Source organism: Manihot esculenta, chromosome 7 (genome assembly GCF_001659605.2).
Source record: "Manihot esculenta cultivar AM560-2 chromosome 7, M.esculenta_v8, whole genome shotgun sequence".
In the NCBI taxonomy this organism is placed as follows: domain Eukaryota; kingdom Viridiplantae; phylum Streptophyta; class Magnoliopsida; order Malpighiales; family Euphorbiaceae; genus Manihot; species Manihot esculenta.
In genome coordinates this window covers 14503619-14575707 of record NC_035167.2, presented here as the reverse complement: position 1 = coordinate 14575707, position 72089 = coordinate 14503619, and the positions used below count along the sequence as shown (strand labels likewise).

The 72089-nt window shown below is 38.0% G+C and overlaps 2 protein-coding genes and 1 long non-coding RNA gene across 3 annotated transcripts; 2 read left to right on the top strand and 1 right to left on the bottom strand.

Moving 5' to 3' along the window:
* The first annotated feature begins 34748 nt into the window (after window positions 1-34748).
* LOC110619847 (cyclase-like protein 2) lies at window positions 34749-38879 on the top strand. The gene is made up of 6 exons (XM_021763416.2): window positions 34749-35241; window positions 36135-36179; window positions 36299-36371; window positions 36529-36626; window positions 38456-38526; window positions 38645-38879. The coding sequence occupies exons 1-6, from the start codon at window positions 34824-34826 to the stop codon at window positions 38819-38821; spliced, it is 882 nt and encodes a 293-aa protein (XP_021619108.1). The 5' UTR covers window positions 34749-34823; the 3' UTR covers window positions 38822-38879.
* A 7186-nt stretch (window positions 38880-46065) lies between these two features.
* Window positions 46066-47910, top strand: LOC110618721 (cyclase-like protein 2). Its single transcript, XM_021761943.2, has 6 exons — window positions 46066-46524; window positions 46707-46751; window positions 46845-46917; window positions 47077-47174; window positions 47511-47581; window positions 47670-47910. Exons 1-6 carry the CDS (start codon window positions 46104-46106, stop codon window positions 47796-47798), a joined length of 837 nt encoding a protein of 278 aa, XP_021617635.1. The 5' UTR covers window positions 46066-46103; the 3' UTR covers window positions 47799-47910.
* A 21144-nt stretch (window positions 47911-69054) lies between these two features.
* On the bottom strand, window positions 69055-70907 carry LOC110618984. The gene is made up of 3 exons (XR_006351373.1): window positions 70058-70907; window positions 69656-69755; window positions 69055-69457 (listed from the first exon to the last, which is right to left on the bottom strand). It is a non-coding gene; the product is annotated as an uncharacterized LOC110618984 (long non-coding RNA).
* Between the last annotated feature and the right edge of the window lie 1182 nt (window positions 70908-72089).

Below are 72089 nucleotides of genomic sequence, written 5' to 3'. Positions count from 1 at the left end.
TCGCCTTGGTCCATCCACATCAACAGTAAATAATGCAATGCGTCATACTCGTGTAACTAGTGCAATCAACCTATTACATATAAACATGATGCATGAACATGCTTTAGGCATTTGATTTCATAAAATAAAAGATTAAGTTTAGTTCTACTCACCTCTGGCAGACGCTGAACTGACTCTGCAACTGCTAACACTGATGGCCTCCTCGGTCCCTCGGGTCCGATCCTACACAGGTGGACTCGAATGAGGTGTCAACACACTCTAAACAACTCATAAACAACTCCCCAAAAACCCCCTAAAACATCACTTAAACATGCATAGAAAATAACCTTGAAAAGGCTGGACAGGGCACTTTCGGCGGCACCTTCGGCGGCCGAACCCTCTCTTCAGAGACGAAACTCGGGCACTTTCGGCAACACCTTCGGCGGCCGAAAGTCCCACTCCAGAGACGAAAGTCAGGCACTTTCTGCAGCCGAACTTTCCTTCGACGGCCGAAAGTCTGCTTTCAAGCCAAAACTCAACTTTCGGGGGCAAGGTTAGGCGGCCAAACCATGCATCCACAGATAGGTTCGGCGGCCGAAACTACCTTCGGCGGCCGAACCTGAGTTCTTCCCAGAAGGGCAGAACTCAGCCTTCACATGCACAACAGCCCCCAAACCTTCCAAAATACCCCAAATAAGCATCCAACCTTACCAAAACATGCATTAACTATTCTACAACATGCAACCAAGCACATAGGGGTCTCAAACTATCCTAAACCCCAACAACATTACATTCATCATACATAAACACACATTTACATAAAAGGGTAACTTAACCCTCAACAACCAAAATCCTCACATACTCTCTCCCCATCATGCATACTCACTCCCACATGCATAAACTAGCTTAAGCTTCCAACATAACATCACATAAACATACATAAACAGGCATAAGCATACATTGGGCATAAAACCCACATAAACCTAAACATGCATATCTACCCATTAAAACTCCAATAAACTTACTTAAAACTTCATTAAAACACAAGGGAAGCAAAGATCTACACTTACCTCTTGAAGCTCGAGGGTTGGTGTGATCCCTAACTTGGAGATGGGAGGAAACTACTCCTTGGGTCTCCAAGCTCCCAAAACTTAGATCTAAGCTTGAAAACTCTTCAAAACAACCATGAAACTCATAAAGACATGAAGGAGATGAAGAAAAACATGAAAATGACCAAAGGAAGGCAAAAACTCACCTGAGCTCAAGAAAGGGGGAGAAAACTCGCCCATTTCCGATCTGAGGGCTCTTTATAGGTGGCCTGGTCGAAGACCTTCGGCAGCCTAACGTGCCCCCTAAACTCATGCATGTTCGGAGGCCGAACTTGAGGTTCGACGGCCGAACCTGGTTTCTGCCCTCAAGACTTTCGGAAGCCTAAAGCACTCCCGAAACAGCCCTATGTTCGGCGGTCGAACCTGGCAAATGCCTCCTTGGCCTATTCTTTTCAAAACTCAATTTCTTTTCTATTTAAAACCATAAAATCAGTAAAACATTTTTGAAAACACATTTTACCCCTCTAGAAGACTCTGACATCTTCAAAATTTCCAGATTCCAACGGAGATTCCACCGGAAGGTAGGGATTCCGATGCCGGAATCTAGCCGGGTATTACATTCTTCCCCCCTTTAAGAACATTCGCCCCCGAATGTTCCACAAACAAACAGGCATAGCATAAAACATATCATCAGCATACATAAACAAGCGAGCAAAACCTAAAACCTCTCTCCAAAAAGAGACACACGGGTACTGCTGGAGTAAGAACTCCCGGGTTTTCCAGGCACACCTTTTACCGAAAGAAACACCTTAGCAATACCCAACCTTCTCCTGAAACTCAACACGCTTCCAAAGCGCTACTCTGATCCTTACTCTTCTCTTCTCTTCTTATCTTTACTAATTGGCTTCTTCTCACTGCTAACCCGAAACTAACTCTAACTCTCACAGGTAGTACCCTGATTTCAGATCTATCTTGGAAAACAAACAGCTCCTACTAGCTGTTCCAATAGATCATCCATTCTGCATGGGAATACCTACCCTTGGTAGTGACCTTGGCCAACTGCTTACAGTCGTTACAAAGTCTCAAGGATCCATCCTTCATTTCCCACCACCACACGGGATCAATCCAAGGTGAGCTACTAGGTCGGATACAACCCTTGTCTACCAAGTCTCGCCTCTACTCTGACTACTACCTCTCTCTACGCAGGCGCCATCCTGTAGGGAAGGAAAGAAATGGTTCTGGATCCAGACACCACTCCTACTCCAAACTCTAACTCCCTGACAGGTGGTAAACCTGACAACTCGCCTGGGAAGACAACTAAGAACTCTCTCTAACAACTAACACTGAGGCTGGTTCCCTAACCTGACTGCTAAACTCTCAAACAAGAGCTAGAACCCTCTGACAACCCCTCCTACTCACCCTACGAACCTGACAGGCTGACATCAAACCTCTAGGCATCCCTACTGTGTTCCCTCAGAAGACTACCTCTGACCCATCCTGTCCTCTGAACTTGACTACCTTGTCTCTACAGACCAAGATAGCACCACGAGCAGAAAAACCCAATCCAACCCTAAACTGACGTCCAGACAGTCAAGTCTAGGACCTCAAAGTCAGGTGGAAGGCATCTACCCTCAATTATCACAGAACTGAACCGGCAGACTGACTCCGCCACAGATGGATCACACTCGGTTCCACTGACCAAAGAGAACACTCTAGCCCAGAAGCTATTAACTCAACCTCTCGACGGCTCCTAGAGCAACTAAAGAAAGAGAAACACCAGGGTTCACAAAAACATACGCATCAGAACATTCAAAAGTGAGCGTACCTGGCACCACCATGTTCGATGTGTCTGCCTCCTGCTGAGCTTGGGTGAAGATCCGAGCTGGAGCTGACGGACCTTCTCCACGGGAACCTTCAGAAGAAAAGGCTGACCCTCTTCCTCTGCCTCGACCACTAACCTGAGCCACGGCTGGAGCTGCTGGCTGAGCCGCTCTACCTGAAGCTGCTGGCTGGGACGGTGCCAACCAGGGTGCAATGGGACACTCACGTACCATGTGCCCTTCCTGACCGCATCTAAAACATAGATTAGTCCCAATCAGACAGACTCCCTTGTGCGGCCTTCCGCACCTCATGCATCTTGAACTGCCTGAGCCAGCACTCGAACCACCACCTAATCCCAAACTAGCCTTCAAATTCTTCCAGAACTTCTTCTTCTTCCCCCTCAGGGTTCTGCCCCACTTCTTGCTTTTCGTGGAGGCTGTACTCAGAATGGAGGGATCTATCCCTCCAGAACATGAAATTCTGGAATCCTGAGTCCGAGCATCCTCCTGAGAATCTCCCATACCTTCTTCTGACACTCTGATTCCCAAACTGACATCTCTTCTCTGAACACCCAACTCTACTTCCCTCATACTAGCTGACATCCTTCTTGGAGCCATTCCTTCTCTGCTTACATCAAAAGACCTTCCAGGGTCCCTTGATGTTCCCCATCTGCTGACTCCCCACGACTGCGCTCTTGGCAGAGCAGGGGGAAAGGTGTCCATACCTTCCCTCTCAGATGGAACTCCAGTCGATTCCACAGATCGACGAGCACCTCGCATTCTGGCTCCTCTGAAGAACAACACACAAGCATACAATCAATCATTAGCATCATACGGTTCAAGTGGAAACACATGAACCTGCACATACATAGCATTCATAGCATAACATACTTAACATTAATGCACATGCATAAAATCATGGCATTCCACATCATCATCATACAAGACAGGACTCTACATCCTATCCTAGTGGACATGATCCTTCCTATTGTGCTTGCCCTTCTATAACCTCTAAACCAACCTCTTTCCGATGTGGGATATCTCTAATCCTTGAGCATCTTTGCTCAACACACCGTACTCTTGAGGCCCAAAGCTCTGATACCACTCTGTAACGACCCGGAACCGATACCTCTCTGTAACGCCCCGAACCCGCTACCGGCGCTAGGATCCAGATCGGCTTAAGCCGCCGGGACCCGTAGCAAGCCAAACATACCTCCTATCACCTGGTCAAATCCCATACATGATCAAAACTTAAGCATAAAAACTGAAACATATGATGTACATACCGAGCTTGACCTGTATGCGACATAACTGGAAACATAAAGAACCCCCCTACTAGAGCCCTCATCAAAACTCTAGCTGGGTCAACGGGATTACATCCAAAGAACTAGAACCTAACCTGTGCATGCATCAAACCATAAACATAAGACCTCTACTAGGGTCCTCATCAAACTCTAAAGTGGTAATCAATACATGCCACCAGTTTGGTTCGAACTCAACTCAACACTAAACATAACATACATCATGTATTAAACAGGGACTAACCAAGTCTTAAGGCCAAGCACAGTACTAATACATAAACCAATCTCTACTTTACTTACATTACATTACATTATCTTACAATCCATTATATCAATTTATAATACATGTCCACACTAAAAGTACTAATCTATTACTAAAGCAAAGCCTTAACTCTTGAGACTTCCCGATCGACCTCATACCTGCAACACTGGGGTTAAGGGAGAGGGGTGAGCTAAAAAGCCCAGTGAGTAGAAACAAGAAAAACAGTTCATTAATTACATGCTTTCATGAAATGCGCCACAACACAAACAATTCACATAACGGATTGGACATGACCACCAAAACTCCCTCTGACTGTAACATATCATGGTGCCCGGCCCTTCGGGCTCCTCAGGACTTCATTACGCCCGGCCCTCAAGGGGCTCCTCAGGACTTCATTAACATAACATAGCTAGGGCTATTGGGGTCGCCTTGGTCCATCCACATCAACAGTAAATAATGCAATGCGTCATACTCGTGTAACTAGTGCAATCAACCTATTACATATAAACATGATGCATGAACATGCTTTAGGCATTTGATTTCATAAAATAAAAGATTAAGTTTAGTTCTACTCACCTCTGGCAGACGCTGGACTGACTCTGCAACTGCTAACACTGATGGCCTCCTCGGTCCCTCGGGTCCGATCCTACACAGGTGGACTCGAATGAGGTGCCAACACACTCTAAACAACTCATAAACAACTCCCCAAAAACCCCCTAAAACATCACTTAAACATGCATAGAAAATAACCTTGAAAAGGCTGGACAAGGCACTTTCGGCGGCACCTTCGGCGGCCGAACCCTCTCTCCAGAGACGAAACTCGGGCACTTTCGGCAGCACCTTCGGCGGCCGAAAGTCCCACTCCAGAGACGAAAGTCAGGCACTTTCGGCGGCCGAACTTTCCTTCGGCGGCCGAAAGTCTGCTTTCAAGCCAAAACTCAACTTTCGGGGGCAAGGTTAGGCGGCCAAACCATGCATCCACAGATAGGTTCGGCGGCCGAAACTACCTTCGGCGGCCGAACTTGAGTTCTTCCCAGAAGGGCAGAACTCAGCCTTCACATGCACAACAGCCCCCAAACCTTCCAAAATACCCCAAATAAGCATCCAACCTTACCAAAACGTGGATTAACTATTCTACAACATGCAACCAAGCACATAGGGGTCTCAAACTATCCTAAACCCCAACAACATTACATTCATCATACATAAACACACATTTACATAAAAGGGTAACTTAACCTTCAACAACCAAAATCCTCACATACTCTCTCCCCATCATGCATACTCACTCCCACATGCATAAACTAGCTTAAACTTCCAACATAACATCACATAAACATACATAAACAGGCATAAGCATACATTGGGCATAAAACCCACATAAACCTAAACATGCATATCTACCCATTAAAACTCCAATAAACTTACTTAAAACTTCATTAAAACACAAGGGAAGCAAAGATCTACACTTACCTCTTGAAGCTCGAGGGTTGGTGTGATCCCTAACTTGGAGATGGGAGAAAACTACTCCTTGGGTCTCCAAGCTCCCAAAACTTAGATCTAAGCTTGAAAACTCTTCAAAACAACCATGAAACTCATAAAGACATGAAGGAGATGAAGAAAAACATGAAAATGACCAAAGGAAGGCAAAAACTCACCTGAGCTCGAGAAAGGGGGAGAAAACTCGCCCATTTCCGATCTGAGGGCTCTTTATAGGTGGCCTGGTCGAAGACCTTCGGCAGCCTAACGTGCCCCCTAAACTCATGCATGTTCGGCGGCCGAACTTGAGGTTCGGTGGCCGAACCTGGTTTCTGCCCTCAAGACTTTCGGAAGCCAAAAGCACTCCCGAAACAGCCCTATGTTCGGCGGCCGAACTTGAGATTCGGCGGCCGAACCTGGCAAATGCCTCCTTGGCCTATTCTTTTCAAAACTCAATTTCTTTTCTATTTAAGACCATAAAATCAGTAAAACATTTTTGAAAACACATTTTACCCCTCTAGAAGACTCTGACATCTTCAAAATTTCCAGATTCCAACGGAGATTCCACCGGAAGGTAGGGATTCCGATGCCGGAATCTAGCCGGGTATTACAAAAATTACCAACTGGTCATAATAAAAGATACATACTAAACTAAACTAGCAAGCTCATCATCTGTATCATCATCACTGTCTGTATGATGATCACCAATGACAGGGGCATCATCATGCCACTACTGTGGAGACGGAGCTGAAGGTGCCCTAGGAGCAGATGTCTGAGTGTATGTCCCAATACCTTGTTGTGCCATCATCCTATGCATAAACGCCTGCAACTCGTCCAACACTGTGATAATTCGACCATTCTTTGTCTCTAGCCGATCAATTTTATTATGCATCTTGTTCATTGCTTCAATTGTAGGAGGATCCACTAGGGGTGTAGACGTGTATGAAGCGGAATAATGAGATGGCTCATGAAAATATGTTGAAGCCTGGGACCCTAATCCATAAACTCGACTCTTTTTCTACCCGCCAATCGCTTCGTAGTAAAGTTGGGCCTCATTTATGAATGTCGGCTCATTGTTTCCCTCCTGTTGCTATGTTACTGCCTCCTTCAGTTGTATGTATTTATCCTGCATTATAAATTTCAAATAACGTATTAGTAAAACGATTTAAGTACATCAAAATTGTTTATAACTACATTTATTATCAACTTACATAAATAGCTTTTGACCTAGCATCAACAAACTCCTCCGTCCCCTTTCTCTTATGTGTGGCCTCGAAAAGCTCATGAGGATGTGGTTCTTTGCCTAGTCTTTCTCTCTGTTACCAATTATAAGAAGGATAGCAATTAGCATCAAAAAAAAATATTTATAAGAAAATAAAGAGTAAAGGGATTACTAATACCATCCTCTGCTGGTGGGTATACTGTGAAACTGATCCACATGCGTGCCTGGAAATGCTAGATCCTGACCTTCCAGCCTCACTGCGCCTATTGGCAGAAAACTTGTCACACTTCTCTTTATATTCAGAAGTGTTCCAAGTTTCCTGCCACTTCCTCAAAATAGAATCTGGTGTAGCCAGATTCTTCGTCTTCCCTTTCCTGATTTTCCACATTAAGCCCCTGTATCTCTCAGCTGCCTTTTTCTACCATGCAATTCTGACCAAGCTGTCAATTGCTTGGTCCCATATGAAGTATTTCTGCAAAAAGATTAAAGTATATGAGTAGTTAGTAATTACACATTTCATATTATAGGTCAAAATGCTTAAAGAATTATGCTTCACCTTGAATTCCTGCCAATAAAACTCCTTAGTGTCATTTGGCACTGTCTTCCAACAGTGCCCTTCCGCGACCAATCTTTCTTTTATTATCAGAGTAATCCTGCGACTGCACATCTTCGATGGATGTAAACTACATGAACAACGTTGAGTTAGTATAGGATAACATTGAAATTAATCGTAATTAAGAAATAATTAACTATTACTTATTATTAATGAGTGAAATGGTCTATCGGAATGACTGTGTGCCACCTACAGTAGTGGTCAAACCAGCAGATGCTGGAGCAGATGATGGAGTAGATGCTGATGCAGATCCTGTCCCTCTAGCTGATGTAGTAGCAGAAAGGGATGCAGTTGAGTTGAATGTGAATGTGATACCACAGGTCGTGGAGCTGGAGTGGGACGGTGAGGAGTTAGAGTGTGACGGTGAGGAGGTGGAAGGGGACGGGGAGGCAATGCATCGGTATATGGTGGAACTGGTGGACATGATCAATCCCTATGACATGGCTGTACACCGGATGCAAGTGGTACCCATATCTGAAACTCCGTATCCCCAAGTCCCATCGATGCCTGTGGTAACTGCGGCTCATGCTCTTGTTCGTCATCTGCAATCGCCTCCTCTTGACTTGTACTAGCAGGAAGTCGAATCAGTCCTCTGGGCTTCTTAACCCTTCCATGTCCCCTCATCTGTGAACAAAAAAAAATAGTCAATGCAAAAAATAATATAAAGTTCATAAATATTAAATTAAAAATGTACAAACGTAGTAAGTTACTCACTGAGAAATAATGAAAATATACAACTCCAAACTGATTTAGAATATAAATTAATTTAGTCTGATTCATACTAATCGAACTCAATTATCACCATCTACATCTGCATCATAATCAGGGTCACTAAGAAACTCATCTTCATCTATCGAAACGTCATCATAACTCTCAGTCATTCCTCCACTAGGATCATTCAGGCAGTGTTGTTGAGTAACATCATCTAGATTTACTTCAGCGTAATCATTCTCATCTTCTTGAAAAGGTTCATATGTCTTTGAAGACGTTTCAGATACTTCAACAACGGGTCTACCTTTAACTTTCATCACAGCCCACCAATCATTTTTGTCACGACGCTTGCTCGGGTGTGAAGCATAAACGACCTGTGTTGCTTGAGAGACTAATGCAAATGGCTCATACTTAGTGTATCTTCGCTTATTGTTAATATTGACTATTCTATGCTGCCTATGCACCTTGGTGCCCGTATTTAGTGTTGGATCAAACCAGTCACATTTGAAAAGTACAGTCTGCTTAATTGGTAACCCTGGATACTCCAACCGCAACACCTCAACCAATTATCCATAGTAGTCATTGTCTTCAAAACTGTAATTACTCCCTTTTATACATACACAAAAATTCATTGAGTTAGTACTTGAATTTCCATTGATTGTGTTGAATTTACATCCATTAACACAATACCCATCAAAAGTGGTGACACTTCTGAGTGGTCCATTTGATAGATCTTATATAAGCTGATTTTCTACATTGTTCTGCAATTCATGGGCATACTTGTAAAACCATTGGCCAAACTCTCCCTCCAGTTTTTCATCAACAGCTGCATCTGTGATATTTGGTTATGCCGACTTTACTCGCTCTACATGAATGCTATACATACAAATTAACAAGTAATGTTTAATAATAATGTACAATGTAAGAGGCATTATACTATTAATATAACTAACAATACTTACTCAATATATGTTTTCACCTCTGGAAAATTTAAGAGAATATATGTTTGAGCAGCTTGGATTTCATCTTCAGTCATATATCTCGATTTTCCCTTTTCGATAGTTCTACCTGTGCATTTAAATATGCTTAATTTATCCGGTACATCATCATCGGAGACAAATTCGTGCAAGTTGCGTGGAACCTTTCGATGTCTGGTCATTACATGTGCTTCAAAATAATGAGCACAAAATGCACCTGCTTCTTCTACCAAGTAAGCATTGCATATTGAACCTTCGACCCTTTCTTTATTTTTGACATTGTTCTTTAACTTTCTCAGGTATCTAGTATGTGGAAACAGAAATTAGAAATGTATACTAAGTAAATCATCATGCTAAGTAGTATACGTAAAGAATTAGTAAGTGTACCTCTCAAATGGGTACATCCACCAATATTGTACTGGTCCTGCAATTAATGCCTCATATGCAAGGTGTACTGGTAAAATGTTCCATTGAATCAAACAGACTTGGAGGAAATACTCGTTCAAGCTTACAAAGGATCACTGAAATTTGTTCATTTAACCGTTGCATGTCCCAATTAGTAAGTGTAGTTGAAGTAAGTTCTCTAAAGAAATTGCTAAGCTCTGTTATTGGTTGCCAAACATTATTCGATAACAATTCTCTGAGAGCTATAGGAAGAATTCGTTGCATGAAAACATGACAGTCGTGGCTTTTCATACCAAAAAGTTTAAGCTTCCAACTATCAACACATCTCCCTAGATTGAAAATATATCTATCAAGGAATTTTAGTATTTTAAGCCAATCACACAATATCATCTTTGATTGCTTGTCCAAAAAATAACTTGCTTTTGGATATTTTCCGCTAATTGGATCTTTCTTCAATTCTGGTCTCCTGCATATTTCATTTAAATCTTCTTATGATTTTATATTGTCTTTCGTCTTCCCCTCCACATTCATCACTGTATTAAAAATATTTTCAAATACATTCTTTTCAATGTGCATTACATCAAGATTGTGGCGAATCATGTTTGATGACCAATATGACAAATCCCATAATATGCTCCGCTTACGCCAACTAGTTGTCTTTGAAAGCCGACCATTTATTTCATGACTATTATCTGCATCAATTCAATTTGCTCAATTTCTTTTAGCAAGTATTCCCCAGTTCTAATTGGCAGCGATGACTTGGAGACAGTTCGATTTTTAATAAAAGATATCTTGTTTCGACGGAAAGGATGGTCGTCAGGCAAAAACTTCCGATGACTGTCAAACCATGTTTGTTTACCCCCCCCTTTTTAATGTAAATGCATATGTATTTTCCATACAGTAGGGACATGCAGTGCGTCCTGCTGTGCTCCACCCCGAGAGTATTGAATAAGCAGAGAAGTCACTAATAGTCCAAATTAAAGCAGCATGCATACTAAAATTGTTCTGCTGGAAAGCATCGTAAGTATTCACACCAATTACCCAAAGTTCTTTCAATTCTTTCACTAATGGTTGCATATAGACATCAAGCTTCTCTTTTGGATTCTTGGGACCAGGTATGATAATTGTCAGGAACATGTACTCATCTTTGATACACATACCTGGTGGTAAATTATATGGAGTTAATATTACTGGCCATGAAGAATATTGTTGCCCAGATTGACCGAATGGTTGAAATCCATCAGTGCAAAGGCCGATTCTGACATTTCGGGCCTCCATTGCAAAGGTTGGATGAGTTTGGTTGAAATGCTTCCAAGCAGAAGCATCTAAACAATGACGCATCATCCCATCCTCATTTGCATGGTCATTGTGCCAAGTCAAATACTTAGCTGTAACACACGATGCATAAAGTCTTTGCAAACGTGGTGTAATGGGGAAGTAATACATCTTTTTGTATGGTATTAGAGTCTTTCCTTTCCCCACGGTGTGCTTGAGGCATTTGAACCTTTCATGGTCACAAAATTTGCATCTGGTAAGTTCTGTATCATTTTTCCAATAAATCATACAACCATTAACACAAAAGTGTATCTTTTGTACAGGAAGCCCCAATCCTTGCACTAGTCTCTTTGTTGAGTTAAAGTTGTCCGTCATGACATTGTCACTCGGTAACATCTCCTTCATAAATTCACAAATCTGATCAAAACACCGTTCTGAGAAATGATGTTCTGCCTTCAGATTTAGTAAACGTGAAACAGCCGATAACTGAGAGTGAGTTTCACATCCAGGCCATAATTCTTACTTAGATACATTTAACATATCATACAGTTTCTGTGCAGCGGAGTTTGGCATCTCATATGTATCATTATTTATTACATGACAGCTTGTTGCATCCATGACCATGTCCTCCAATCGATTGAAATTTTGGTGATTAACACTATTAGAACCATAAGACATGTCTAATAGTGCATCACCAGATTCGTCATGCACTTCAGTTTTACCGTGCAAATACCAAACAAGGTAATTTTATCCAAAACCATGCTTCATTAAATAATATTTAATTGTATTTTCATCTTGAAAGCTAAGGTTCTGACACTTAAATCAATTGCAAGAACAGCAAATCTGATTGCCATTTAAATAATCTGGGCAGTTCTTAGCCTTCTCTATAAATTCATTGATCCCCCCTAAATATCTGGGATTAAGTAAACCATCTCTGAGACGGGCATACATCCAACTTCTTTCAGCAGTCATATTAATTACAATAACGATGCTGATATGAAAACATAAAACTTATAAACCCTATCTTCGAACGGAGCCTGAAAAGCAACAATTAAATTATGCATTATATCTAAAATATGCAGTAATTATATCAATTTTCCTTAAGAGGATAATTGATGCAAAAAATGGAATAATAATACAAAAATATGAATTACATGATAATTAATTACTAATATCTCCATAATCACGCGTTTAATTAATTATTAGGTCCACCAATTTATTAGGTGCGCCAAATTATTTTTGAGAAGTGCACCAGCAGGTGCAGAGGATAATGCACCTGCTGGTGTACTTACCAAGTGCACCAGCAGGTGCAAAGGATAATTTCACAAAAATATAAAACATGAATCAGGTAAAACTTTTCACAAAAATCAAACGGGTGCAGAGGATAATTTCACAAATTTCACAAAAATCAAAAATTTCAAAAATATAAAATATTTCACAAAAATTTCACAAGACTGGAGTACATGATTAAGGCAGAACACGAATCAGGTAAAACATGAATAAAAAATCAAGCGGAACAAGAAAATAGGATACCTGTGGACACTATCCGTCGAGAATGGCAAGACTGGAGAGAGAGAAGGGCTCACTCATGGACCGTGATGCCGAGAAAGGGCGCACCGTCGACGGTGGATGGCAGCGGACGATGGATGGCGGCAACGGTGAAAGACCCAGAGGTTGGACGCAAATTCAGAGAGATTTTAATTTTCCAAGCACACGATTTAGGGATTTTATTTAGGATATTGTGCATTTGGATTTATAAATCATCCGTTAGTGAAAAAAACATTAGAGTAAAAAATAATAAAATCACTTACTGTTTTCTAACAAAAAAAATGTCCATTAATATTTCACTAACGGACTTATGACGGATGTTTACGAGCGTATTCTTCACTAATGGAAATACTAACGGTTATGTACTTCCATTAGTGGACAATACGTTTTCAATGTTCCGTTAGAGATAACCGTTAGTATCACTAACGGACTTCAATCCGTTAGTGAAGTCCGTTAGCGATACATTGAATTCTTCTAGTGAACAAGAGAGTACTAATTCCAATAAGAAGTTAAGGGTCATATGCAATGGAATATTTTAATAAGCTGGACCCCACATTTTCTCTAAGTTTGTAGTTTTAAACACAATTCAATGACTGCAAGCAGAACAAAATGGGATTCCCATGGGACTTCACCTGTTTCCTAATGAAATCATTCACATTCCTAATGAAATCATTCACATTGTGTTTGTATATGCAGCAGCAAGGTGCACATGCTGTGCAGCAGTGCACTTGCTGCAAGTGCAGCAGCAAGCATTTGTTGTGCAGCAGTGCACTTGCTGCAAGTGCAGTAGCAAGGTGCACATGCTGCCCTGCAAGTGCAGCAGCAAGCATCTGCTGTGCAGCAATGCTGTGCAGTGCAGCACTGCACTTGCTGCAAGTGCAACAGCAAGGTGCACATGCTGCCCAACAACTGCAGTTTGCTTGTGTTGCACTTGCTGCCCAGCAATGCACTTGCAGCCAATGCACTATGCACAACAGCACTTGCTGCAAGTGCACTATGAGCTACTGTTGTGCACGACAACACTTGACCGATTGACTGTAATTAAAATTAAAATCATAATCAAAATTACCTCAATTTACTTTAATTCCTCCTCCCATTTCTCTGAATTTAATTTATATATTTTTACTATATATATCTTGTGTAGGAAAATGAATGTCAATCGACAGTGGATGTTCCATCATCCCAATCACCAGAATGGAAGAAGGAAATTGAAGCAAAATTTGAATAGAAGTATAATAGTTTGCAAAAACTTGTAGAAGACCAAAATCAGATAATAGCTCAAATGCGTGATGAACTACAGGCAGTGAAGATGGGACAGCAGTCTTTCCCATTGATGCCATCATCATTTGATATTCATTTAGCTCATAGATCCCTTGGTGATTCACATATGGATTAGCATGATGCCTTTTCTCACTGACTTAAATAATATATTTTATGATATGAATTTGACACTATTTGGATCCATTATGTATTTTGAGATATTTTAAGTTTCTTAGTATTGAACTATAGTAATGTTTTGGACTTTTAGATTGCAGAATTATGAAATGAAGTTGATGTATATATATTGTCTTTGATGTTTTATGTTTTGGAATGTATTTGTACATATTGATATTATAACAGGTTTATGAATTTATTTGAAAAACGATATGAATCAAATTTAAATGCATTTATTAGTGACTAATCAGCCACAACAGCAAATTAAATAACAAATACTTTTTTGATTTTACTATTAATTTGCGACGAAATAGCGACTAAATGCTCTTCCCTGAAGTGACCAAACATCGACGAAATAACGATCAAAACAACGACTATTTCACGATCAAAATTTAACGACCAATTTACTACCACACAACGACTACTATTTATAATACTTAATTTGCCATGACACCAAATTAGCGACCAAAACATAATCGTTGATTCGTCGCTATTTTAGCAATTAATTTTCAAATTGTCGCTAAAACTTAGTGACTGGTTTAGCGACTGGCCGACCATTTCATTTTTGTTGCTAAATAGTCGCTATTACATAATAGCGACCAAATTCTTCCTTTTAACGATCAAAATTTCAGTCGCTAAATCACTGTCTTTTTGTAGTGATTAAAATATAATTTATCCATAATTTTAAAATAATTTTTAAAGTTTTTTAATTAAAAATTAAAGTTTTAAATAATTTAATAAAAAAATAATTAAAATTTTAATTTATATTTTTCGTTATAATATACTTATAAATATAAAAAATATACAATTAATTTAGTAAAAATTACAACGAAAGATGTTTATACGGCTACAATTTAATGTTGAAAATGTTTATATTTATAAATTTTATGTTCAAGATTTTTCTCAATAAAAAAGTTACGTTTAAAAGTTATATTAGAACTGTCTTTTAAAATTTAATATTGATCAAAATAGGATTTTTAAAATGTATTAATAATTTAAGATTTGTGTTAAATTCTATTAAAAATAAAAGTCCTAATTTATATACTATTTGACTTATAATAATTTTAGTTATGTCCATTATAATAATATAATTATATTTTTTTATTTTAAATTATGAAGATAAAATTTAAAAATAAGAATAGCGGTTTTTTTATTAATTTCATAGGTAATTTACATTGAATTATTTGATAACCTTAGATAACTAAAGTATTATTGGTATATTTAATACAAAGAAAAATAATAAATATAATATAAAAAATCCAATATTCATCGATGGATAAATCTAGTTGTCGTCATCATTATTATTGTTGTTGTCCAATATTTACCGACTAATAAATTACTAGCGCTACCACATCATCATCATCATCATTCAATATCAATTTTTGTCTATCATCATCGTCATCATTGTCTGAAAACACATATAATATTAAATTATTTTTTATATTTTTTAATTAAATTTTAACATAAGAAATCTTGATAGGTGGTTATGAGTAAATAAATGGTGTGAGGCAGATGGTTAAGATTTGTAATATTAGGTGACTGTCAGTTGTTGAAACCGGTCAAAAATAACCTTTCTAGTTATCAACAATTTTACAACTGTAGATAGTGGTGAAAGGATCAAATCCACATGGAATTGAAAATTTACCTATCTTCCTTATCAAGACCAAGAAAATAAACTGAAAGCGAATAAACTGAAAGCGAAATAAACTGACAATAAAAGTAAAAGGGGGAGTTTTGAGATTGATTCAGTTAATCTAAGGATGAAAGCAATAAAATAAAGCGAATAATTAAAAGTAAAGTAAATCAAATATGAAAAAGGTCTAGTTGAAGAATTGGATCCATTTCAGTTGTTGGGATTGATCATTGATACTTAGGTTCCTTTGTTTGGTTTAATAAATTAGTTATGGAGATGGAAGACGCTTCTCACCACCATGTCTCTCCTTAAGCATAAATTAATTAGGAAACGTCCTCTAACCAATCACTAATCAACAAGTTTCCAAGGAACGTACTTGGGCCTTAAGCATCAAAACAATTGTCAATTGCATTAAGAAATAGAAAGATCTAATTCTAGCTGCCCAAACGCATGGAGATATCGCTAGATCATGCAATTTCCTTAGTTTTTACATCAAGTGTTCTTGTGTTTGTACAATCCAAGCAATTACGGACTTAAAACTATTCAAACTAACAATATATCACATTGTAATCAAGAATCAACTGGCCACATTGATCAAAATAATAAAGCAATAATGGAATCAAGCATGAAATTGCATAAATATTGAATAAACAAAAGTTAAACAATGTATGTTCAGATCTCCCAATCCATAAAACAACCAAAGTATCATCTAATCTTCAACTAGAAATAAAGGTTTCAGCCACTCATGACTGAAACAAAACAAAAAATAAAGAAGAAAGGTAGAAGGAGAGAAGAGCTGAAGCATGGAGAAGATGTGCGCCGGCCGAATGTGAAGAGAAGGAGAGGAAGAGAGCAGGATGTGCAACAGCCTGAAGAGATGTATTTATAGAGTTTAGGTGCTGCCCTAGGTCTTCCTTGCTGCCCATGCCGCCCTTTTGCACATTGATGAGGTGGAGCCTCTCTTTGAATTTTGAATTTTGAATGTGTAAGACTTAAGGTGGCATGTGTGTTTTCTTTGGCTTCATTACCAAGCTGAATTTGAATTTCAAATTTGAATGTGTATCTTCATAAGATTTGGCTTCCTCAATAAGGAAAAGAATTCTTGAAGATTTGAATTTCAAATTGCTCTGCTGACTGCATTTTTCTTATTTGCCACTTTCCTTATTTAACACTTTCCTTATTTGGCACTTTCCTTAATAAGCTGAATCTTGAATTTTGAATGCTCTTGTAGATTTGAAATTTGAATTTCAAATTACTTTCCTTGTTTATTTCCTCTTCAGTTGCAACTTGGCATGCTTGCTCTCCTTTGTTCTATTTTAGGCAGTTTTAAGTGCATTTTCTCCAAATTACCTCTTTACAATATTTTATGTAGAATAAGATCAAAATCACAAAATTAGATAGAAAAAGTGTAAATTAACATCAATAACATCATGATAAAATGGTCTAAATTTGGACTGATCATTAGGGTACAAGTTTATGTGAAAACAAGTTTTGTAATTGTTATATTGTGGTTTGTGTAGAACTAAATGCATAAATTTATATATGAATACTTAATTTAATGTTTGTTAAACTCATACTCACGTGCTCACCATAGTTTTACCCATATTATTACCTTAGCACAACCTTGAAATACCGAAAGGGTTTGAAAATAGTTTAGATGTTTGAGTTGCAATAGCTAAATTAATTGTACTGACCATCTCTTAATTTCTTATCGCGTTATAACATTGTCATTTCTAAATTTTAATTTGTACTATAAAGCATTGAAACTTTAATTTCTATAATTAAACTTTATCTCACTTTCAATAGCCTAATTGATTTATAAATGATGATTTTGAAATTTGAAGGTGATAAAGATTATGACCTTGGCAGGGATATTAAGATTCTTGAGAAGTAAAATAAATGATAGCTCTAGAAAATAAAGAAGACGATTTTTTTTTGCGGATGGTAGGAGTGTATATATATATGCAGTCAAATACGATACATTTATCATATTTTTTTTTTTATAGAAAGATAGTATTTTTGATAGATTTTTTCAATCGGTTCATTAATGGCAGGCAGTTGGCTCATTAATATTCAGTCGGTTTAGACCATGTCATCCTTGATACATACGTTATCTCATAGCACGTGCATTTAAAATCTAGTACAAACCTTGATACATATGTTATCTCATAGCACGTACATTTAAAATCTGGTACAAACGTGGAAGGTCGGATTTACCTCAGATGTGAGTCCAGTCCTGAAACTCGAGGTGTTGGTATCAGGTCTAAGACCTTAGTAGGCTTGCACCTTACGAGGCTGTACACCTTGTAAGCTCAGTCTATATTAGTAAGTTATTTAACTCGTGATTAACAGTACTGACTTATGTATCCGGAGATATTCACATTTTATATGTTATGAATAGAATTTGGAGTAAAATATTACTTTTTTATGTGACTCCTTCGAAAATTCAATATATTATTGTATATTATTTTCTCTTTTTTGGATGGGTTTGATGTCTGGAGATGCATAACTCTTTTTTCATAGAGGAAGAGAATATTGGAGAAAGAAAGTGATGCCTTTAAAGAGAAGGAAAAGAAAAGAAAACATTGTATAAGAATGGCAATATGACATAAAAATAAATAGCTAAACATTATTTGAAGAGTTTTAGAGAGGATCTAGATTAAAGTTTAAATGGTTTAACCAAAAATAATAATATGAGCAGTATTAGAAGAGAAGGTAGCTTCTTATTGTAATTTTTTTTAAAAAAAAAAGGTAAATTAAATTGTGCTGTTGATAAGGCTTTCTGTTAACATGGTTGTTTGCACAACTTTAATATGAATTCCATTGCAAAACTGAGCGGAGAGAATTATTAGGTTTCACATTCATAAATTACAGAAAAATAAAATTATATATAATGGTTAATATGAAATTCATAAATTGATGATCTGAGATCCAATAGAATAGGGTTTTACAAGGGTTTTGTATTACTGAATAAGGCCTAAGCTTTCTGAGGAGGGGACTCCTCTTTTATACATTATCTTGCTTGCTGGTGACGTGTAAAGGTCTCTCCAGGATTGGGCCACGCGTCTCTGCCATGCGGATTCGGAGGTACTAGGGTATCAGCCGCCTGCTCCATGCATAACGGCCTCTGATTCTCCTCGTGCGTACGTTCGAGCGGATCTGCCAAGCTGTCTAGTGAATATTATTCTGGATCCTGGACTGGGCTGAGAGTTGGGCCGGATGCTAAGCCTGAGCGGAGAGGGCCTGCTTCGTGCGGGCCGGGCCGGCTTGAGTGAGGAAGATGGGTCGAGCCCGGCTTTGAAGGTTGGATGAGCCAGGCTTGTTATATATATCAGGTGTGTGTGGGCCTCTACGTCATGGGCCTTGGGCTGTGGTCAAGCCCCTGGTCCGGGGTGAAGGAATTCAGCAGTCATCAATTGCCCCTTCACCTTCTCGGCAGTTATTGCTCCAACTGCCGAGGGGGTGAATACCAAGAACTATTATGATCGCGTCTGTTCGGGTTCAGGTGCCTTAATAACATCCTTTCATCTTTCAGTCGTTGCGCAGTTTCTGAATTCTATCTGTTCTTTCCCCTTTCTGTCTTTTCTCTATTCTCCTTGTTCTCTGCCGCCTTTACTTTCTTGTCATCATTATCTGGACATCTCCTTTCTTTCCTTTTCCGTGAATATCTTTTAAGAATCTGATATCGCTGGCTTAGAGTCTAGTGTAGTTCTGCCCCGTACTAAGTCCACAGGCTCCGAGTATATATCAGCGCCAGCTTTTCTTCATTCTTGAGCCTTCTGTTGAAATGAGAAATTCTTGTTTTATCTGTGGCAGGTCTATTCGACACCTTCTTCGAACAGATTGCCTTGTGCCCCAGAGGTTTGCTTTGATTTTGCTCTTATCATCCTAAGGGAGAGTTGTTTCTTACTTGTCTCTTTTTTGAAATTTTTTTGCAGTTCCTGAAATAAAAATGGGTCAGTATAAAATTCTTGCAAATTTGATGTTACCTCTAAGGCGTCTGGATGGTGCATCGGAGATCCTTCTGGTATGGCAGCCGAAGGATGGGACCATTCGGGAAGCTGCTGAAACTGCTTTACCCAGGTCGTCTGGCCGGCCTCCTCCTCTGCTTGTTGTCCGGGCTCCAGAGAAGTTCTGGGCTGTTGAGGGGTTCGCTCTAACTTCGCCCTTTTCCGCAGAGAAAAAGGGGATTTCCTCGATGCCCCTGTTGTCCTCTTTTGAGATAAATGGGAGCGGCGCCGGCGCTCAGCTCGTTGTTCCTTTTGGTGTGAAGTACCAGTATTACGTGAGGCTGGGATCTGCTGCATTCAGTCAGGTCTCCAGCGATTTTTTCGAATGTGTACTTCACGATCTCTTCGGGGCCATAGCCTCGAAGACTTATGTTTTTCAAACGTGGTGCACGGTCGGCATACCATATCTGAGCTTGTTCGTATGTACCGTGCATCACATTTGGGTAACCGGATGTTCGCCCAGGGGAACAGTGAGAAATGCTTATGGGAATCAACTTGTTCAGTTCCCCTGTGATAGCGAGACAGATCTTGGCCTTTTCTGAGAAACTCTCATTCCGAGCTATGAGAAGTCCTCCGAGCTGAAGACTAGAATAATAGGATAGGTGATAGTCACAGATGAGGAAGTATCTAGATATGTAAATTCTTTAAGGATAGTCTTTCATCCCGTAGTGTAGGCCTTTGTAACGTGCTGTAATGTGCTTTTCTTTTAATGAAGTTCTTGTTTTGTTCTCATGCTTAAGCTGTTCTCTTTTTATCATGTGTGAAATACTTCAGATTGCTCACCTTATAATTTTAACCAACTGAGCTCTGTCCTGCTTTTTCCCGAGCTAATCTAACCTATCTGCGAGCTCTGATGGGTTGAACTCCGGATCCACTTAGTCAACTGGGCTTTCAAGTTTTTGAACGGGACCGTCTGACCGACCTGTGAGGTCGGTCTTTATTTCGATGAATTGAGCTTTGAGACTCCTTCATCCGTCCGGGCTCTCAGGTTATGTTGTCCGAGCGGAATTGACCGACCTGAGAGTGCTGTCCTTGCTTAGTGAAATGAGCTCGGAGTTTCCTTTAGCTGGCCGAGCTCTCAAGTCGTGCTGTCCGGGCTGGACTAATCCGACCTCTGAGTTCGGCTTCTGATGAGTTGAACTCTAAGCTCTCAGCTTTGTATGACTCCGAGGTGCTTTTGGCGCTCCGTTCCGATCTCCCACCCTTTGTTTAATAGCGGTAAATCAAATCTTGTAATTTTTTAAGTGATGCACAAATCTGACCTTTATCATGCTCCCATTTGCTTGTACTTTTGAGTCTTTTCATAACTTGCCCCTCTGTGTCCTCGGCATTTACCATAGGGATGGTGAAGTAGTAGGCTAAGTTGCTCTGACTGATGGGTTGGGCCTGTATTATGTGGGTGGCAAATGGGCTCTTAAATGATGGACTGTCATCATATACTTGGCCTTTGATAAATGTAAAGAAGCCCAGCGATCATCCTTTTGCCCCTTTACCGTCTCGCCGGTTGTTACCTAACCGTCAAGAGGGTAAACTTCGAGAACAATTAATGATCGCACTGCTCCAAGACAAAACTGTTCAGTATCGACGCTTTGCCTCATAATAGCCTTTCTTTCTTTCTTTTCGAATTCCTTCTGTCCTTTGAAGAACTAGCGCTTGGTTGCTCTCTGTCTCCCTGCAATTCCTTTTACGTTTCTTCTTTCATCCCATCGTGTTCTCAGGTACGCTTCCTTGTTCTTCTATGGCAAGTTTAAAGCTTCCTGATGTTTTTGACCTTGAGTCGCATATTACCCCTTCCAACATAACTAATCACATTTCCCGGAGGCTTTTAGACACTCCGTTGTATCTTATCCGAGCACCTCTTCCAAATGAGAGGATAGTTCTTCCTTACCCTCGCCCTCCTGGTTTAGTAGATCCCCAAGAGGTTCGTAGTATAGTGTTTTTCCTGAAGCAGAGAGAATTTGGTCTACCGCTTCCTTTTACTCCTTTCTTTGTTGAGGTTTTTGAATACTTTGGGGTAACTCCTCGAATGTTGTCTCCAAATTCCATTTTATTCATGTCCTGTTTCGAGTCTATCTGTCTGGGTTGGGGTTTTGCTCCTACGGCCTGTCTGTTTGTCACCTTTTTCCGCCTGGTCAGGGCGAAGCAAAATTTCTATTACTTGTCCCCCCGTAATGGGCTGTCTATTCTGACGGGCTACAAGGATTCTATAAAGGGATGGGTAGAGAATTTCCTTGTGGCGGAGTTGAAATTAGGGTCCTGCCGATCGTGGGATGTGGATCTGAGGTGGGGGGAGATCTTTCCGGGCTGCAACGATCTGCCTGAATTGAGTCTTATTGAGCAGGTCGGGTTGCTTCGACTGACTTCCGTTGAGAGGAAGTATGATGTCGAGAAGTGTATGTCTGCGTCAAACCTTAGGGATATCCAGGACACGGGTATAGTGCTTTGTTCGGTTATTCTATTTTTATTTTTTTTTTCTTTGCCCATGATATCAGGAAGTATGCTGACTCTTTATAACTTCTTGTTTCTCGCAGCTTCCGAGGTTAGAATGGATAGCATCAAATTCCCTAAGAATTTTGAACTGTCTCGAGAGAACATGCATGCGATTTTTGACGCCTTTGGGGATGGGCGCTCTGTAACTGAGGTTGCTGCAGAGCTGGCTCAAGCCGCTTCTTCCAAGAAGATCAGCCGATCTCTTGTCAAAGCCTCTGCTCGGGCTTTCAAGCCGAGCTCTCGCAGCATTAAATCAGCTCGGACATCTGGCCAAGGTGGGTCGAGCTCAACTTCAGAGGTCGTGAGGGAAACTTCCCTAGCTGTTACTGAACAAGGGGGGCAGGGTGCCGTCCATTCTGCTGAGGAAGTGTTAGGGGGGAAACTGAAGTCCCCTGTTGACGAGAAGGAGGCCTCTAGGATAGGGATGGAGGTCATCCTCCTAGAGGATCAAAGCCCAGAGGTTTCTGGTGAAGGTGCCCCTGCCCCTGCGAGGACTGAGCCTGAGGGATCTGAAGGTGTCCCCTCAAGGACTGGGTGCAAGCGCCCGACCTCGTCTGAAACGCCTGTCCCATCTCCTGCTCGGAAAAAATCCCGGACTGCTGTGGGTCCTTCCCCACCTCTTCCTCCCATTGGGAAAGGGAAGGGCGTTTCTGCTGTTCCTTCGTCGTCCCCTACTGACAATATTCTGGACTTGTCAAGCATTTCCTCGGAGTCTCCGGCCTCCGCTGTTGCCACACTTCTCCGGGAACGGATGTTCGGCGGGATAACAGAGGCTTCGGATCCTCGTCTGCTGGCCCTGACTGGTCAGTTGGCCAGTTCTACCAAGGAACAGGTGTCCTTCCAATCTCGCTCTCGTGAGGAGCTCGGAACCACAATTGGAGAAATGCTGCTGATGGTAAGTTATGTTTTTACCTGTCTTTTGAGTTTGCTTTGTGCCTTTTCTTGACAATTGTTCTGCCGTCCTAGGTGTTAGGCCTGGTTATGGAGGTGGATGCCCGTGATCGCTCTCTCCGGGAGTCCGTGGACCGCCGGATCGAGGAAGCGCGTCGTGATGAGAACCTGACTGCCACCAGCGACGCGAGGGGCCACCTGGCAGCCGCCCGGGAGCAGATCCAAACGCTCCGAGTGGAGTTGCATTCGGCCTAGGAGGCTTCTAAAAGAGCTGAGGACAAAGCAATGGAGGCGGCAGAGCATAGCAAAGCCCTGGAGTCAGAGCTATCTCGTACACGCCGAGTTCTTCAGGAGTCTGATGAGAGGGCAGCTGAAGTGGAGACTCGTTGTGTAGAGGTTGTAAAACAGCTGTCCTCTATGACGACGGCCCTTCAGGAGAGGGATGAGGCTGTTGGCCAAAAAACCGAGATCCAGCGCCAACATGAGGCCTTAAAGGCTGATTATAAGGGGCTTCAAGCTCACCTGAGTGAGGTGAAGGCTCAGAAGGAAAGTGCCCTAGCCCGGGTGGAGGTCCTTGAGCAGGAGTTGGGCACAAGTTCTGAACGTATCAAAGATCTGTCTTCAACGGCTGAAGAGTTCAACCTTCGCCAACAACAGCTGAAAAATGAAGTCAGGGTTTTGGAACGTAAATGTTTAGCCCTGCTTGAGGTGGTAAAGTATGCCGAAGGGAAGGTTCAGCTGAAGCGTGAACAGTATATAACGGAGTATCAGGAGTCTGATGAGCTGAAGGTGAAAATTGATCAGGCCTGTGAAGCTCATCTTCAGGACTACAAAGACTCTTCTGAGTTTAAGGAATTTGTGGCTGAGGCTTGTGAAGAACACCTTAATGAGTATAAAGCTTCTGGTGAGATGAAAAAGGCTATCCTTGATAAGGCCTACCGCATGTATGTAACTGGCTACAATCGCGGTTTAAGAGAAGCTAGACAGGCTCCTGATGTTCCTTTGGTCGAGCTTCGGAGGCGCGAAGTGGACTCAGATGAATCTGAGGTAGGGTCGGAGGAAGATGAGCTTGATTCTGAGAAAGACGGCCTCCACCCTAGGTCAGAAGTGGCCCCTATCATTAATGTTGAGAGCTCTGGCCCCAGGGACACCGAGCTTCCTTCAGGGATGGCTGTAAATAGAGATAATGTGGGCGAGGGTGTACTTACTGATGTAAGTCCTTTAAGGACTATTTATCCTCCTTCCTTGCCGGAGAAATAAATTGTAATAGTCAGTAGTGCAATGTTAGTTTCTTTCATTTTATCTCTACTTTTTGTATTTGTGATGTAAACTATATAATTTTAGGAGCTCTGAATGTGCGAGCTCAGCTCTTAGCTGATGATTGTGGGAGATCAAGACTCATACCACTTTAATGACAATTATCATGTCAGATTTTGGCTTTTAGTTCTGCTTTCTGCGCTGTGACTTTGTATATTTAGATAAACTGATTTAGGCTTTGATGATAGCCTTTTTTATCCTTCTAAGGGTATTTTATGCGTCCTGCTATGGAGGGAGCTCGGCCGTTCTGTTTTGGCCTTCGTATCTAGATCCTTTAAGGATATAAGTCTACCCGAGTTTGAGAGCTCGGTCTTGGGCCTTTGCGAATCATCAGTCCGAGCTGGGAGCTCGACTTTGAGTGTCGTAAAAATATAAGTCTGGTCGAGCTGGGAGCTCGGTCCTCCTTTTTTTTTTTTTTTTTTTTTCCGAGGTCGGAATTGGATATTTAGGCTCGGGGCCTCGCCGGTTTTTTGTTTCCAGGAGATCTTACGGGATCCTGTTTTGTCTTTGAATTTCCGGGACGACCTCGGGGCCTCGCCGGTTTTTTATTTCCAGGAGATCTTACGGGATCCTGTCTTTTCTTTGAATTTCCGGGACGACCTCGGGGCCTCGCCGGTTTTTTGTTTCCAGGAGATCTTACGGGATCCTGTTTTTTCTTTGAATTTCCGGGACGACCTCGGGGCCTCGCCGGTTTTTTGTTTCCAGGAGATCTTACGGGATCCTGTTTTTTCTTTGAATTTCCGGGACGACCTCGGGGCCTCACCGGTTGTTTCTTTGAATTTCCGGGACGACCTCGGGGCCTCGCCGGTTTTTTGTTTCCAGGAGATCTTACGGGATCCTGTTTTGTCTTTGAGTTTCCGGGACGACCTCGGGGCCTCGCCGGTTGTTTCTTTGAATTTTCGGGACGACCTCGGGGCCTCGCCGGTTGTTTCTTTGAATTTCCGGGACGACCTCGGGGCCTCGCCGGTTTTTTGTTTCCAGGAGATCTTACGGGATCCTGTTTTTTCTTTGAATTTCCGGGACGACCTCGGGGCCTCGCCGGTTGTTTCTTTGAATTTTCGGGACGACCTCGGGGCCTCGCCGGTTGTTTCTTTGAATTTCCGGGACGACCTCGGGGCCTCGCCGGTTTTTTGTTTCCAGGAGATCTTACGGGATCCTGTGTTTTCTTTGAATTTCCGGGACGACCTCGGGGCCTCGCCGGTTTTTTCTTTCCAGGAGATCTTACGGGATCCTGTTTTGTCTTTATCATGAAAAATGTGTTTTCACAAAGATAATTTCATTGTATAAACAATTTCCATTTATTCATATTTGTCAAAATACGATGCTTTTTCTTTACAAATATTTCAAGGGAAATACCTTTTTAAGTGCTGGATGTTCCAAGCATGGGGCTCGGGGTTTCTTTGCATATCTTCAATTCGGTATACCCCGGGCTTAACCACTTTCGTCACTTTGAATGGACCTTCCCAAGTCGGTGCTAGTTTGCCTGCAGCTGCTCTTTTTCCAGTGGCTTCCAGGTTTCTTAAAGTCAGATCTCCCACCTTCAAGCTTCTTTCTCTGACCTTTTGATTGTAATATCTTGCTGCTCGTTGTTGGTAAGCGGCAGTTCGGACTTGGGCGTCTTCCCTAACTTCTTCAAGAGCATCTAGGTTGCTCCTTAATTTGTCCCCATTAGCGTTCTCACTAACGAATTGAATTCGATGAGTGGGGATCTGCAATTCAACTGGGACTACAGCCTCTGTGCCATAAGCAAGTGCAAACGGGGTTTCTTGAGTGGGCGCTCTGGGAGTGGTCCGGAGTGCCCATAGAGTGCTATTGAGCTCTTCTGCCCAATTCTCCTTTGCGCCATCCAGCCGTTTCTTTAATCCTTGAAGGATAGCTCTATTAGTGACTTCCGTTTGGCCATTAGTCTGAGGATGAGCCACAGAGGAGAACTTATGCCATATGCCCATGTTCGTTGTGAAGGCTCTGAAAGTGCTGCAGTCAAATTGTCTGCCATTATCTGAGATAAGTACTCTTGGTATGCCAAATCTGCAGATGATATGCCCCCATACGAAATCTATCATTTTGCGAGCTGTGATTGTGGCTATTGCTTCTGCCTCTGGCCATTTCGAAAAATATTCCACAGCCACCACTACGAATTTCCTTTGTCCCGTAGTCTTGGGGAAAGGTCCCAGGATGTCAATTCCCCATTGTGAGAAGGGCCATGGACTGGAGATGCTTGCTTGAGGAGTGGCAGGAGTCCTGATGGCATTAGCAAATCTCTGACATACGTCACACCTTCGGACAAATTCTTCTGCTTCTTTTTTAACGGTGGGCCAGTAGTATCCTTGCCTGAATATTTTGTTAGCTAGTGTCCCTGCTCCCTCGTGAGCCCCACATAGGCCTCTATGTATTTCCTCCATTACCTTTGCAGCTTCTTTCGGACTCACACACCGGAGCCATGGGCTGGATTTCCCTTTTCTATATAAAGTTCCCCTTATTACCTGGTAATTGGCAGCTCGAGCTGCTATCTTTTTGGCTTCGACTTTATCTTCGGGGAGTTCGCCCTTTTCCAAGTATCTCAAGTATGGAGTCATCCAAGTTGGGCTCTGCTCCACCTGTAGTACTGTGTTTATCTTCTTGAAAGCAGGTATGCTGACATGCTGTATGTAGACTTCATCAGGGAGCTGCTCTAACTCTTCTTTGGTCAGCCAACTAAGCAGGTCTGCCTCCTCATTTTCATTTCGAGGTATCCGCTGGAATCTCGTCAATATTCCTCTGCTCGTGAGGTCGGCTTCCACAGCTTTTACTTTATCAAGATAACTCTGCATGATGGGATCTCTGGCCTGATATATTCCCGTCACCTGGTTGATCACCAGCTGAGAGTCACTATTTATTTCGAGGTCGGTTACCCCTATTTCCAGAGCTACCAACATTCCGTTCACCAAGGCTTCATATTCGGCCACATTATTAGAAGCTTTGAATTCTAGCCTTAAGGCATAACATACTTTGAAGCCTTCCGGCCCCTTAAGTATTATCCCTGCGCCACTGCCCTTAGAGCCTGATGCTCCGTCTACATATAGCTTCCAACTGTACTCTTGGGAAAATCCTCCCTCTCCTTCTTTGCTTGGTATCTCCGAGGATGATCCTTCCTTTTCCTTGTTGAATGAGCATTCTGCTATGAAGTCAGCCAGCGCTTGAGATTTTATAGCTGTCCGAGGTCGGTACTCCAGACAGTAAGGGCTGATTTCCACGGACCATGCTAACATCCGTCCGGAAGTTTTCGGCCTTCGTAGGATCTTTTTTAACGGTTGATCTGTCATCACAACTCCTTGATGGCCTTCCAGATAAACTTTGAATTTCCGGACTGCTAACAACAAGGCATACGCCAGTTTTTCAATGTTCGAGTATCTAACCTCAGTATCTCTGAGTACCTTGCTGACGTACAAAACAGGTTTCTGTTCCCCGTCTTCCACTCTTACTAGTACTGCGCTAACTGCTTGCTCTGAGGCTGCCAAGTATATCAAGAGTTCTTCCCCTTTTGCGGGGCTGCTGAGCACGTGAGGCGAGCTGAGGTATTCCTTAAGCTCTGTGAAGGCTTTTTGGCAGTCTTCTGTCCATTCAAAATTCGGGACCTTCCTCAATTTTTTGAAGAATGGCAAACACTTTTCTGCCGATCTTGACATAAATCGATGAAGCGCCACTACTCTCCCGGTCAATCTCTGAACGTCCCTTACACAGGTCGGCTCTGGCATATTCAATATGGCTTCCACTTTCTCCGGATTGGGTTCAATGCCTTTTCCGCTCACCATGTACCCCAAGAATTTTCCTCCCCTGATGAAGAAAGCGCACTTTGCTGGATTCAGCTTCATCCTGTATTGATCTAACACCCCAAATATCTCCCTTAAATCCGTTATATGTTGTTGAAAGGTTGAACTTTTAACCACCATGTCATCCACATATACTTCGACATTCCTGCCGATCTGGTTTTTAAAGATTTTATTCATTAATCGTTGGTAGGTTGCCCCGGCGTTTCTTAATCCGAAAGGCATAGCTCTGTAGCAGTAAGTCCCGTCTTCAGTTATAAATGAGGTCTTCTCCTCATCCGTTTTTTCCATTGGGATTTGGTGGTAACCAGACATAGCATCCAAAGAAGACATATAATCAAAACCAGCCGTTGAGTCGACCATCTTATTAATATCGGGAAGGGGGTAACAATCTTTAGGGCAGGCCTTATTCAGGTCGGTAAAATCTATACACATCCTGTATTTGCCATTGGCTTTTTTGACTAACACAGGATTTGCCAGCCACTGTGGGTACATAACCTCCCTAATAAAGCCTGCCTCTTCTAGCTTCTGCACCTCTTCCTGGGTTGCCCGCTGCTTCTCTCTTCCCACTACTCTCTTCTTTTGCTTTACTGGTCTGGCGTCGGGGAGGACATTCAATTGGTGTGTCATTACTTTGGGGTCAATTCCCGGCATGTCTGAGGGCTTCCATGCGAAGGTCGGTGAGTGACTTCGGATCAGGGCCATGGCTTTACCTTTTTGTTCTTTGGTGAGGCCGGCATTGAGACTAAAGACCTTACTCATTTCTTCTTCTGATAGGGAGAAAGTCTCCAGCTCTCCAACGGGCTCTGTCCGGGCTTCCTTTGTCTCATCCCTAACTTCCAAAACTTCCGAATCAAGCGCTTCTCGGGCTGAGTTTGGTTCCGTCACTGTGGCCAAGTATACTGCCCTTGCCTCCTCCTGGCTTCCCCGGACCATTCCCACTCCTCCTCCCGTTGGGAACTTGAGCGCCAGATACCTGATGCTAGTGACAGCCTCGAAACTGAACAACGCCGGCCTCCCCAAAATCGCATTGTAGCTCAGTGGGAGTTTGACCACTAAGAAAACCTCATAATGAGTGCGAGTTTTGGGTGCTTCTCCCAAGGTGAGGGCCAGCTTCACCTTCTCTTCTACAAGTACCGGTGCTCCTCCGATCCCTTTGATAGGTGACTGGTCCCGAACCAGCTGTTCCTCTGGGATTCCCATCTGCTGGAAAACCCGATATGGCAATAAGTTAACCTTACTTCCATCATCCACCAGAACCTTCTTCACCCGAAAATTATGAATGACTGCTTCAATGACAAGCGCATCATCATGGGGCATCTGAACGCCCTGTGCATCCTCCGAAGAGAAAACGATGGTCATGGGAGAGTGTTCAACGATCTGCATGACCTCGCCATTGCTGGTCTCCCCTTCCCGGTTTCTCTTCTTTCCTCGACGGTTCATCCGTCCTCCAGTTCCTCCAACGATCATGTTAATAGTCCCACTGGACCCATCGTTCACTGGCCCCGTTCCAGTTCTCCTGGGCATCTGGGCTACCGGACCGGGTTGAGGCCTCTGCCCCTCCGGTTTCTTCACAAAATTTTTGAGATGCCCCCTTTTTATCAATCTTTCAATCTCTGCAATTAACTGAAAACAGTTATTTGTGTCGTGGCCATGCGTTCGGTGATACTGACAATACTTATCAGGATTTCTCTGATCTGCTTCCGATTTCAAAGGTTGAGGCCACTGGAGAAACTCTTTATTTTGGACGGCCATGAGCACCTCGGCTCTAGACGCATTTAATGGAGTCGGTTTCTCCGGAACCCAAGGAGGGAGCGTTCTTGGTTCGAGAATCCGAGGAGGAGGAGGCCTGTGATCCCTTCTTTCCCAGGCCTGCTTGTACGGTTCAGGCCGCTTTCCATGCTTCTTCTCGTGCTTCTCCGACCTCCCTTCCTCCGGGGCTTTTTCTTTTCCTTCCGCCCTTTTGGCAAATCTACTCGTTACTAAGGCGTCATCCTGCCTTATATACTTTTCCGCCCTCTTCATCAACTCGGCTAGTGAGGTCGGAGGTTTCCTGCTTAGTGAACCGAAGAACTCGGCAGAGGTTGTTCCCTTCTGCATGGCCTCTACCGCCCTTCCTTCGTCAAGCTCGGGGATCTGCAGGGCCTCCGTATTGAAACGGGCGACGTACTCTCTGAGGGATTCACCGGCTTTTTGTCTCACTGTTTCCAGATAACTTGTCTTCCTATCTGCAGGCACCCCAGCTACGAACCGGCTAATGAAGCGAGTGGCCAGATCTCCGAAACTTTGAATGCTTTCGGCCTCTAGGCTGTTGAACCATGCCCTCGCTGGTCCCGAGAGCGTTGTTGGGAACACCTTGCACATCAGAGCATCTGACAGGGTTTGTAGCTCCATGAAGGTCTTATAGTTCATGACGTGCTCTCTCGGGTTACCAGCGCCATTATAGGCCGCCATTGGTGGCATCATAAACTTTTTGGGAACGGTCTCCTGCTGCATTAACTTTGAGAAGGGAGAAGAAGTAGGCAAGGAGGTTTGACTTTGATCTTTCTTACCTAGCTCGGCTAGGAGCTGCTCCTTCAACCTTTTCAGCTTTTGGTTCATTTTCTCGTCTTCCGGGCTGGATCTTTTGCCCAAACTACATTCTTCCTCCTCTGTTTCAGTTCCCGTTTCCCTGGTTGTTTCGGCAGAATAGTCATTCACCTCTTCGTTTTCTATCCACTCTCTTGCCCTTCTCCCATGGATTCGGGCCTCCGGTTCTTCCTCTTCCCTGTCATTGTGGTTGTTAGTTTGGAGGCGGGCAGAGGTAGGTTGGGGTTCATCGGTTCTGGGTTCCTCCACTACTGGGAGTGCGTTTACTGGGGTGCTAAGTCCCCTTTGTTGCATTATCTGCCCCAACCAGTGGGCAGTGGTTTGTAGCTGGAGAGCCATGGTTTGAATGTCTTGGTTAGACAGGGTCATGGTGGGAATATTCCCTGCCAGGCTTGGCGAGGGATTCAGAGAGATAGGTGTTTGGTTATTCAACGTTGTAGGGCTAGAAAAGGAGAACTGCTGCCCATCTTGGGCAGAGCTCAAGTCATTTGGAATATTAAGGTTACTGTCTTGGTGGTTTGCCATCGTGGATCTCAGTGGGTTTTGAAAGTGAAAACTCCGGTGATGAAAAGATCTCCTTCGTTTCCCACAGACGGCGCCAATTGATGATCTGAGATCCAATAGAATAGGGTTTTACAAGGGTTTTGTATTACTGAATAAGGCCTAAGCTTTCTGAGGAGGGGACTCCTCTTTTATACATTATCTTGCTTGCTGGTGACGTGTAAAGGTCTCTCTAGGATTGGGCCACGCGTCTCTGCCATGCGGATTCGGAGGTACTAGGGTATCAGCCGCCTGCTCCATGCATAACGGCCTCTGATTCTCCTCGTGCGTACGTTCGAGCGGATCTGCCAAGCTGTCTAGTGAATATTATTCTGGATCCTGGACTGGGCTGAGAGTTGGGCCGGATGCTAAGCCTGAGCGGAGAGGGCCTGCTTCGTGCGGGCCGGGCCGGCTTGAGTGAGGAAGATGGGTCGAGCCCGGCTTTGAAGGTTGGATGAGCCAGGCTTGTTATATATATCAGGTGTGTGTGGGCCTCTACGTCATGGGCCTTGGGCTGTGGTCAAGCCCCTGGTCCGGGGTGAAGGAATTCAGCAGTCATCATAAATAATTTGAATTAATTATTTTAAATGAAATAAAAAAATTTTAAAAATTATTTAGATAAGTTTAAATAGAATTATAAATTTAATTTATTGTTTATATATATATATATATATATATATATATATATATATATATATATACTTTTTATTATTTTTATATTTAATATTATATATCTGTTGTAATAAATTAAATTATTTATATAATTTAAAATGGATCCCTCATAACTGTGAAATAGTTGTTAATGATATTATAAAATAATTATATGTTTTAATTAGTTATTAAAAAATTTTAATTATATAATTTAATTAATTAGTAGTGTATTCTATCTAAATAGATTATATATATATTTATTATTTTAGCCATAAATATATTAATTACTTTATAATTTTTAATTATATGAATGAACACATATTTATAATATAATATAGCTTTTATATGTTAATTACACATATATTTTCTAATCAAAATTATATAACTAATATCCATATAATAATTTTACTGAAAATTGTATATAATATATGCTAATATTATTATTATTGTTTGAATGTTAGAGATATTTTCATTATTTTCTTATGTTAGTTAATTACTATTTTAAAATAAACATAAGAATATTATAGTTTTATGTACAATAATAAAAATTTAAATTAAATTAGAAAAAATAAAATAAGAATTGGAATTATACCTAATTTTTAATTTTGTATTATATGAGAATAATAAAATAATCTATATGATTCTATTATATAAGACACTTTTTTGAATTAAAATTGAATATAATTATAATAAAATTTTTAATTTTAAATAATTATATTAACTTTAAATATTTAAATTAAATAGTAAAATGTTATGGATTTTTTTTACTAATTGACTAAATTTTTTTTAATGCGAATAATTTTAGACTAAATAATAATAAAAATATAAAAAATTTATTATTTAATCTTTATATTATAATAAAACTCATTAGTTAATTTTTTATTATTTTTTAATAATATATTAAAATGTATTTAATATCTTAAAAATCTACTAAATATTCTCATAATTTTAATCATTAAGTATTTAATTATTTAGTTTCTGTATTTTAAAAAAAATTATTAATTATTGATTTTTATAAAAAATTTACTAATTAATTTATTTATATTAAAAATATTTTAAATTTTTTGAAATGTTTAATAATTAAAATTAGTTGATAATTAATTAGTAGTCATTTTAATATATTAAAGTTGTTTTATTATGTTTTCAAAATTTAAAAATTAATAAGTGATTTTTTCATAATATATAAATTAAATAGTAATTTTTTTAAAAATTTTCTTTTACTATTTTGCAAAGGTCTATCAGTTTAAAAAAATCTAAATTTTATGAGTTTTTATATTTGTAGGTTAAAATTTTAATTTAGATTAAAAATTTTAACTTTTAAATTTATTGTAATTATAATAATTTTTAAAATTAATTTTAACTATATTTAAATTAACTCATATAACACACCATATATCATTATTTTTATCATATAAATAACTTGATTAAGACTTTAAATTTTTAGTTACCTAAAATTTTTATTTAAATATAAAAAAATTAAATATTTTAATTATATAATTTAAAATTTTCATATAATTAAGAATTTAAAATATTAATTAAAATTTAATTTCAATTAATCGTGATAAAAATAATTACGTATATTAGTTAATTTAAATCTGATTAAAATTAATTTAAAAAAATATTATCATTGTAATAAATTTAAAAATTAAAAAATTTTTTATTTAAAATTAAATATTTAGAGATTCTTTTTAAGTCAATAAAGCTTTTGAAAACTATTATTTTATGTATTTCGAAACTTATTAATATATGATGACCTAGTTAAAATAAATGTGAATATTATAATTTTAATATTTCAGTAAATGCATACACCTAGCTGAACAAGATCCATATATATAGGTCCAAAGGATTCTTTAGCAATCCAATAAAACTTTACTGCATTATCAATGGATTTTAGACTTCGATTGACGATATTAACCGATTTTCAATGAAATTTTAAATTTTAAGTGAAAAAAACAGTTGTGATATGTGGCTTAAATTGAATCATCTTAAATATATTTATTATATCTCTCATTAATGAGGAGGGATATTACACGAATAAAATATTTTTATAAAAAAAAAAAAAATCAATAACATAAGATCAGTGGGTTGAAAATTATTGGAAACGTGGCTTAATTTTTTAAGAAATATAGTATTTATTAGGAGGGATGGAGTTTATGAGCTCCCAAGGCAAGTTTCATAAAGCAATACTATATTAATGCTAATCCATTGCTTTGCTAATTTATATGACTTTATTGACTTGTAAACTGGAAAAGTTAATAAGGATAAAAGGGTCAATGCATATTGTATTAATTAGGTTTAATTAAAACTTTTTTTACTAATATACCCCTATTAAGATGGCTCAATTTGAGCCACGGGTCGTTAATATTAGTTTTCCAGAAAATATTTTTATTTAAAAAATATTTTTTAATGAAATAATTTATTTTATATTATTTAATTTTATTTTAAATAAATAAAATTTATTAATAAATTTATATATAAAATGCTTATTGAAAATTTTAATATTTAGAAAATTGACTTTTTACTTTTAAAAGAGAAAGTTATAAAATAATTTATTTTTTTATTAAAAAATATTATCTCTTAATTAAATTATATCAAAAAATTAAAAAATATTTTTTTTTTTAAAATAAGCTGGTACTAAATTTGTTAACAAATTTTAAAATTTAATGATAATTACTAATAGATTTAAAACCCACTAATAAATTAAACTTTTTCTCTTTCTCATGACGAATCTTTCCTCTGCATTATATTTAGTGCTGCATGGTTGCAGCCAAGGCATATAAAAGCATTTGCTTGATACTAAAGCAAGCCAACAATCCTTCCTATGGCCGGAAACAAGATGGATCTCCTCCAACTCATGCTCCTATTGCAACTATGGATTGGGGTTCTCACCCTGACAGAGGCAGTGCGTTCTCTGGATGAAGGGGTGCTAACTCTGACAGCTCCGGTGAGCTCAGGCAACGATTCCGACCCGCCGGTGAGAGGAGATATTTATTCTAATGGTAAAATCTATGACATCACCCACTTGATCAATCCCAAAATGCCGAAATGGGGGAGTCCTGATGGGATGGGACAAGTGGTAACCATTATTGATGATATGCAAGAGGGTGCAGAAGCTTATACTTCAGAGATGGATCTTCCTTCTCACACTGGAACACATGTTAATGCTCCATCTCATTTTTTTGAAGACTACTTTGAACAAGGCTTTGACACTAGCACTCTTAGTTTGAAGACTCTTAATGGTAATTTCTTGTATCTTTTTCTATGTTAATATACTGCTTATTGTAAACAAAACTTTTGAATAGTATTCACGAGTATTGAATCCAGCAGCGATTTAACATTTTTCTCTTTTAAATGAGACTAGAGCGTCGTAAACATAATAAATACTTAGAAATATTTTATCTTTTAATAGACTCACCTAGTACGAAAGGCAATGCTTGCCATTATATAGTATGTTAATTAGCTATTTTTACAGTCAAACACCTTATTGGTTAGCTGATTTTGATTTAGAAAATTTTTTGCTATGATCAGGTATACAAACACCCAAGTAATGAGAAACTCTCAGTTTTTATGTATAGAAGCTAATATAATTTTAAGTAAAACGTAAATCTTTAATTTGATATATATATATATATATTCAAATGTAAGTAAATATTACTATTTTAGTTTATTAATATTAAAGTCTACGTTAAAATGAGATTTTAAAATATGAATGACGATATTATTATAATTGTTCATCATAGTCTGCATATTCAATATAATCAAATATTTCATATTCAATTGTTGTATATAAAATTGCATAATAAATTTTCGTTCTTTAAAATTTTGAATTTTATGAATTTAAACATTGTTATGTTTTTAACTTTTCTGTAAATCTTAATTCATAAGGAAGCAGAATTCTCATCTCGCCAAGTTTTAATAAAAGAAATTACAATATTATTTAATGTTTCAACAAAAATTATCAATGATCATAATAATATCTTAAGAATAGAAGTTTGCATATAGGTGAGAGCCAATACCATGGTTGGCTTCAGCACTCTCTTTGATTAATTGAATATCCGTTGACTTTATATTGAATATTGCATTATCATTACATTCTCTGAATCAAAATGATAATTGATTTTTGGTGTAATAGGTCCAGCGCTGGTCGTTGATGTTCCTAGGAACACTAACATAACTGGTACGTTTTATTTTGTTTTCCTTTCTGCAATTTTTTTTTTAAAAAAATATTTTCAAACAAAGCTTAGTTCCTACATTATTATATTAGTTATGATAAATATGTTACACTTATTATTACAGCTGAAGTAATGAGGAATTTGCAAATTCCTCAAGGAATTCATCGCCTTCTTTTCAGAACTTTAAACACTGATAGGTAAATTCTCAAATCTTTAGCCCATTTTAGCTTTTTGGAATCTCCAATGTTTTTTTAATTATTATTGTTATGTTACACATTTTTATTAATTTTTATATGTCCACACCTGATTTAATATATTTTTTCAATTATTATTATTATTATTATTATTTTTCAGGAAGCTTATGTACCAATCTAAGTTTCATTCAGACTATGTTGGAATCACGGGGAATGGAGCAAATTGGATTGTTGATAACACAAACATCAAACTTGTCGGTAAGACTAAATTATATTGTTTTCTATTTATTAGCGTTTATGCCTTTTATTTTACCACTCTTAGATTTTGCAAAGAAAAAAAAAATCACTTTTCACTCTTCAATTTAATGAAATTTTCTGTAAGTTATAAATATTTGCATGTGGTTGGACTAGACTGGTGTAATCGAAATGAATCGAATTTAAAAAATTTAATTTTGATTAATAAAAAAATTTTAAAATTCGAGTTTAAATTATATTTTGAATTCGAACTCAATTCAAAAAAATAAAATATTATATTTCAATTCGATTCGTAATAAATTTATTTATTATTTAAATAAATTGAAGGAAATTTTTATCATTTAAAGCTCTAATATTTATTTATTTATTTATAATTTTAAATATTATTTTTTATTAAATATTATCTTTAATTAATTGTATAAAGTGCATTTAATATAATATTAAATTTAATAATTATTTGTTTAAATATTTATATTTATGCAAAATTAAATGAAGCATATATAATAAATATATAAATCTACATATGAATGGTTTATTTACGTAATGAAAAATAAGTTTTTATTTAAATTATAAAATTATGTAATTTTATTGTCAATATTAATAGATATTTTCATACTAAATTTATTAATATATTATCATTGAATAATAAAATATTATTATTTAATTATTCATATATTATTTTTTAGTTTTAATTCAAATATATAAATTATATTATATAAAAAAAATACTATATATATATAATATAAATATAAAATATTATATAAAATAAATATATTAAGGTAAGTATAATCAATTTTGATTATACAATTATATAGATAGTATTATATTGATTTATATTTAAATTATATAAAAATTTTAATTTATAAAATTAAGTGGATAATATTAAATATGAAAATAATGATAAAAGTATATATATAAGTAAATGAAAATAATAATAATAATAATAGCCGAAACTTAATCTATCTAAAGAGATATATAATAAAAAAATAAATATATAAACTAATAGTATAGTGACGCAATAAATAAATATGACATATAAACTAACAATATGTATAATTATATAATTTAATATTATTTAATCTGTTCGCTCTTTAAAAATTAAGGCAAATAGATAAATAATATAAATAAGTATGTATTTATGAAATCACTTAATTTTTTTTAAAAAATTATTTAATATTTATTAATATTACTATTATTTTATATTCAATATATTTTTATTTGATATATTAAATTTTTTCATAGATATAGTGATAACATTAATTTATTTTTATTATAAATTTAAAACAATGGTGATAAATCGTTCCGTTAAATGTTATTAACTGCAGCTGCTTTAACTTTTGAGTATAAGAAAATGGTTTATTTACGTTTTTTTATAATAAATAAAAATTACAGTTAAAATTATAATTTTATTTTTTTAAAGTTAAAATTATAATTTTATTAAATGTAATGATAAATTTTAAATTAAAATATATTTTTATATATAATAAAAAAATAAAATTTTTTTAACAATTTGAATTTACTTTCAAATTATTAGTTTAATAATATTAAAAAAACTCTTGAATGCATCTGAGTGTATAAATTAATTTGCATACTCAATAAATTAAAAATTAAAATATTGTATATATAATTCCTATCATGTTTTGAATAGTATTTTTTAAAAAAAATAATGCATTAACTTTAAATTGAATGGATATACTATACATATTGAGTGCATGTAAAATTTTTTTATAATATTAGAATAATAATTTTATAATTTTTATTAAAATACTGTTTGCCCAATCTTTAAAATGTAATAATGTATATGTTGATGAATTTTCTGGTACAAAATGCAGGCATTGATTACTTGTCCATTGCTACCTATACTGATGCTGTTCCAACACATCACGCATTATTGAGAAGCAGGGTAAGAAATTTAAATCATGAAGGTTGTTTTTTTTTTTTTTTTTTAAAAAAAAAAAAAAGGGAAAGAAAAAATTTGATATGGTTATTAATTGTGATTAAAAATGCGAAAAATGTTTCAGGAAATTGTAATTGTGGAAGGGTTAAAACTTGACAACGTTAAAGCAGGAATATATGATCTGCATTGCTTGCCTCTGAGGGTGCTTGGTGCTGAGGGAACACCTGCAAGATGCATTCTCATGTCTTCAAATTTTCAGGCTTCTGATTTTATGTCAAAGGACTTTGTGCCTTTATTATGACTATAAATAAAGCCGATTAATCCAAACAATTCAAATATTTACATTTTAATTTAATTAATTCAACTCTTATATTTTTATATAATTTTATTTAATCTGTAAATTTATAAATTTAATAATTTATGTGTTAATTTACAAATTTTTAAATTTAATAATTTATGTATTAATTTAATAGTATAGCTTGCATATTACATATATTATTATTATTATTTAGTCAATTGGCTAAAAAATATCTAATATTTATGTAATTTTTCATTTTAATCTAAATATTTAAATTTTAAATAAATTGACTCAACACTTGTATTTGGATATAATTTTGACCAATTTTTAAAATAAAAATAAAAAATTTTATACTACTATGGATAATTTTATGATGGACAATATTATTTTTTATTGATTCATATTTTAAATAATATATTACTTTATTTTATAAATTGTAATTATTTATTTTTTATATATCATATGTAGATATATTTTATATGAGTTTATGTTTCTGGATATTAATTATAGTTTTTTTTTTAAATCTTAAATAATTCTTAAATTATAAGTAATTTAAGACATGAATCTTAATATAATTAACTGTGATTAATTTTTATAGAATATTAAGATTTTAGATGATGACTAGAACATAGTAAACTTTCGACTCTAAATTTAATATAAAATAATTATTAATATAATTAATTATTATTAAGGTTAGTATATATATGAACTGAGATCATGTGCATAATATCTACTTCCAATTTTCTTTTTTAACTCATTTGAATAAGTGAGAGAAGTTAAATGAGAATAACTATAAAATTTAAAGTAAAAAAAAAAAAATCTAATATGTACTTGAGGAACTAAAAGCTCTAGAATCTCTTAACATAGTTTTGAAAATATTAAAATAGGACAATATAATCCAACATAGGTTAGACCGCGAAGCATATGATATTTGGAAGAAATGAATTCATCTACTCACATTACTTTAGTAAGCAGTATGCATGATGTTGCTATGCATGAGTTTACAAAATATGATTTAACATCAAGATGGGAACTAACAAGAGATAGAAAAAGTTAAATCCAAAAAGAAAAACTAACAAGGAGAGGGGCAAAGGTCATTTCGTATAGAAGAAGTAAACATTATTAAGGTCAAATGTTTTAACTGTATAGAACATGATTAGAATTAGGGGTGAGCAGAATCCGGTTCAAACCGAAAAAACCGACCGAACCGAACCGATTTGAAAATTTGGTTCGGTTTTTTATACATTTCAGTTCGGTTCGGTTTTAAATTTCAAAACTTTTGGTTATTTCGGTTCGGTTCAGTTTTAATCAGAAAAAAACCGAAAAAACCGAACCGAACCGATTAGGGATAATAATATGTTTTTTCAATAATATAGAGAAATTAAATTATATTAAAATTAAAATATTTTAATTAAATTTTAAAATACTAAAAATAAAGTATAAAAAATTAAAAAAATATTAAAAATCGAAACCGATCAAACCGAACCGAATCGAACCGAATCAGACCGGTTCGGTTTGATTCGGTTTCTGACCAAAATCGGTTCGGTTCGGTTTTCATAAAAATTAAAATTTTGATTTTCGGTTTATTCGGTTCGGTTCGGTTTTGAACCGAACCGACCGAATGCTCACCCCTAATTAGAATACCTTTGTGGAATTTTGATGATTTCTTCTATAGGTAAGATGGATATTCATATAGAAATAACTCTAAAGTAAAGGTAGAAGGTTTAAGCACTTGCGGGCTTACTATATATAGTAAGCAGATTCTGCTCATAAATAATATCTAATTTGTTCCATAAATTCATTAGAATTTATTTTTGTGTTGGTGTTGATTAAAATTAATTTTTATGAACGAAGTATAAACTTATTTTAAGTACAAGTTCTAGTGGTTATAGATATTTCATGAAGGATTGTATTGGCTAAGAAGTTATAAGTAATTTCAATAGTATATTTTTTTTCTATTTTATATCTTTTGATATGTCTATGAATTATATAAATATATGATATGCTATACTTGGCCACATAAAAGATATTCGATGATTAGCCAAAGTGGGTCTATTAGGCAGTATTAACAATATATCCACTTGTAAATATTGCCTAATTTGAAAAAAAATATAGGAAACCATTTAAAAGGTAACAAGAGTTGAATTCCATTGTGATTAATCTATTCTAATAAATTTGATCCTATATATGTGGAGTTAACATAAAGGGCATCTATTTCGTAATAAATATCTACCTTATATAAGGTTATGTCTATTTAATATCTCATTAAATTGACACTTTAAGTTATTTTATTAAATTTTTAGATTTAGTTGAGAATCAATTAGATAGAAAAGTAAAGGCTTTAAAAATATATCAAGATAGAAAATTTATGTTAGAGCAATTTAAAAATTGTGTAATAGAAAGTAGAACAGAATTCTATTAGACTAGGTCAATAATGAGATGAGCTAATTTTGTCAATCATCTATTAGAGTGCTACACTATTAATAATCACTATTGAGTTTAACCTAATACTTGCATAATCACTAATTCCATTCCACATAAATTATGTACTAAACAAAAATTTATTTGTGGACTTTAAAACTATAAGGTTGTAAAATTATTCATGGACTTTCATAATTATAAATTACTTGCTAAGGGGTATACACAATAGGTAAGAAAGAATTATAAGAATTTTTTAAACTTGTTATGACCTCAATAAGGTTATTTTTAATTGCATTACTTGCTAACTTAGATCTTAAATTACAGCAAATAGATGATAAGTTTTTTTTTTTCAAATGGATAATTAAAATTGACATAAAACAACCTATTGGTTTTGATGTAAATGGCTTAGAACACGAAGTGTGTAAGTTCTTGAGCTTAATAAATGGCCTTAAACAATCTTTAAGATTGTGGTATATTAAATTTCATAATATAGTCATATTTTATGATTTCATTGTAATCATTAAGAATCATTATAAATATACTAAAAGGATCTAAGAATAAATTAATAATTTTATCATTATGTGTAGACGATATACTAATAGTTAGAAATGATAATGAGTATATCACAATCATTAATGAGTGGTTGTCATCTTTTGAAATGAAAGGGATGAAGAAGTTACATATAATCTTAAAGTCAAGATTCTAAGGGATCAAAAAGAAGATTATTGTCTCTTTTCCAAGAGCAATATATTATGAAAGTCTTAGAGTGATTTTATATGCAAGACTTCAAACCCATAGATACTCATATTTTTAAAGGGAAAGTTTTAAGCTATAAATTATGTCTTAACACTTCAGAAGGAAGAGCTCAAATGAAAATGTTCAATATACAAGTATGGTTAGGAGTCTAATGTATGCTATGAAGTATATAAGACTTTATATTTTCTATATTATTAGTATAGTAAGTCGATATCAATATGACATTAGACGAGTATATTGGATATAGTAAAATGGATATTGAGATATCTTAGATGCATATTGGATAATCCATGATATTTTCAAGGAGATAACTTCAAGTGGGAGGCTATAAGGATGCAAATTGGAAATGGGATTTAGATAAACTTAAATTTACTTTAGGATATATCTTCTTAAGAACTAAAAAGTTATAGATAATAACACTATTTACTATATTAGTGATATAGATGCACATAACAAAAAAGTTTTTTGTATGTATGGAATAACTTTGAGTCCATTAATGAAGACTAGTATGAAAGATATTTTGTAAAAGCGCGTAAAATCATTGATTTAGCATAAAGGTCAAGTTGTTGAGTTAATGTATTTAAAATATTATTGCAATTGTACAATTCAAACATACTATTTTATATCAAATGATATAATTATGAGAAGTATGTCAGACAGATAATAAATGTTTGCTCACACGGCACTGGTTTTATTATCTAGTGAGTGATAAAGGATTATTTAGACTCCATCAGGAGTTTTAATCAATATCGTTTGGCTAAAACGAAATAAGAGAAAAGATAGGCTAAAAGACGATAGATATAGAATTAATTGTAAAATTTATTATTTTTTATTGTGTTAACCAAACGATATTGGTTAAAACTCCTGATGGAGTCTAATCAGTCATTCATCAGTTTGGCTCTAAAACACAAAAGTATGATTGCAAAGTAGAATTCCATATTTGAAAATTTAGTAATGATGAGATTTAGGTCTGTTGTCATTACTCCTGCACAAACTGTAGTAGGCAAAAGGATTCAAACCGTAAAACTTTCAAGCTTGTCTACTAATGCGGACCATAATAAGATTAGTAACCCAAAGACAAAAGCTCTTAGACAATCACGTTGAACAATCACCTCATCAAATGATGTTACTATTTCCCTTACGAATGGATTTCAATCTGATGCTAAATCAAGTTGATAATTCAATAAATTCTAACAGGGAATAGCATCTGCGATTTTTGCCTGAACTAATGGATTTTGATCAGTGATGGATTCAAAAAATTTGTTTAGGAACTCGATTTTAATAATTGATAAATAAAAAAATATATAAAATAAATATATATTTAAAAATTTATAAAAAATTAATAAAATGTTATAATTAAATTACAATTATTTATTTTTTTATTAATTAAAATATATTTATTTAGAAACTCATTTTTAATAAATAATCAATAAAAATGAAATGTATAAAATAAATATATATTTAAAAATTTATAAAAAACTAATAAAATATTATAATTAAATTATAATTATTTATTTTTTTATTAATTAAAATATATTAATAATAACTTTATTTTTTGATATAAATTAACAATGAATTTAATAATAATTTATTTTTCATTCTATTATAAAATTAATTTTTAATAATATTTATTGTAAAAAAAAAATCTTTCTACTGTGGATGTGTAAATTCATAAAAAAAAATACCGTTAAAGTAATATAATAATTTAATATAAAATTTATTTTTTTAAATTAAATTATCTAATCCATTAATTATAAAAACAATATTTTTATTTTATTTTTCTAAATTTAAATAATCTAATTTATTATCTATATAAATAATACTTAATTTTTTATTTAAATATTTTAAATTGAAATTATCTAACGTATTATCCATTAAATTTATATTTTTAAATTAAATTATTTTTTAAATTTAAATAATCTATAAAACTCATTAATTAGTAAAATATTAATCATAAAATACTTTTTTATTTATAAAAATTTAAAATTTATTTTTTAAAATTTACATAACTTAATAAATAATTTTAATTATATAAATAGATTAAAAATTAATTAAGTAAAATAATTATTTTTTAATAATAAAAATAGCGTATAGAATTAAATTATGAAATTTAAAAAATAAAAAATAAAATTTTTAAATTAAAAAAATAAAAAAGGAAGAGATAAAATAAAATAAATAATTAAAATTAAATAAATTAAATAATATTAAAGATGGATAAGAATTTATCTAATAAAAAATAAAAAAATTTAATTTTATAAAATAAAAAATATTTTAATTGAATAATTTTAAAATAAAAATTAATTAATAAATTTTTTAAATATATAGAAATTTAATGATAATTTTTTATTTTATATATAAAATTATATAAATATCTCCATGATTTGAAAATTTTGAGAGAAACCATGATCCCTTGGCCCACCTTGCCTCCGTGGCTGGTTGGCTCCGTTCCTGGTTTTGATGCTTCATTTGCTAATCAGCATAACAACTAAGCTTAATGTCACGTCCCTTGCAAGTAGCTTTGGGGAAGGCTAAGTGACGCACCAACCCCTCGAGATGGGCGAAATTTTCAGCCTGCTTGCAAGGGACGTGACATTAAGCATTTACTGGATACCAAAAGACGCCTTCTAAATAGGGCCTTGGTGCTTCATTTTGCTAATGATCACAGCTAAGGAAATGCATTTACTGGAATATTAAAGAAGCCATGCATCCTCACAGTGGCCATTAATTTACATAGCTTTTGTCAGTGGTGGGTTGGTGAAATGTCAATTCAAAGTTCATCTCCTTCTGCCAAGGGGGTAGGTTTCTTTATTAATATACATTTATTTATTTATTTATTTTTATCTTAGAGAATACTTCTAGCAGTGAAGTTTGGAACTAAAGCATATTAAAAACCTTTAAACACCTTTCACTTTACTACTAATCAAGTAAGATTCCATTTTCAAGAAGAAAAGCATTTGTTCATTTCAAAATTATTCTTGCCGTTAAAAACACTACTTAAAAATTATTCCGGTTATGTAATATTATATTAATAAGTCTTATATAAAAAATAATTTAAACTTTTTATGTGACATAAAATTTATTTCATATCATTAAATTTTCATCTAATACAAACTTAATCATCAAGATATCAAAAAATCAGTAACTGCATCTTTGACTGAGGGAAAAAAGCCAAATTGCTCTACAGCTTTTTTGGCAACCGTAAGAGAGAAGTTAAAACCAAAGCCAAATTGCTCTACAGCTTCTTTCGCAACCGTAAGAAAGTTAAAATCTGAGTGAATAAAGAGGCAATGGATAAAGGAGCAGCGTGTGAAAGAAACTAGTTTAAAGAAGAAAATAATAAAAAAAGATAGATGGAAATATGGAAATGGTTTTGATTATATTTAATATTTGAAAGCTGAGAAAGTAAAGGGAAAAATATTTTTAATGAATTAAGATTTTAATTCATTTGCACTCCATTTAGCATGATTAATTTTTTAAGAAAGTAATTCAAATAAATTCTGCAAACTAATGTATGAGTTCATTTACTTTAAAAAATAAAAATTTTATAAATCAAAAAAGTATTAAATTATTTCATTTCAAATAAAAAATTAATAAAAAATATTGAATTAAATTGAATTTTTGTGAAATCTCTAATTCTAAACAAAGCATTAATGGTTTTAATTTGAGAATTCCAAAAGGTTTTAACTAAGCTTTAACCATAGTATAATAGCAACCAATGTCAAAATTGTGCTTTAATTATATGAGAATTTTAAAAATTAAAATATAAATATAATTTCAAAAAAAGTTAAATTATTTTATTCAATAAAAATTTTTATTATTAATTAAAAATAATTAAAAAAGTTAAATGAGATGACAAGTAACAAATTTGAGTATTAATCAAAATTAATTTGAACTCATTATTGTCAAATTTACATTTACAGTTGAATTTTTTAAAATTAAAATTTATGATATAAATTTGAATTCGCAAAAAAGAATGTTTAAATTATTTTGTCAATTGATAAAATTATTGAATACAACTATTTTTCTTTCTTAATAATGACTCTTTCCTCTGCAGCTAAAGCATATAAAAGCATTTGCTTATTGCTAAAAGAAATCATCAATCCTTACTATGGCTACAAACAACATGGGTCTCCTCCAACTCATGCTCCTATTGCAACTATGGACAGGGGTTCTAACCCAGCTGGCAGAGGCAGTGCGTTCTCTGGATGAAGAGGTGCTAACTCTGACAGCTCCGGCGAGCTCAAGGGACTACCCCGACCCGCCGGCGAGAAGAGATGTTTATTCTAACGGTAAAATCCATGACATCACCCATTTGATAAATCCTAAAATGCCAAAATGGGGGAGTCCTGATGGGATGGGACAAGTGGTAACCATTATTGATGATATGAAAAAGGGTGCAGTAGCTTATACTTCAGAGATGGATCTTCCTTCTCACACTGGAACACATGTTGATGCTCCATCTCATTTTTTTGAAGACTACTTTGACAAAGGCTTTGACACTAGCACTCTTAGTTTGAAGACTCTTAATGGTAATTTCTTCTTATTATTATTTTTCATTCCTTTCTTATTTTTTGATGTTTATTTATTTTTTTTAAAAAAATATTAACTTGAGCACTTTCTTTGATAATCTGAATATCCATCCACTTTATATTGAATATTGCATTATCTTAAAGAGAAAAAAAATGATCTTGTGTGCAATTTTGTTAAATAGGTCCAGCACTGGTGGTTGATGTTCCTAGAAATAGTAACATAACTGGTACGTTTTATTTTTTTTAATATTTTCATATTAATTTTCACATATTAAAATTAAATTCGTTTAATTCTGAGTTAATTACACTTGTTATTATAGCCGAAGTAATGAAGAACTTGCAAATTCCTCAAGGAATACATCGCGTTCTTTTCAGAACTCTAAACTCTGATAGGTAAATTTTCAAATCCTTACCCCTATTTCAACTTTTTGGAACTTGAAATATTCCAGCTAATTTTTATAATTAGGTAACAAATTTTTATTATTTCTCAAATGACCATATCTGATGTAATTTATTTTTCAATTATTTTTTTTGAAATGACTTAATTTTCAGGAAGCTTATGTACCAATCTGAATTTCATTCCGACTATGTTGGGATCATGGGAGATGGAGCAAATTGGATTGTTGATAACACAGACATCAAGCTTGTTGGTAAGATTAAGTTAGATTATATTTTTTATTTCTATTTTAACAGTCTTAAAAATAATAAACCATCCACTGTTTTTAATCATTCTATTTTAATAAAATTAATTATTTATTATATTTATCTTCAAAAAATGTATTAAATAAAAAAAAAACTCTTGTATTTATGTTTATAAAATTTTCTGTTAGTTACATATTCAAAGAAGAGAGAAATTTAAGAGTAAATTTAAATTGAAAGATAAAAATGGATAGTTTTGAATTCTATCTGGACAAATTTAGTCCTTTTACCTTTTTTAACATTATAAAAAATGCCCAAACTGATGAAGTTTCAATTACAAAATGCAGGCATTGATTACCTGTCTATTGCTTCCTATACTGATGCCGTCCCAACACATCAAGCCTTATTGAAGAACAGGGTAAGAAATTTATGATAAATCATGAATTTTTATTTTTATTAAATGATATGGTTATTAATTGTGATTAAAACTGTGAAAAATGTTTCAGGAAATTGTAATTGTGGAAGGGCTAAAACTTGACGACGTCGCAGCAGGAATATATGATCTGCACTGCTTGCCTCTGAGGGTGCTTGGTGCTGAGGGAACACCTGCAAGATGCATTCTCACAGGCCTCTAATTTCATGTGGAAGGACTTTGTGCCTTTATTATGAAAATAAATTAATGACTTTTGTGCCTTTATCGTGAGAATAAATTAAAATATAAATATAAATCAATATTATTGTGTTTAATTCTCTTCCCACTATAATAATAATAATAATTAATCATTTTAAAATTATATATTTTAATTAAAAAAATCGAGTAAAATATATTGCACTCACATACTTAATCTAATAATAAATATATCTAAATAAATTTGAGAGATTTCAAATTTTATTCCTCCAATCTCCATTTCAAAAAAAACTATATATATAACAAGTATAAATTATTCAAACAACTTCATTCTAGATTGTTTGATTTAAATATAAAGGTTTTCAATCTATTTGTTTTAACAATGTTGTTATTTTTTCAAAATATATTCTCATCTTTAAAAATGATAAATGTAACAGTTTTAAGAAAGTACCTGTAAATTCTATGCTGAGTACATGAACCAATCAGCTCTAAGCTACTCTCACAAACTAAAACAAAATTTCCCTACATTTTATAAATATTTTTATATTTAGTAAGCTTAAAACATGGAATGCAACTTAACCATAATTAACATAATATTAACTCAAATCATCTCAAGGTTAAATATGAACATTTCTACACATAATTCCACAATGTCAAAGTATTTAACTTAATGAAAATAGCATATCCAATATATCATAATTAGAGGATATCTCAAATAATTAGCATAAACATGTATATAAAATATACAATAATCATACACCGTAAAAGACAACATAATCTAGATCCTTCTTAAACAAATATAGAAAGTGAAGATTGATTTGATGAATCACTTATTCAATGGTTAACACCATTTAAATACAAAGCTACTTAAACTGAATTTCTTAGCTGTAGGAATATCAGTAACAAAAAGATAAAATCAGCATTGAAAAATAAAATTAAAAATATTATAAAATCAAAGATATGAAATGGAAAGAATCTTCTATTATTGCTAATATGCTCCCCTCAAGTGAACTAATGCCTAACTTGTACAGATGACAAGTAAATAATGCTGATGGCAAAGCTTTAATAAAAGTGTCAGCAAGTTAGTCTGCAGAATGAATATGCGTAATAGTAAGTAGCTTTCGATGCACTTGATCACGAACTAATAAAAATTCACTGCTAGATGTTTCATGCGGCGTGGAAAACAGGATTTTCACATAAATAAGTGACTCCAATATTATCACAATAAATTATTGGTGTCGTGGAAAGTTAAATTTTTAATTCAAATAACAAATTTCGAACCCAAGTTATTTTTGCCACAGCACTCGCAATAGTACGATATTCAGCCTTGGTTGATAAAGAACTATTTAGACTCCGTCAGGAGTTTTAACCAATATCGTTTGGTTAAGACGAAATAAGAGAAAATATAGGTTAGAAGACTAAAAGTCTTATTGAAATTTCTCAAAAATTAAAAAGTGCGTTTCTAATAGTCAAGGGAGACTGTTTATAATAGAAATAAAACCCTAATATGCAAAATTACGAAAATACTCAAAATATCCAAAAAAATAATTAAAATGCAAAATTGACCCCCTAAACAATGGAATTTTCATATCAAACTTTGTGACCAAGGCCCTCGTCATAGTTTTGAAAGTCGTGCGTCTCGAAATTTCCTTTCCGAAAAGCTATCGTGGATCTCTATTGGACCTCGGCAGTAAAAGTTAGGCCCGGTCCAAGTCTGCCATAAAGTCTAAGGCTAATTGCTCCATATCATTCCCTTCCACTTGTAAATAACTCTGTAACGACCCGAAAATCGGACCGCTACCGGCACTAGGATCTAGGTCGACTTAAGGTCGCCGGGACGCATAGCAAGCCTGCTATACTCTCTGTGCACCTGTAAAATCCCATACATGATCATACATTTCCTGTAAAACATAAAACTGATTCTCTGAACCAAGACTCAACCTGTGCATGCACTATCTCTGTACTATAAAACCCTATACTAGAGCTTGCTCTAGACGGGTTCAACTCATACTCTGTTAAGCCTGATTTTCACATACTGAGAAAAACATTCAAAGCACATAAATAGACCATGTATACAAAAAGGATTTACAACATGGGTCAAGCACAATACTCTACACTATACGCTACTAAACCAATTCTTTACAATACTACATGTCCACACTATGCTATTACAAAATTCTTTACTCTTCCTGTACCCTGCTGACTTCCCTCTGACTCGGATCCTGCAAGATTGGGGTTAAAGGAGAGGGATGAGCTATACTAGCCTAGTGAGTAGAACAGATAAAACATGTAAATCAAACATGCTCACATGGAATGCATCACATCACAAGTAAATCACCCATCTTAGACGGACAGATTCAAAATTCCCTCTGTTCTGTGCCCGGCCCGCGAAGGAGCTACTCAGGACTTCTCTACGCACCCTATGGTGCTCTGTGCCCGGCCCTCTCAGGGCTTCTCAGGACTTTACTCGGAGGGCTAGTGAATCCAAAACTATGTCCGATCCGTACAAGCATAGAAAAATGCAATGCGTCACATTAGTGTAGGCTAGTGCACTCACCCTATTACATATCATGATGCATGGAACATGCTCAAAGCATTTAATTTCTCAATTTAAAACATGAAGTTTAGTTCCACTCACCTCTGGCTGACTTTGAGCTGACTCTAACTACTCTGAAGCAGTACTCACTACTGCTCTCTTCGGTTCCTCTGGTCCGTTCCTACACAGGTGGACTCAAATGAGGGACCAAACTAGCTCAAGAACAACTCTAGAATACTCCCCAAAACCCCCCTAAAAACAGCCTAAAAGAATCAAGAAAAACATGCAAAAGAAGGCTGGACAGGGCACTTTCGGTGGCAGGTTCGGCGGCCAAAAGTCTCTTCCAGAGCCGAAACTCAAGCACTTTCGGCGGCACTTCGGCTGCCGAATGTAATACCCGGCTAGACTCCGGTATCGGAATTCCTACCGTCCGGTGGGATACTGGATGTCGGAAGCCTCTAGAAGGGTAAAACCATGTTTTCATAAAATGCTTTAATGTATCTTATAGTTTTAAGCAAAAAGGAAATTGAGTTTTGAATGAAAAAGACCAATGAGGCATTTCCAGGTTCGGCCGCCGAACATTGGATGGTTTAGGGGGGCAAGTTAGGCTTCCGAAAGTTTCAAAGGTTCGGCCGCCGAACCTCATGTTCGGCCGCCGAACTTGCATGATTTTTGGAGGCACTTTAGGCTGCCGAAAGGTGGTCTGCCAGCCCCTATATAAGAGCTCCATGGTTGAAACGGGCGAGTTTTCTCCCCATTTTCGGCCACGGTGAGTTCTTGCTCTCCCATGGTTCATTTTAGATGTTTTTCCTTCAATCTTTCATATTTTAACAAGCTTTATGTTGATTTGAAGATATTTGAGCAAAAGAGCGAGTTTTGGAAGCTTAGAGACCAAAGAGTCGAGATCTCTCCCATCTCCAAGTTGGATCGTCTCTCCTCTCGTTCTTCAAGAGGTAAGAGTAGATCCATAGTTCCTTTAATGTTTTAAGTAAGTTTTATGAAGTTTCTTGGGGTAGAAATGCATGTGTAGGTTTATGTGGAGTTTATGGGTTTACTGTGCGTTTATGAACAATGTATGTTGGATATGCATGTTTGATGTGTTGTAGATGGGGTTTAGGATAGTTTGAAGCCCCTAGGAGCTTGTATGCTTGGGTATGCATGTTGTAGAATAGAAAAATGCATGATTGAATGAGTTGGGAGGCGTTTATGCATGTTGAGCTGAGTTTATGCCCTTTTGAGAAGAACTTAGGTTCGGCAGTCGAACCTGCCTTTGGTAGCATGTATCGGCTGCCGAACCCTCCCCCCGAAAGTGGACTTTCGGCTCTGGAAGGGAGTTTCGACCGCCGAAGGTGCCGCTGAACATGCATGAGTTTCGTCTCTGGAGGGAACCTTCGGCCGCCGAAAGTGTCGCCGAAGGTGCATGACTTTCGGCTCTGGAGGGCCGTTAGGCCGCCGAACCTGCCGCCGAAAGTGCCCTGTTCAGCCCTCCTTTGCAAGATTTATGTAATTGTTTTGAGGTGTTTTAGGGGGGTTTTTGGGGAGTATTTTAGAGTCATGTTTATGTATGTTAGGTCCCTCATTTGAGTCCACCTGTGTAGGTTCGGACCCGAGGAACCGAGGACCCCAGCAGTGAGTTCAGCTGCTTCTGAGTCTGTTAGAGCTTCAGCCAGAGGTGAGTGGAATATCTTATTTCATTTCAAAGTAAATAAATAAATTCTGAGCATGATACACACATCATGAATGCCATGAGATATACTAGGGTGCTTGCATTAGAATTCACGAATATGTTGCATTGCATAATATGTTGTTGATGTGGATGAATGTTGGATGATCCTTTAGCCGCACTACGTTATGATATGATGTGATACGGTATGGAAGACCAGTGAGGCCCATTCTACGCCCCTGGCATATTGGAATGTTATGTTATGAATGTAATGTAAGAGAAAGACCAGTGAGGCCCAGTCTATGCTCCTGGCACTATTGGAATGAGTAGTGGGCTATTGGTGACAAGTTCATCCTTGATGTGATTTGTTTGTGATGTGTTGCATTCCATGAAAGCATGAAATATAAATTGAATATGTTATTATTCTGCTCACTGGGCTTTATAGCTCACCCCTCTCCCTTAACCCCCAGGTTTGCAGGTACAAGGTAGACTAGGAGGTCAGCAGGAGTAAGGTCTTGTTTTATGTAATAGCTAGATGTGGACATGAATATGTTGTAATGTAAAAGTAAAGTATTGAAATGTTATGTAATAATGCTTATGAAGTTTAGAGTTGTGCTTGACCATAGTATTATGTTAATCCCTTTCTAGTATATGATCTCAAATGTTTAATGATGATTATTGTAAACCAAACTTAATTTATGTTATGTCACCCCATTGGAGCATTGATGAGGACTCCAAGGTGAGGTTAATGTTTATGTTTATGAATAGTGCATACACAGGTTGAGTTTGGTGATTGATTTGAAAGAAAAGTTCAAAATTTTTATGTATGTTGTTGATCATGTATGGGATTAAACAGATTCACAGGATGAATGTTTGGCTTGCTATGGGTCCCGGCGGCCATAAGCCAATCTGGATCCTAGCACCGGTAGCGGTCCGATTTTCAGGTCGTTACACCGAAAAGTCCTCTCCAGAGACGAAAGTCCCTAACCTTTAGCGGCACCTTCGGCGGCCGAAACCCTCCTCCAGAGCCGAAAGTCCAAACTTTCGGGGGCAAGCTTGGGCAAGCTTGGGCAAGCTTGGGCAGCCGAAACCACCTCCTTGCATGTTCGGCGGCCGAACCTTCGTTCGGCGGCCGAAACTGGATTCTCCAGTTAGGCAGAAACGTGTTCTGCTTCATGCAAACCAACCCAAACTTCACTCAAACATACAAACCACAACTCCACAACCTGCACATACTCAAGTATAGGCACAAAGGGGTCCAAAACTAACTTAAAACCCCAACAAACAACACAACTAAACACATAAGCATGCTTTGACCACAAATCAACCAAAACCTCAACTTATCCTACACATGCATCTCTACCCATAAACCTCCATAAAACCTTCATAAAACATGAAAAGAAGTTCAGGATCTTCACTTACCTCTTACAAACAAGAAGATCAAAGATCCCAATGTGGAGATATGGAGAAACTCTCCCTCAAAGTCTCCAACTTCAACACTTTTGGGTTGCTTAAAACCTTCAAATATGCATAAAACTCATCAAAACTTTGCAAGATTTAAGAAAACATGAAAATCACCGAAGGAAGATCATGGTCTCACCTCTGGCTGTGAAGGGAAAGAAAATCTTATCCATTCACCGACCTAGGGCCTTTTATAGGTGGCTGGCCAGACCACCTGCGGCGGCATAACGTGAAACCAAAACTCATGCATGTTCGGCGGCTGAACTTCACCTTCGGCGGCCGAACCTTGCATTTCTTCCTTGGCTCTTTTCTTTCAAAAACTCATTTCCTTTTACACTTAAAACATTAACACATACTAAAATTCTTTAGAAAAACATATCTACTACCCTTCTCGAGGGTTCTGACATCCGAGATTCCACCGGAACGTAAAATTCCGATGCCGGACTCTAGCCGGGTATTACATTCTCTCCCCCTTAAGAACATTCGTCCCCGAATGTTCCACAACCAATGAAACACAGAAAGAGGAGGAAACTAATCTTAAAACAGATATGGATATTGCTGGAGCATAGACTCCCATGTCTCCCAGGTGCACTCTTCGAGATTGTGGTGATTCCATAGGACTTTCACCATTGGAATTTCCTTGTTCCTCAGCTTTCTGATCTGCGTGTCTAGGATTCGTACTGGCTGTTCTATATAGGTGAGATCTCCAAAGATCTCCACATCAGGCTCACCAAGAACCTTACTCGGATCTGACACGAACTTTCAGAGCATAGAAACATAGAAAACCGGGTGAATTCTCTCCATAGAAGCAGGTAAATCCAGCTTGTACGACACATTCCCGATCTTCTGCAAGATCTCAAAGGGTCCAATGTACGTGGGGCTAGCTTACCCTTTTTCCCAAACCGAACCACTCCTTTCATTGGAGACACCTTCAGCAATACCATATCGCCTTTTTGAAACTCTATCTGCTTCCTGCGGATATCTGCATAGCTTTTCTGTCTGCTTTGAGCAGTCTTGATCCTCTCTCTGATCATGGGCACCACTCTGCTAGTGATCTCTACTAGCTTCGGCCCTGCAAGAGCCGCCTCTCCTACTTCTTCCCAGCAAATAGGTGATCTGCACTTCCTCCCATACAAAGCTTCATAAGGGGTCATCCCTATGCTCGCATGATGGCTGTTATTGTAAGCAAACTCCACCAAAGGTAGATGCTGCCTCCAAGAACCGCCAAAGTCTAACACACACATTCTGAGCATATCCTCTATGGTCTGGACGGTCCTCTCTGACTGTCCGTCAGTCTGTGGATGGAAAGCAGTGCTGAACTCCAACCTTGTACCCATAGCACTTTGCAGACTCCACCAAAATCTGGAGGTGAACTGAGGTCCTCTGTCTGACACTATAGACACTGGAACTCCATGCAACCTTACTGTCTCCTCCAAATAAACTTGTGCTAACTTGTCCACAGAGTAGTTGCTCTTAACAGGGATGAAATGAGCAGATTTCGTGAGTCTTTCCACAATCACCCATATGGAGTCTATCCTGTTGGACGCTGCCGGTAAGCCCACTACAAAATCCATAGCTATATTCTCCCATTTCCACTCTGGAATCGGCAGTGGGTTAAGCATTCCAGCCGGCTTCTGATGTTCCAGTTTCACCCTCTGGCAAACCTCACAAGCGGACACAAACTGTGCCACTTCTTTCTTCATAGCTGGCCACAAATACACTCTTTTCAGATCCTGATACATCTTGGTGGCTCCAGGGTGAACACTGTACCTTGCATTATGAGCTTCTCTCATAATGTCTCCTTTCAAATTGATGTCATCTGGTATACATAGTCGATTCCCATAGCGAAGGATCCCTTTGTTGTCAAATCTGAACGCTGCACTGTTGCCTGACTGAACAGTCCTGGCAATTTTAACTAACTCAGGGTCCTCATGCTGTTTCTGAGCCACCTGCTCCAGAAACACAGGAGTCACTCTCATCTGTGCTATCAACGCACCCGTATCAGACACCTCTAGTTGTAGCCCTTCGTCGATGAGCTTATCAAACTCCATCACCACTGGTCTTCTCTCTGCTGCTATATGGGACAAATTGCCAAGTGATTTCCGGCTTAGGGCATCTGCCACAACATTCGCCTTACCCGGATGGTACTGGATTCTGCAATCATAGTCACTGAGCAGTTCCACCCATCTTTTCTGCCTCAAATTCAGCTCTTTCTGACTCAAGATGTAGTGTAAACTCTTATGATCTGTGAAGATCTCGCATTTAACCCCATAAAGGTAATGCCTCCACATCTTGAGTGCAAAGATAACTGCTGCCATCTCTAGGTCATGGGTGGGGTAATTCAACTCATGCTTCTTGAGCTGTCTAGAAGCATAGGCAATCACCCTGTTATTCTGCATCAGAACACAACCCAACCCCACTCTGGACGCATCACAGAACACTGTGAAGTCCTCATGACTGACAAGCAGAGCTAACACCGGTGCTGATGTTAATCTTCTCTTTAGCTCCTCAAAGCTCTCTTCACATTGGTCCGACCACACGAACCTCTGATTTTTCTGAGTCAGTTTGGTCATAGGAGCAGCTATCTTTGAGAAGTCCTGAACGAACCTCCTGTAGTAACCTGCCAAACCCAGAAAGCTTTTAATCTCAGTCACTGTGGTGGGTCTAGGCCAGTTAACTACAACTTCTATCTTCTTGGGGTCTACCTCAATACCTTCTGCTGATACAACATGCCCCAAGAAGGCAATGCTCCTCAACCAAAACTCACTCTTAGCGAACTTGGCATACAACCCATGCTCTCTCAGAGTCTGCAGAACTGTCCTCAGATGCTGGGCATGCTCCTCTGCATCTCGGGAGTACACTAGGATATCATCAATGAAGACAATAACAAAGTGATCCAGATACTCACTGAAAACTCTGTTCATGAGATCCATGAATGCTGCAGGGGCGTTAGTCAACCCGAACGGCATTATTAAGAACTCATAATGCCCATATCTGGTCCTGAAAGCTGTCTTTGACACATCTGCTTCTCTGACTCTCAACTGATGATACCCGGACCTCAGATCTATTTTCGAGAAACAACCTGCTCCAGCTAGCTGGTCAAATAGATTGTCGATCCTAGGCAGGGGATACTTATTCTTGGTCGTGACCTTGTTCAACTGCCTATAGTCGATACAAAGTCTGAGGGATCCATCCTTCTTTCTGACAAATAGCACTGGAGCACCCTAAGGTGAGGTACTAGGGCGAATGAAACCCTTATCTCCCTATCAGGTAGGGAGGAATAGAGATAGGTCTGGTCCCAGGCAGCAATTCTATTTCAAACTCTATCTCCCTATCAGGTGGTAGTCCTGGAAGCTCATCTAGGAAGACGTCTAGAAAATCTCGGACTACTGGTACTGCGGCTAGTTCCCTAACCTGTCTATCTAGCTCTCTCACATGAGCTAGAAACCCCTGACAACCCCTCCTAAGCAAACGACGAGCCTGAAGGGCTGAGATCAAACCTCTAGGTGTCCCCTTCCTGTCTCCTCTGAAGACACACTCTGACCCATCTTGGTCTCTAAGACTGACTACCTTGTCTCTGCAGTCCAAGGTAGCTCCATATGTAGATAGCCAATCCATCCCTAGAATGACATCAAAATCCGTCAAATCTAGAACCACTAGGTCAGCTAGAAGGCATCTACCTTCTATGAACACTGGACTGAAGCGACAGACTGACACTGCCACTGATGGGTCACATTTGGGTCCACTGACCCAGAGAGGACACTCTAACTCAAAGATCATCAGACCCAATCTCTCCACGGCTCTCGAAGCAATAAAAGAGTGAGAAGCACCGGGGTCCATCAGAGCATACACATCAGAACACCCAATTAAGAGGTTACCTGACACCACTGTGTTCGATGTGTTTGCCTCCTCTTGAGTCACAGTGAAGATCCGTGCTGGGGCTACCAGACCTTCACCTCGGGAACCTGCTGTTGAAGAAGAGGCTGACCCTCTCCCTCTGCCTCTGCCACTACTCTGCGGTATGGCTGGAGCTGCTGGCTAGAGCTGCTGGCTGTGCTACACTGCCCGAGCTCATCTGCTGGGATGGTGCCATAAAGGTCGCCTGAGGACATTCTCGTGAAAAATGTCCCTCCTGCCCACACTTATAACAGGCGGTAGATCCCAACCGACAAACTCCTCTGTGCGGTCTCCCGCATCTCATGCAGACTGTACTGCCTGTGCTAGAGTTGGAGCCACTACCCATTCTCATACTCGACTTGATCTTGTTCCAGAAATTGCCTTTCTTAGCCTTAAACTTTTCTCCCTTCTTGCTGCCAGAAGCTGCTGCACTGGGGTCTTAGAACCCGAAGACTGTGCCACTTACTGTTTTACTGATCCCTGAATAATGGCACTCGCCTCCATCTTCCTTGCGGCATCCACTATAGAGTGGAAACTCTCTTTCTCTGCTGGAAGAATCAAGGAGGAATACCTGGGATGCAGTCTCATAGTATATCTCCTTGCCTTTTTCTGGTCAGTGTCATAAGCCTGACTCACTTACTGAAGCAGATCCAGGAACTTATCTGTGTATTCATCTACACTCATCTCCTCGGTCTGCCTCAATTGCTCAAATTCTACCACTTTCAACTCCCTGGAACTGTCAGGAAAAGCCCACCCTGCAAACTCATTGGCGAACTCTCCCCATGACATGCTGTCCAACCTGGGGTCCACATAATTCTTGAACCACTCGCGAGCCTTCTTGCATTTTAGTGTGAACCCTGCCATCTCAATGGCTCTGCTATCATCAGCTCCTAACTCATCGGTTATCATCTTAACCGTTCTGAGGTACTCAAATGGATCATCTCCCGTATTGAATTTGGGAGCATCCAACTTCAGGTACTCTGTCATTTTCACTTTGCTTCCCTCAGCTGAGCTAGGTTGAGGTACTTGGACAACTGGTGCTCCTGGTTCTGGTGGTGGAGAAGGTACTGAACTTGGCTCTGGGTATGCTATACTGGGATGGAAAGGTGTGGGTGGATACATGGGATATGGTGGGTAAAAAGGAGGATAAGGCATATAAGGCATGTAGGTAGGATATAGGGTAAAACTCGAGAAATCCGACGTGCCCCCCATCGGATACCCCGGGCCCTGTGGAAAGGGTGGATAATGGGGTGGATAACCAAACCCTGAGGCCTGAGCGCCTCCCTGAGACTCTCCCATACCCTCTTTCGACCTGCCCATACCCATACTTTCCTCTCTTGGCTGCTGATCCACATCCATAGCCTCCCTCACTTCCTCTGAGCTCCCTCCTCTATCCGCTCCTCTTCTGCTCTCGTCAAAAGACCTTCTAGGGTCCCTTGACATACCCTCCCTGCTTGATCTCTGAGACCTTGCCCGTGGCAACGCAGGAGGACGAGCAGCTGTACCCTCACTTTCTGGTGGGACTCCAGTCAATCGTGCAGATCGACGAGTTCCTCGCATCTTAACTTTCTGGAAAACAATACATAACAGCACACATCAGCATATAAATAGCACATAACAACAATGCACATGCATAACGCATAGCATGACACCTCAGCGAATAGACAGGACTCAACATCCTATCCTAGTGGACATGCTTGCCTATTGTGCTTGACCTACTATAACCTCTATGAGCCCGACACTCTCTAGCTAGGTTCGACCATATGAACCTAGGGCTCTGATACCAATCTGTAACGACCCGAAAATCGGACCGCTACCGGCACTAGGATCTAGGTCGACTTAAGGTCGTCGGGACCCATAGCAAGCCTGCTATACTCTCTGTGCACCTGTAAAATCGCATACATGATCATACATTTCCTGTAAAACATAAAACTGATTCTCTGAATCAAGGCTCAACCTATGTATGCACTATCTCTGTACTATAAAACCCCTTACTAGAGCTTGCTCTAAACGGGTTCAACTCATACTCTGTTAAGCCTGGTTTTCACATACTGAGAAAAACATTCAAAGCACATAAATAGACCATGTATACAAAAAGGATTTACAACATGGGTCAAGCACAATACTCTACACTATACACTACTAAACCAATTCTTTACAATACTACATGTCCACACTATGCTATTACAAAATTCTTTACTCTTCCTGTACCCTGCTGACTTTCCTCTGACTCAGATCCTGCAAGACTGGGGTTAAAGGAGAGGGATGAGCTATACTAGCCCAGTGAGTAGAACAGATAAAACATGTAAATCAAACATGCTCACATGGAATGCATCACATCACAAGTAAATCACCCATCTCAGACGGACAGATTCAAAATTCCCTCTGTTCTGTGCCCGGCCCGCGAAGGAGCTACTTAGGACTTCTCTACGCACCCTATGGTGCTCTGTGCCCGGCCCTCTCAGGGCTCCTCAGGACTTTACTCGGAGGGCTAGTGAATCCAAAACTATGTCCGATCCGTACAAGCATAAAATAATGCAATGCGTCACATTAGTGTAGGCTAGTGCACTCACCCTATTACATATCATGATGCATGGAACATGCTCAAAGCATTTAATTTCTCAATTTAAAACATGAGGTTTAGTTCCACTCACCTCTGGCTGACTCTGAGCTGACTCTGACTACTCTGAAGCAGTGCTCACTGCTGCTCTCTTCGGTTCCTCTGGTCCGTTCCTACACAAGTGGACTCAAATGAGGGACCAAACTAGCTCAAGAACAACTCTAGAATACTCCCCAAAACCCCCCTAAAAACAGCATAAAAGAATCAAGAAAAACATGCAAAAGAAGGCTAGACAGGGCACTTTCGGCGGCAGGTTCGGCGGCCGAAAGTCCCTTCCAGAGCCGAAACTCAAGCACTTTCGGCAGCACTTCGGCTGCTGAAAGTCCTCTCCAGAGACGAAAGTCCCTAATCTTCGACGGCCGAAACCCTCCTCCAGAGCCGAAAGTCCAAACTTTCGGGGGCAAGCTTGGGCAAGCTTCGGCAGCCGAAACCACCTCCTTGCATGTTTGGCGGTCGAACCTTCGTTCGGCGGCCGAACCTTCTTTCGGCGGCCGAAACTGGATTCTCCAGTAAGGCAGAAACGTGTTCTGCTTCATGCAAACCAACCCAAACTTCACTCAAACATACAAACCACAACTCCACAATCTGCATATACTCAAGTATAGGCACAAAGGGGTCCAAAACTAACTTAAAACCCCAACAAACAACACAACTAAACACATAAGAATGCTTTGACCACAAATCAACCAAAACCTCAACTTATCCTACACATGCATCTCTACCCATAAACCTCCATAAAACCTTCATAAAACATGAAAAGAAGTTCAGGATCTTCACTTACCTCTTACAAACAAGAAGATCAAAGATCCCAACATGGAGATATGGAGAAACTCTCCCTCAAAGTCTCCAACTTCAACACTTTTGGTTAAGTTGCTCAAAACCTTCAAATATGCATAAAACTCATCAAAACTTTGCAAGATTTAAGAAAACATGAAAATCACCCAAGGAAGATCATGGTCTCACCTCTGGCTGTGAAGGGAAAGAAAATCTTATCCATTCACCGACCTAGGGACTTTTATAGGTGGCTGGCCAGACCACCTGCGGCGGCCTAACGTGAAACCAAAACTCATGCATGTTCGGCGGCCGAACTTCACCTTCGGCGGCCGAACCTTGCATTTCTTCCTTGGCTCTTTTTTTTCAAAAACTCATTTCTTTTTACACTTAAAACATTAACACATGCTAAAATTCTTAGGAAAACATATCTACTATGCTTCTCGAGGGTTCCGACATTCAAGATTCCACCGGAACTTAGAATTCCGATGTCGGACTCTAGCCGGGTATTACAAACTCGACCTCGAGTTGTTATTAGCAGGGTAGTACTGAAATAGATCCGCCACGTTAAATATCTTGGAATTTTTCATCTCATGTGAGAGGTTAAGAACATAGGCATTGTCATTAATCTTCTGAATGATCCGGAATGGACCAATCTTCTTGGCGTCAAGCTTTTTCTGTCCTCCACCACGCTTCTTGCGTGAATACACCATAACTTTATCACCGACATTGAAGGATTTGAAATGCCTATGTTTATCAGCTGTAGCTTTGTATTTATCATTGGCTTCTATAAGGCATTTTTGTACTTGCTTGAAAACATCCACGTGCTGCTTTGCCAAGTTGCTTGCTGCAATACTGTTGTGAGAATCTATGGGAAGTGCAATAAGATCAACTATATGCGTTGGGACTTTCCTGTACACAACAGCAAATGGTGACATCTTTATGGAGCTGTGAACAGCACTGTTGTAAGCAAATTCTGCTTGGGCAAGAGCAAGATCCCAAGCAGTTTTCTTATTGCTGCAGATGCAGCGTAGAAGATTGCCAAGCGTGCGGTTTACCACTTTAGTTTGTTCATCAGTTTGGGGATGGGCAGCACTGCTGTATCGAAGTTCAGTTTCAAAATGTTTTCATAAAGTCACCCAGAAGTGAGCTAGAAACTTCACATCTCTGTCAGAGGTAATGGTCTTGGGGACACCATGTAAGCGAACAATCTCCTGGAAAAACAGTTTTGCCACATGAGAAGCATCATTAGTTTTCTTGCAGAGAATGAAATGCGCCATTTTGGAGAACCTGTCAATAACAACAAAAATGGAATCAGATCCACGTTGAGTACATGGAAGACCAAGAACAAAATCCCTAGACAAGTCCTCCCAAGGATGTGCTGGAATAGGCAGTGGAGTGTATAAGCCTATATTCTGCGAATGTCCCTTCTGAGTTCGACACACTGGGCACTTCTGAACCATCCGACTTGTATCCCTTTTTAATTGTGGCCAGTAAAAACGCTCCTCCAACCCAGTAATAGTCTTGTCACACCCCAAATGACCAGTCAAACCTCCTCCATGGATCTCACGAATCAGCTTTTCCTGCAAAGAAGATCGAGGAATGCATAACCTGTTCTCATTAAAAAGAAAGCCATCATGTATCAAGAACCCATCAGTAGGCTGGTGAGTCTGGACTCTAACTCATATATCAGCAAAATCATCATCTGTAGCATACAAATCCTTCAGAAATTCAAAACCTACAACCTCCTGATTAACTGTAATCAACAGAGCAGCCCTACTACTCAAAGCATCTGCCACCTTATTATTATGGCTTGCCTTATGTTTGATGACAAAATGAAAGGCTCCAAAGTAAGCTGCCCATCGAGCATGCATCTTATTCACATATTTTTGAGTTTTAAAATGGATCAAAGATTGATGATCTGTGTAAATAATAAACTCTCGCCCCATCAAATACTGCTCCCAAGTTTTAAAAGCTCAGAATATTGCATATAGCTCCTGCTCATAAGTAGATAACTTCTTTCTAGCTTCATTCAGTTTCTCACTAAAGAAGGCAATAGGCCTTTTAGACTATGACAACACTCCACCAATTCCAACTCCACAAGCATCACATTCAACCTTAAACAGTTTATCAAAATTGGGTAGAGTAAGAATAGGGGCAGAAGTAAGCTTATCTTTAATCTCTTTAAAGCTTTTGTTGGCAGCTTCAGTCCATGCAAATTTCTGCACTCTCTCTTTCTTCAAGCAATCTGTGATAGGGGCAACGATGCTGCTGAAATTTCTGATAAACCGTCGATAGAAAGTAACAAGGCCATGAAAGCTACAAACTTCAGAAATAGTTTTGGGGATGGGCCAATTTCGTATTGCTTCTACCTTCTTCTCATCAACATGTATCCCTTCTACACTAACAACGAATCCCAGGAATAGAACGCGCTCTGTCATATAGATGCACTTATTAAGATTAATAATCAGCTCACTTTCTTGCAAGGCTATCATGACTTGACGGAGATGCTGTAGATGTTCTTCCTCACTACGACTAAAAATCAAGATGTCATCAAAATAAACAACCACAAATTTGTGTAAGAAAGGATGCAAAACCTGGTTCATGAGTTGCATAAAAGTGCTAGGTGCATTCGTTAAACTAAAGGGCATAACTAGCCACTCATACAAGCCTTCCTTAGTCTTGAAGGCAGTCTTCCATTCATCTCCCTCCTTGATCTGAACTTGGTGATACCCACTTTTAAGGTCAATTTTAGAAAAGACTTTAGACCCAGATAGTTGATCTAGCATTTCATCCAATCGTGGAATAGGAAATCGATATTGAACTGTAATTTTGTTGATGGCCCTGCTATCCACACACATTCTCCAAGTCCCATCTTTCTTTGGAACTAATAGGGTAGGTACTCCGCAGGGGCTAATGCTCTCCCGAATATGCCCCTTCTTCAGTAATTCTTCCACCTGTTCTTGGAGGGTTTCACTCTCCTTTGGACTCATCTTGTAATGAAGCAGATTCGGTAATTTTGATCCAAGAATGAGATCAATCTGATGTTGGATATCCCGCAGAGGTGGAAGCTTGGATGATTCCTCCACTATCTTAGGAAACGCCTTCAACAGCTCTTTGACGTGTGGTGGTAAAGAGGGTGCATCCTCTATTATACCTTTTACTCTCACAATAAAGCCAGTGTGCCTTCAGATTTCTCAACTGCGCCTGATAGCCTCTGCACTCCCGTGGAAACAACAACAACAGTCTTCCCTTCCACTTTAGAATGTTTTGCAGAACCGGAAGGCAAGATAGTAATCTTCTTTTGATTCCACATGAACATGTATGAATTCTCCTTCCCCTTATGCAAAGCATCAACGTCGAATTGCCAAGAGCGACCTAGCAAAATGCTACAGCAATCCATATCCACAACATCATAATTAACAGGTTCAGTATAAGATTTACCGATCGAGATAGGTACGCTGTAGATTCTGTTGACCTCAATTGTCGGACCTTCCTTAATCCATCTGACTTTGTATGGCGAAGGGTGAGGCTGTGTAGGTAACTGCAATCTCTCTACCAATTGCTTAGCTATCAGATTCTCACAACTGCCGCTATCTATAATAGCCTGCAAATTGCCTCTCTTACTCGACACTTTGCCTGGAAAATCTTCCTCCTTTGTGTCTCATCCTTCTGTTTTGTTGAGTTTAAGATTTTCTTCACCACATAGGTGACCTCTCCATCTTTAGAACCAACAATAGATTCGTCATCGTCATCCACTTTCTCGTCAATTTCAGCCACCTGCTCAACTATATTAACTTGTCAACGGTCAGTATTAACTCCTCTACGTTCTGGAAAATTATTTGATCGATGACCAGATTGCCTGCAGCGGTAACATATGTCTCCCGTTGGCTTCTGATAAGGATTGGTTCTGCCTCCTTTTTCTGTTGTAGTGGTGATTGCCTTTCCCTTATTGTCTCTCTTTTCTTCCAGGGTATTCTGAGGATTGCCAGAATTTATAACCTTAGAAGGCTGCCCGCTGTAATTGCCTCTATACTGCTGCGTCCCTGTTGAACCAAAATTTTGGTAATTGAAATTTCGGTTGTACTGCTGATAGCGATTGTCGAAGCCGTAAAAAATAAACCTATTTTCAATCAACAAAATAATTTGTAGATAGTGGCAATAGGGTCGAACCACAGTGATTTGACACTACGAATTTTTCCTAATAATGACTTGGACAAATAAATAACAAAAGTAAATAAAAGGAGGGGGGATTGTTTTGAAGAATTACAACTGAGTGAAAGAAAGCAGTAATTAAATAAATGAGTAAATCAATGGGAGAAGGATTCTAGTTGAAGTATAGATCTATTTCAGCTTGTTTAGAATTGATCATTGATATTTTTGATACCCCTGTTTATTTCAATAAATTAGTTTAGGATGTGGAAGACGCTTCTCACAATCTAAATTTCTCCTTAGTTTTAGTATGATTAGGAAACGTTCGCTAATCAAACACTAGTTAACAAGTTGCCAAGGAACGTCCTTGGGTTTTTTACTTTTCAACTGTTAACTGCCTTAAGACTTAGAGAAACCTAATTCTAACCTTGCCAACCGCGTGGTCAAGTTTAGATTATGCAACCGATTATACTTGAGTATAAATAATCTAAGCAATTACGGACCTAAATTATTCAAACAATATATTACTCATGCAATTAAAAGCAATAGGCCTTAATTGATTCTAAAAGCAAAGCAATAATAATAGAAAGATCAAGTTGCATAAATATTGAAAATAAATAAGAGTTTAATAATGGAGTTTTAAATCTCCCAATTCATCACAAATCTGAAATTTCCCAACTTCAACTAGAAAAGAAGGTGTTTAGCCACTCATGGTGGACAAAAATACACAAAAAGAAAGAAGAAAAATAGAAGAAGAAGTTGTTGTGCTACTGCAGATTTTCTGCAGTATTTTGAATGCTACTTGCTGGTTTTGGTGCTCTCCCTTTTATAAGTGAAGAGTCCTAATTCAATTAGGACTTGGAATCCTTCTTTGATTTGGAATTCATGATGGTCTTTAGTTCCTCCTTGCTTTTGTATTTTATAATGAATAAAATTCTTTTGGTGAAGGATTTTCTTTGGGGTGGCTTTTGGAGTTGTCATAGGATTGATCTTGTAGTGTTTGAAGTAGGATAGGACTTCAATGCTCTTGAAATTTGAAATTTTCCTTTTTCCCGCGCTGTTGTCCTCTTCTGCGTCAGTTTGATTTGGGCAGTGATTTGCCCAAATCACTTGCCCAGATTATTTCTACAAGTCAGTCCCAGTTTCCTGCTTTAGCTTCCTGCGAGTAATTTGGCCAAATCACTTCGACCCAATCAATTTTCCAACTTTTTCTACATTTTTTTCTCCAATTTTCCATTTTCTTCCTTTTCTACAAAAACATCACAAAAACATAAATTAAGCTGAAAAAATATGTAATTAAACAGTAATAAAGATAGTAAAAATGTGGCTAAATTATGTTTGATCAACTATTGTCGTGGCTGCCAATCAACACGCTCTTCTGTCCTTTTTGCCATCTTAATAGCATCTGCCAAGGTAAAAATCGCAGCTACTCTCATCATACAACGAATTTCGTGATTCAGACCCCTCTGATAATGAGCAACCTGTTGGGCTTCGTTCTCACAGTTTTCACACCTCGCTTGCAACCTCAAAAACTCCTCGGTATATTCATCCACCCGTCGGTTCCCCTGTATACAATCATGATACCGTTTATACAAAACCTAAGCGTGATCGCTAGGCAAGAATCGTTGTTGTAACAGCCCGGAAACCGAACTGCCACCGGCACTAGGATCCAGATCGACTTAAGGTCGCCGGGACCCGTAGTAAGCCTGTTCTCCTGTCTGTATACCTGTGAAATCCCATACATGATCATACATTTGCTGTCAAAACATAAAACTTTTCTTCATTCCAAGGCTTAACCTGTGCATGCACTCTCTCTGTGCTCTACTAATCCCTACTAGAGCTCCTCATGGCTCTAGGCGGATCAAACTCATAATGTTAAGCCTGGTTTTGCTCATGATGCATGAAGCATGATAAAATATGCAGTTGTCAGATTAAAACATTAAGTTAAGTTCCACTCACCTTTAGTGCTCTCTGAACTGACTCTGCAGGTTCTGATACTGGACTCACTGCTGACCTCCCTGATTCCTCTGGTCCGTACCTACACAGGTGGACTCAAATGAGGGACCAAACTCACTCAAGAACATCTCTACGAAACTCCCCAAAACCCCTCTAAACAAACCTCAAACCATCACATAAAACATGCAAAAGAAAGCTGGACAGGGCACTTTCGGCGGCAGGTTCGGCGGCCGAAACCCCACTCCAGAGACGAAACTCATGCATGTTCGGCGGCACCTTCGGCGGCCGAAGGTCTCGTCCAGAGACGAAACTCACACGCTTTCAGCGGCCGAACTCCCTCTTTCGGCGGCCGAAAGTCTCTGTCTAAACCGAAAGCCTAGCTTTCGGGGGCAACCTTTGGCAGCCGAACTGCCTCCACAAGGGGTTCGGCGGCCGAACCTTCCTTCGGCGGCCGAACCTTCCTTCGGCGGCCGAACCTGGTTTTGCCCGAAGGGCAGAACCCTGCTCTGTTTCATACAACCTTTGCCCAAAAACCTACCAACATGCATATCAACTACTCCCAACTATGTTTGTTTGGGGTTTTAGGGTAGTTTTAGACCCCTTTGTGCATATATATGTGTATATGCTAGTTGGGAGTAGTTGATATGCATGTTGGTAGGTTTTTGGACAGGGCACTTTCGGCGGCACCTTCGGCGGCCGAAGGTCTCGTCCAGAGACGAAACTCACACGCTTTCGGCGGCCGAACTCCCTCTTTCGGCGGCCGAAAGTCTCTGTCTAAACCGAAAGCCTAGCTTTCGGGGGCAACCTTTGGCAGCCGAACTGCCTCCATAAGGGGTTCGGCGGCCGAACCTTCCTTCGGCGGCCGAACCTGGTTTTGCCCGAAGGGCAGAACCCTGCTCTGTTTCATGCACAAAGGGGTCTAAAACTACCTTAAAACCCCAAACAAACATAGCACATAACACTTAAACATGCTGAAACACCACAAATCACCAAAAACCTCACCTAAACCTAAACATGCAAACTACCCATACAAACTTCATAAAACCTTTCAAAACCATCAAAGAAGCTCAGGATCTTCACTTACCTCTTACACAACTTGAGGATGAAGGATCCTAACGTGGAGATATGAAGAAAAGCTCTTCCAAAGCTCCAAGCTTCAAAACTTGCTTCTTTTGCTCAAAACCTTCATAAGTCACCAAAACTCTTAAAACTCTTGAAAGATTGAATGAAAATCATGGAAAACATGAAAGTCAACGTAGGAGAGGCTGAAACTCACCTCTGGCTGCAAGTGGAGGAGAAATAACCTCCTTCCACCGACCCTTGGCCCTTTTATAGGTGGCTGGCCTGACCACCTTCGGCAGCCGAACGTGAAGCCGCAACCATGCAATGTTCGGCGGCCGAAAGTGACCTTCGGCGGCCGAACCTTTGCATTTCTCCCTTGTTGCCTTTCTTTCAAAACTCAAGTCTTTGGAACATGAAAACAAGTGAAAATACCTTGAAAAACATATGCATTACCCTTCTCGAGGGTTCCGACACCCGAGATTCCACCGGACGACAGGAATGCCGATGCCGGACTCGAGCCGGGTATTACAGTTGTTCAAGCATCTGCTTCATCAACACCCAGTTTCGTATGGGCTCCAACCTCCTCTGATAGCGTTCGTTTTGAATCAAATTCCACCAGGCTGCTTCACCCCCTTTTAACTTATAGGCCACAATTTGAACTTTGCGCTCCTCTTCCACGTTCATAACTTCAAAGAAACGTTCAACCTTTACCAGCCAATCAAGAACATATTCCACATCTAACGAACCAGAAAAGTTTTGAAGGTCTACATTAATCGTGTAACCTTCCTGATAATTCTGTTGGGAATTTGCAGGCACAGGATTGGCGACCACAGGATTGGCGGCCACAGGATTGGCGACTGGTTGGGGGCGTGTGGCAGCGGCGGGTTAGTGGATTCTCTGCTGCAGGGTCAGTTGTCCGATCATCTCCCTCAATTCTGCCAAAGATGCCTCAATCGCAGCAAGTCGCGCCTCTTGGTTATCTGCCATGGTCGAACTTTGCTCTGATACCAATATGATAAATGACTATTTAGACTCCATCAGGAGTTTTAACCAATATCGTTTGGTTAAGACGAAATAAGAGAAAAGATAGGTTAGAAGACTAAAAGTCTTATTGAAATTCCTCAAAGATTGAAAAGTGTGTTTCTAATAGCCAAGGGAGGCTATTTATAATAGAAATAAAACTATGCAAAATTACGAAAATATCCAAAATATCCAAAAAATAATTAAAATGTAAAATTGACCCCCTAAATGATGAAATTTCCATATCAAACTTTGTGACCAGGTCTTTAGCCCTCGTCACACTTTTGAAAGTCGTACATCTTGAAATTCCTTTTCCGAAAAGCTATCGTGGGTCTCTGTCGGACGTTGGCAGCAAAAGTTGGGTCCGGTCCAAGTCTGTCGTAAAATCCAAGGCTAATTGCTCCATATCATTGGTAGACTACCGAGCAATAGTTGTTTGCTTTTTAGAAGACAAGCTAACCGAATTATTCCCAAAGAATTGAATATACGCAGTTGTAGACACACGGTCATTTACATCACCCGCCCAATCTGCGTCAGAATACATGTAAAGTGATATGGAGTTGCTCCTCCTCAAACAAATACCATAACGCTGAGTACTTTTAAGATATCGTAAAACCCATTTTACCGCTTTCCAGTGAAGAGTAGATGGAGCGTGCATAAATTGGGAAAGCTTGTTTACTACAAAACAAATATGTGGACGAGTAAAACTAAGGTATTGAAGTTTACCAACAATTTGTCGATATTTAGCGGCATCAATAGGCAAGGAATCATCTGTATTTGAAAGAACCGTAGAGGAGCTCATTGGTATAGCAGCTGGTTTGGATTCCTACATGTTTGCAGTATGAAGAATATCAGCAATATAGGTGGCTTGAGACAAATAAAGACAATCCTTTTGTCGCAAGATCTCCACACCAAGAAAGTACTGCAGATACCAAGATTTTTAATAGAAAAATGATTTGCAATAGAAGCAATTATTTGCTGAATATCAGAGATTGAAATTCCTGTGACAATGAGATCATCAACATATACAATCACATAAACAATAGCAGAAGTCAATCGTTTATGGACAAAGAGCAGTCAGACTTTGAAAAACCCAGTGATAAGAGATGATTTTTAAGAGTATTATACCACACACGAGGAGCCTATTTTAACCCATAGGTAGCCTTGCAAAGTCGGCAAACATGAGAGGGAAATTGAAAATTCTCGAAACCAATTGTTTGAGTCATGAAAACTTCCTCATCAAGATTGCCTTGAAGAAAGGCGTTGTTGACATCAAGTTGGCGCAAAGGCCAGCTACATTGAACAGCAAGTGAAAGAACCACTCTGACAGTTGTTAGCTTGACCACAGGACTGAAAGTGGAATGATAATCTATGCCTGGACGTTGTGTGAATCCTTTTGCAACTAACCGCCCTTTATACCTTTTAACAGAACCATCAAATTTTCGTTTAATCTGATACAACCACTTACAAGCAACAAAATTTTTAGAAGGATCACATGAACGAGTTCCCAAGTTTGATTTCTCATTAATGTATCATACTCTGCTGCATAGCTGCCCGCCACTCTTGCATTTTGTTGGCTTGGGCAAAGGTATTGGGTGTTTGGTCTTGCAAAACTTGTGCCATATAATCAATGTTTTTTTATTTGTAAATCTGATTTTGTGATCGTGTAACAATATGAGAAGGTGGCAGGTCATGAACTTCTGCAGGTAAATTGGAAGAAGATGGGCAGTTTGGTGCAGGAGAATTAGGCACAGGAACTAGTTGAATGGATGAGTCACGAGTATTTGTGGATGAAGGTAAAGGTGGGGATGATGTTGTTGCATCAACTGATGTTGCACGACCAGAGTTCCCAAAGTCATAAGTGGCCAAGGATTCTGTTTTTCGGGTATTGGGATTTGTGATTGAGGGGAAGTACTGGTACTGGACGAGGTAAAGCTTGAGGGGGGGCTGGGACAAGTGGTAGGCGAGTCATGGGATAAGGTTTGAGATTGTGGTTGAGATAAGTTATATTATTGGAGAGACCTATTGGAACTAGAAACAAAGATGTTACAGTACATTATTTTGTATGGAAAAATCTGTTCCATAAATTCTACATCACGAGACAAATAAATTTTGAAGTAAGAAAATCAAAACATTGATGACAATGATAAGAGAGAGAATAACCTAAGTAAACACAAGGTATAGATTTTGGGGCTACTTTATTAGATGAATAAGGTTTGAGTCATGGGTAACATAAACAATCAAAGGTTTTTAAGAATAAATAATCTGGCTTCTTCTAAAATAACATTTCAATGGAGAATGTTGGGTTAAAGTGTTGGGACATTCTATTTATAAGATAAATAGTATGATGACATGCAAAAGACCAAAGGTTTGATGGAAGAGATGCTTCATAGAGTAATGTTCTTGCTGTTTCGACAATGTGTCGGTGTCGACGTTCAGCGAGAGCAACACGCTGCGGGGTATATGGAGGAGTTTTCAAATGTTCTATTCCATTGAGACTAAGGTATGAATCTAGACTCTAAAATTCACCACCACCATCAGTATAAAAAGAGAGAATTTTAGAATTGAAATGTTTTTCAACTAAAGGATGAAATTTTTGAAAATTTGGTTTGACCTCATTCTTGTGTTTCAAGGTGTAAAGCCAGGTTGCCGTGTGAGCTTCAGGTGACGAAGAGGATAATGTTGTGATTGGCCACTCATATAATCCATTATTACTCCGGCCATGCACCAGCAGCTTCTGAGTTGCAAGATCCTTCACAAAAAAAAAAATCAGAAGAAAAAAATTCAACTGAAATCATATTATCTTGACAAAAAATTTTTAACAGAAATTAAATTGATTTTAATTTGGGGAGCACAAAAAGTATTAGACAGCTTGAAAGCATTGTTAGATGCATATAAATGAGTAGAACCAGTGTGTGTAATTGGGATTTTGTTACCATCACCCATTGTCACTTCTTCAAAACCCTTGTATTCAGGCATGTTGTGAGGATCAACAGTGATATGATGAAAGGCACCGGAGTCTAGAACCCATGGTTTTTCAGACATTTGAGTAGCTGAAACAAAATTTGCTCTGGCTTGAAGGTGATTATGAGATCTGCTGCGGCATACAGAGGCAGTGTGACCATATTTATTGCACAATTGGCAAGTGACTCCATTGGAA

What these genes read in the sequence shown, in the direction of transcription:
- LOC110618721 (XM_021761943.2), top strand. Translation starts at nt 46,104, where the DNA reads ATGGCTACAAACAACATGGGTCTCCTCCAACTCATGCTCCTATTGCAA. An exon ending in TAGAAATAGTAACATAACTG is followed by an intron (nt 46,752 to 46,844) that starts GTACGTTTTATT and finishes TTGTTATTATAG; the next exon opens with CCGAAGTAATGAAGAACTTG. An exon ending in CACAGACATCAAGCTTGTTG is followed by an intron (nt 47,175 to 47,510) that starts GTAAGATTAAGT and finishes TACAAAATGCAG; the next exon opens with GCATTGATTACCTGTCTATT.
- LOC110619847 (XM_021763416.2), top strand. Translation starts at nt 34,824, where the DNA reads ATGGCCGGAAACAAGATGGATCTCCTCCAACTCATGCTCCTATTGCAA. An exon ending in CACAAACATCAAACTTGTCG is followed by an intron (nt 36,627 to 38,455) that starts GTAAGACTAAAT and finishes TACAAAATGCAG; the next exon opens with GCATTGATTACTTGTCCATT. An exon ending in ACGCATTATTGAGAAGCAGG is followed by an intron (nt 38,527 to 38,644) that starts GTAAGAAATTTA and finishes AAAATGTTTCAG; the next exon opens with GAAATTGTAATTGTGGAAGG.